Here is a 72,089-nt window from a genome sequence, read left to right on the forward strand (position 1 = left end):
CTCCTATTTAGAGGCCTATAAATTCTTTGAAAAGAATTCGCAATCTATTAAAGGTTGTTCGTCGATTATGATTTCCGAATATAAGTTATATTCATTCCAACTATTCAAATTCAAAGAACAGAATAAAAATATGATTAATACTATTTTTAAACAAATATGACATATATATATATGCCAAAGAATAAATTGCATATGAAACTGAAAATAAATGATTCATAAAGGAAGGAAATATTTTCCGAGAATTTTCATTATTTACTTAATGCAAATTCTATTTCTAATTATCATTGATGTAAAGTGTGGCAATTTATGCTTGTACATCTCTTTTCATTCTCATATACTCGCTTTTAATCTAATAGGCCTAATTATTTGGTCACTTTGTTTTATGAAGATAGATAAGCATCGAATTTATAGAAAGGGAATTATTATACAAGTTAATTCAACAAAGTTACCTTACATGCAACCTAACTGTTTGGCGTAAATATTCATAACGTTTTAACATCATGATGAGCTATACCAACTTACTTTACTCATATGATTATACATGTCATCATACCATATAATAACTTATGCCAATCTAAACAAAATCATATTTCTTACAAGATATTCTACTAATGTAACTTCTTAATCTTTACATTTAGCTAATGGTATTATGGGATGTAATCAATGGCCCATTTTTATGCCTTACTCCCTGTTTTGACAATTCACATATATCTATACCAATGAGATTTTGGAATGACTAACATTATTACAAAAAACTTTATATGAATTTCAAAATAAGATAATTTAACTCATAGCTATCAAATTGAATTCACTACTAGTTAACTAACATAAAAATGAAATTAAAACTGATGAACTTGGACAATTGGAAAATAGCATTTCAATTCTAGCTTCATTGATGAGTCATGTTGAATCTCTTTCCAACATAGAATTTAAGAAGATATGTACCTGGAAATGGAGGTAGAAGAAGTAAGTTTCAGCAGTTGCAGCAGTAACAAAATCAGTAGAATATACCGATAACACAGCAAATCTGAACAAGAATAGGATTCGAAGAGCCCAGATGCACAGTAAAAGTACTTTTAAGAAACTTCAGATTTTTAACTGAAGAATGAGATCGAACAAATCCGGACAGATTCAATACCAAGAGTAATATTTCTGATTTTTGATGTTTAGAACAAAGCAGACTGAAAACTTTCAATTTCAAGAACACAGAATCAGCTTCAATACTAATTTCCAATGTAGAATTCTGTTTTAGTGTCTCTGTTTTCCTTTCTTTCTATCTTCCTTTTTAAATTTATGTTTTTGCTTGATTTTCCTCTTTCAATCTCCTAAAATCTGCCTTAAACTCTATCTCTCAAACTCTCTTCTTCTGAAAACTGCCCCTTATTCTCTGAAAAACTACCCTTTTTTTTCTCTTAAAACTCTCTTTTTTTTCTCTCCAAACTCTCTTTTTAAAGTCTCCCTTTTAAGCTGTCCAGCTCCTGTATTTATACAGGGCTGGTTGCACCTTTGTCATGGTGGCTGGACCTTTTATCCCTTTAAAAATTAGAAAGTTTCCATTAAAAACTACTTTTTAATACTTTATGTGATCCTAACATGATTTTCAGCAGCCCCATTATCCCTTGTTCCCCCTTTATTACTTAAATATAGCCATTAACACTCCATTATCAGCCCACTATTATATCATATTACTCTTACTGTTTTATCTGTTTCATTCCCAGAAATGTCCCTAAAATCCTACTGTAATTACTGTCCAAGTTATCTGAATTAAACTTGTTTAGCAGCTAACAACCAATTCCTAAATCAAATAACATTCTGTCCTTTCATTGTTAGTTAATTGACCCAATAAACTCAATGTCTAATAACTAATGGACAAGCTAGATTCAGATTGAGCAGCTGAACTTGCATACAAACACATTAACACTATGCAGAGCTTAACAGAACCAAAAAATTGAATTGAAATTCAGATCAACATAAATGCAGGGGCATTGTCAGTATACTGACAATGCCCTGAAACTTACTGGTTCAGAAATCAACATATGCACAACATTCATTTTGACAGACTCATTGAAATGTAAACAAGGGTGATTTAACTGACGAGTATTAATTTAAACTGATTATCTACAACAATTGTCCATAATTGGTCTAAAACAATAAAAGCAGACTGTTTTTATTAGCATTATCATAAGTGAGAATTCATAATATAACTAATCGACGAACTTAATCGAGTCGATTACTTACATTATGAACAATCACAACCAATTGAAACAGTTTCATATTTGACCATATATACGGGCATGAGACAAAGATGACAGAATTAATCAAATAAAATCATGAAAAATTAACAAGCTATTAAGACAGACAACAATACACGTAGAATACACAAAGAAATAGAAAATACCTCTGAATCTTCAATCAGACTCGAACTCAACTCGGCTTTCGGATTTTTTGTTTGAAATCAAACAGACCTTAGTCGAAGTATTTTCCACTGAAAATACTTCGACTAAGGTCGATTAAACCTCAATCCTTTAATCAATTTGGACAAAAATCTAGAAGTTTGGTATTTCTAGGTTTCCTGAAGGTTCGATTTGGGATCTAATCATTTATGGTTAGATTCGAGGGAAACCAAGTACGACACAAGGGTGAGGGTAGCCTAGGGGTCATTTGGTGTCAGTTTAAAACAAATCTGAGCTTGTTCTTGTTTGGTCCGAATCTTCAAAAGAAGATTCGAGAAGCTCGGAACTGATTCGAGCCAAACAAACAACAGATCCATACTCAGGATGACTAGGGGAAGCTATGGTGTTAACTAGGTGCTGATTGGTTTAGATCAGGTTTTCAGGCCAACCTTCGATTTAAGATTCGAAGGGTTGGGGCCTGATTCGAAGGAAACTAAGGTCGGATTCGTGTAGGGGATGTTCAGGAGGTCCTAGGGTGTTAAGTTGGTGACCGGCGGCGTTGATGCCGCCGGGTTTCAGGCGGTGGAATCCTAGGGCGGCTAGGGTTAGGAGTGGGGGCTTGGGGGACGATGATAAACAGTGTAGGAGGGGGGGTGTTCAGTTAGGGGCCGGGGTAAGGCTTGGGATTTATATAGGGGTGGGGTGGATTGGTATCGTCCGTCCGATCAAGTAAGGTGGAGGGCCACGATTAATTCATTAAACCAAACGACATCGTTTGGTTTAACGTTGGGGTCGGACTGAGTCGGGTCAATGGGTCGGGTTATGGGTTGCGGGTAAGGGCAGAGGATCTTGACCGTTGGTTGGATTTAATCCAACGGCCCTTGATGAGAGGTGACCAAACGACGTCGTTTGGTCTTAGCTTGGGACTGGGTCAGACTTGGGCTGTTTTGGATTGGGCTGTGGGGGGGGAATTAATGTTTTGGGCCTGGATTTTAATCCAGGTTCGATTTTGTACAACTTGTATTTTTTTTATTTTCTAATTTCATTATTAATTAACAAAATCTTAATTAATTATAAAAACAAAATTACCCTTACAAAGATATTAATTACCTTTTTAACAACTATTAACACATAGACAACATTAATCACACAGTGGAACATTAAAAATAGAACAAATGCATATTTTTGTGATTTTATTTAAATTAACTTAATTAAATGCATACTTAAATCCTAGATATACATGAAACATGTATTTTTATTTTTATTTTGTTTAATTATAACAAAGCAAACATTTTACGGACAAAACACAAATAATTAATAAACGCAACACAAATTCTGAAATTGCACACTAAAAGAAATTAGTTTTACTTTTTGATTTATTTGGGAGTAGTTTTCGTGAGGCAAAAATCACGTGCTCACAGTAGAAGTGCTAGATGCATTAAAAGTAGGAGTACCAGACGCACAAGAGTTACCTAAGTCTGCTACTAACCGGCAAATATTTAACAAGACATTTCCGGTATATGTTTCCCCTTGCATGTCCCTAGTAACATGTTTATTCATTGCTATAAGGGGTAATGGTAGATGGACAAAGATATTAAGGTTGGCATGTTTCATCCCCTCCTTTGCTAATAAGTGCAGTTACTAAATTTTGCTCCCGAAAATAGTGCTTAACCCTCCTCATACCCAGTTGATGCAGCAGGGACCTGCATTCAATGATTAAGTTAGTAAACTTATTTTGTTTGTCATTGATCAATTTGATTACCTCTGTTGCATCCATCTCCACTTTTAAAGGATATAATCTTTGTGATACAACCAGTTTGAGTCCATGCAGGGTAGCCAATATTTCAACTTCTGTATGATTTGTTATTAGGATACTAGAGTAATACCCCACCACCCAGTGATCCTTATGATTTTGAATTACACCTCCTAGACCCCCTAGCCTAGGATTACCCTTAGCATCTCCATCTGTATTGAGTTTATATGAATGTAAAGGAGGTAGGTTCCAATTAAGCTTCAAAGTTATATTAGGGCCTGTGTAATACTCGTTTTGAGTTAGAAGTTTGTATGCCACAATTCTTCTTCTAACAATGCTCCACGAGATTGTATTGTTATAGTTATTATGGTGGTTTTATTGCGATTTAACCATACGTGCCAAAGGCTGAATGGAAAAATATCTTTCATTCATAAAGGGAATCTTCAGAGGTATAACGATACTTCCTCAAATAGTCTAGCCAGTGGTTATCATTCTGGCTTATGATAAGTGTACCAAATTTGGGAGACCTGCACTATTCCAATATAGTCTAGCATGAACACATTCAAAGAAGATATGCATTAAGGTTTCATCCTTACCTTTACAGGTAGGACAATGTTAGTCTATGTTTATGCCCATTTTATAAAGATGAGCCCTGGTAGGAATTTATTGTAATAGCATAACCAAAAGAAGTTGTTAATTTTCCTCGGGATATTAAATTTCCAAATCCAAGAGAAGTTCCTACCACTACATTGTTGGGAGAGATAAGCTTGTAGCTGATTTCATGCTAAAGAGGCCAGAATTTATGTGAGACCAGATGGGGAAGTCCTCACACGGTTCCTTAGGAATATAGCTACTCTTGATAATATTAGTGATGTTCTTAGGAAGGTCAAATGATATAGGGTTTAGATTCAACTTACCGTCATATATTATTGAACTAACTCTCATGGTTAACTCATCATCCCTAAGAGGTTCATGTACTGCATAACTTAAAGGCCTATTTAATGCGATCCAAGTGGAAGTCCACATAGTAATATTCTTTCCATTGCCAATTGTCCATCCGACCCTTCATTGCAAAAATACCACCCTTTAAGAATATTATTCCAAATTCTAGTTTTGGGATTTAATCGATAAGTGAGGGATCTATTTCTATGGGTATTTATACAGTGCATGTGTATGAGGACTTGAGCCCACAGATTGAAAGGGTTTGTCAAGAGTCTCCAGCCTAAGCCTATTAACCAAGCATTATTTTTTAAATCGGCCTTGATCAAACCAAGTCCTCCTTGTTCCTTTGGGGTAGTCACTATGTCACACCTAAATCATGTGAACCTTAGTTTTCTTATCATTAGCACCCTAAAGAATGTCATGTTGTTTTTTGTCAATAGAGTTGGTGATCTTTTGAGGGAGTTTTATGTATTGCATCACATGATTTGGGATGATATTAAGAGTGCTTCTACCTGTAATATTTAAAAAATTTATTTTCCAACCTGCAAGTTTAGACTTCATATTATCCCGCAAAAATTAAAAATCAGAATTTTTTTGCCCTTTTATGAAAAAACCAAGACACTTTCCAAAAGTCGTACCTTCCTTAATATTAAGAATATTAAAAATGTCGTGCTTGAGGTTTGTGGTACTGTTTTAAGAAAAAATAATATTAGATTTAGCATAATTAATATTTTCCCTAGAAAAGCTACAAAAGGCACGCATTATCTTCTTAACTCGAATTACTAGTCTTTGTGGAAGCTTGAGCCATGAAAGTGAGATCATCAGCATAAAAAATATGTGATAAACGAGGTCCTGCTCTACATATTTTAATGGGGATCCAGTGCTTTGTTTCAACTTCTTTTGTTATACCTCTTGAGAGTAGTTCAAGGCAAAAGATGAATATGTAGGATGGTAGAGGATCTCCTTGGCGAATACCTCTAGAAGGTTGAAAATAATATGTTCTTGTCCCATTGACAAAAATAGAGATACTAATGGTAGTGATGCAATATATAATTGGATTTGTGATACTGTTCAGGAAGTTAAAGAATATAAGGGTAGTGTGGACAAAGGACCATCCAAGTCTATCAAAAGCCTTTTCTAAAATAATTTTGATAAGCATATTGGTTTTTTTCCTTTCATTTTGTTGAATGAAGAGATGATTTCTGGATAATTATAGCATTATCTAAAGCTCTTATATTTTTAAGAAAGCTCGATTGGAAGGGGCCTATAATTTTATGCAAAAAAGGTTTAACACGATTAGCAATAATCTTTGCGATTACTTTATAAATAGTGTTACACAGGCCTATATGTCAAAAAATTTCAGATTGTTTGCATTATCAATTTTAGGGATTAGGCAAACATAGGTATTATTTAGAGCAGGAGGTATTGCTTGATTGTGGAAGACCTCATAGCATAAGTTAGTAACTGACTCTCCTACGATATCCCAGTATCTTTGATAGAAGAATGAATGAAGGTCATCCGGTCCTAGGGAATTGAAAGGTTTAAAAGAGCGAAAAGCATTTATGATTTCTTGGTTAGAAAGGTTTCTACCTATATGAGAACTATCTTCAGTTGAGAGGATATTTGTGAGTATTCATAGGAGCATTTGGGGTCTCTGGGGAAAATTTGTGATCCATAAGGTAGAGATAATTGAAGAAGTTGTAAGTGTGCTGAATGATTTACTTAGGCTCATAAATCCAATTTTCTTGATGGTCCTTAAAAGATACTATTCTATTTCACCTACGCCTATTCAAAGCCAAAATTTAAAAAAATTTAGCATTTACGTCCCCATAATTTAGCTAATTTATGCGGGGCTTCAATTTCCAGAAATCTTCATCCTTTAAAATATCATTATAATATCTCACTGGGGAGGTCTCCAATTTCTTAAGAAAGTCACTAGTGGCATATCTCGAAGAATTTTGTATTCCCTGTAAGCGCACCAAAATTGATTTCTTTATTCTAAATATGTTACCAAATTTATTGGTGTTCCACCAAGTTACATTATGCTCAAAAGTTTTTGTGGCATGCATAAGGTCCTAGGTATTCTACCAACTATTACTAATAATGTTCCTAAGGTCGGGACTAGAACACCAAATAGTTTCAAACCTAAAAGATTTTTTTTACCAATATTGGAAGGTTTTATTAATTGAAGTAGTAAAGGGTTGTGATGTTCTAAACGTCAATACCACACAAGAGGGGGGTGATTTGTGTGGTACCCAATTTTTCGATCTAGAAGAACCTGGTTTTCTAGGTGTTCTAACTGCTACTGTTGCGGAATTAAAAGTACAGAAAATAAAGAACACGGAGATTTTTTACGTGAAAAACACCTGGCTCAAAAGATGAAAAAACCACAATTCCCAAACATCCACTAAAATTACTGAGCCAAAACAGCATTTACAAAACTCTTTGTAAACTTAAGGATTAACTCTAATCCCTGTGTAGCACACAACCTCAACTGTTGCGACATTTTCAAGTTAGCCTATAACTTGAACACTCAAAGTACCTATTACAAATGCTTCTATGAAAGCTGAAAAGGTACAACTTTAACCACCTACTACAATTGAACTAGAATAAGAATAAATATAACGGAACTGGTTCTTCTATCTCGTTCAAGTAGCTTCAGGTTTGCATACTTGAATTACACACGAACTGCTTGCAAAGAGTGTTGCTATTTTGCTCCCTATTCACGTTTAACTTCTGCGTATGTGCAACACCTGTAAAAGAGAACAATCACTATTATTTAATGAGTTAGTAGTCAGAGTTTGATTAAGACTCAATTGGTTATCTTCCATCGAAGTTGAGTCCTTGTTCAATACAAACTCCAACCCTATCATTTATCTGGATTGTGTCCTCTTCCCATAAGGAGACTTTCTCTCCTCATCCAATATGCAACCTTTTCGATCAGTTGAGGAGATATTGTTGCTTGATTACTGAGACTTATCTCCTTCACGTGTATCTCACATGTCTAGGTTGATAAATACTATGCCTCACATGATGAACCTGGTCCATGACTGAGTTCATTTGTAATTTTTCAAAACTTCACCTGAACTTGGGCCAACAAATTCCCCCTTTTTGATGATGACAAACTCTGTGCTTTTCTTAATCAAAGAACCTGTAGGAACTCAGCTTGACCATCAACACATTAACTTAGAATTTTAACTTACCATCAAGGACTAGATTTAATTAGGTTATAAATATCACATTATTCAGAATAAAGAGTAAAGCAAAATATCTCTTCCCCCTTTTGGCATCACCGAAAAGTTGCATGCATTGTGAATCCCAGATTTTAGTAATTACTCATGGCCACTTGGGCAACTGCAAGTGAAAACATGGATGAAATCATCAATAATCAACAAACATATTCAAACTATTAAGAGCAAAATCTTCATAGAATAAGAGAAATAACAGATGTCATTGATAAGATATGTTTCCACCAACAAACCACAAAAAGAAAGAAAAACTTCCAAACCATGAGCAAAAAAAACGAAAAAGTCCCTAATCTGGGTCACTAGGGGTACTAGTTTTGTTCATAAGACAACAACTGGACATCCTAAGACTTGGAGGAACTAGAGGGATGGGTTTGGAGAAGGTTGAGCATATTCTGAAGCATCCCATCACTCTTCTCCTTTACTTTTTCTAGCTCAGTTCTAAGGCCATCTCTTTCAGTTTTCAGTTCAGCTACACGAGCCTGGAGCCGAGCAATTTTAGCATCCTTAGATCCATACTCTTGAACCAAAGCCCTAACCTTGTTGTTCATAGATGTCTTCAGGGTTGAACCAGGTTCAATTGGGGTGGCATTGTTTGGATAGTCATAAGCCAGAAGAGTCTTGACGCCAAAGTGTTCCTTGTTTGATGCCATCTCCCATTTCTTCAAAGGCACATTCAGCCTATCCAGAATAGTAGTCAATATAAACCCATATGGAGTAGTATGAGCCTTGGAGCCATTTATGACCCTATCCAGTAATTTGACAATAAAGGCAGGCCAATTGATTTGCATTCCTCTCACAAGGCACTCCATAAGAACCAGGTCCATGTAATTGGCAGTGTGCCTCCTCTCTTGTCTGGACAGCAGGCACTTGTTAACAAATTCAAACAAGACCTTGTGCTCAGGCCTCATTTTACTTTTCTGCACAAACCTGGCTTCAGGCACATCTTCAGTAGTTGCGGCATCACAAAAATTCCTAGTGATTTGAAGAGCAGTAGGGAGAGAATCTAGACATGGACACCTTTGCCTTATATAATCATCATACCCCTAACTAGATATGTCTAGAATCTTACCCAATTTGAGTGCATCAAACTGCACCCTTACTCCTTTTATTGTACTGGTGACTACCCCATTCTTCACTGTGGCATTGGCCATAAACTCAATCAATTCTTTCCTAGCCAGCTTCCCATCCATTTCAAGGACCATGTCCTTCTAACCTTGTGCAGCTAGGGCATCCACCAGTCTTCTCATTCCTGGCTCATCCAGGTCTCTCAATAGTCTTCCTTTCAAAAAAAATTCTTCTGCTAAAGATAGCAAACCTATCTTGTTCGTTTTCAGATTCCTCTTCTTTTTCTTCCTTAGTAATTTTTACGTGCTTACCTTTCACTGCAGATTTGGTTCTTTTGGCTAAAGAGGGTTCATCAGATACAGGTTCAGAGGAAGACTTCTTGGAAGAAGCCTTGGCCCTTTTTGGTTTGGGTGTAGGAACCTCCACAGTTGTTCCCCTTTCTTGATGGACCAGTTCCATCTCCTCTTCTTCTTCTTCTGCAACCTCAGAACTCTCCACAGCCTTTGCTTTTCCCTTATCCTTCTTTTCTTCTTGCTTTCTTACAGAGCTTTCTATAACTCAGCTTCACTTTGTCTGACCCTGCTTCTAGTGGCTCTTCCCTTAGGTACTGAAGGTACAGTAGGTTTTGGGGATGACATTTTGCTTTTCTTTGTTGGCTTGGAAGCAGTTGGAGCCTTTTGTGTGGAAGCTTTACGCTTCTTTGGATCATAACTGGCCCCAACCCTCTTCAGAAGATCAGCCAGTGTTTCCTCAACAGATGAACCAGGTTCATCTTGTTGCTTGCTTAGATGCACAAACCCTTCAGCCGCCTCCCTAGAACCACTTCCCCCTGACTTGTTGCCACCTTCTTCAATACCTCCAAAGATAGCCAGAACTTTTTATTTCCCATTTACCCTCTCATCACCACTTGCTCCCTCTCTCTCTTTTTCTTTCTTTTTAACTCTACTTCTACTAGATTCAGCCCCCTTTACATCTTTGACAGGACCAACCAAGACAAACCTATTTTTTACATTTTCAACCACAGTAGAGAGTACCCCACAAGAACTTACCTCACCAGGGGTTTCTTGAATTTTGGCAGTGTTAGAAGACCTATGTTCTTCTCCTTCGCTGGTAGAAATAAAAGCTTCAAACTCAGAGCTTGAGTCAGATTCTTGAGTAGGACTTTCCTTCCTCTGGCTAGCCTTAAATTTCTCATTTAGAACTTTTTTTAGAGCTCTAGAAGCTACAGTTTTTCTGGCCAACATTTTCTGCCTACGAAACCTAGGTTTGGGGTTTCACTAGGGGGTGTAGATGAGGATGTATTCAAAGGGGATACTGGTGGGAGAGTGCCAGGATTATCTTGGGGGTTAGTCATGGTGGATTATTTCTTAAGAATAATTTGGGAATTTTGGAGAGAAGAAGGGCGATCAGAACTTGAGAAGAGTTTTGACGGTTATGGACTAATGAAGAAGAGGCGTGGTGTGTATTTAAAGATGATTAGACTTAAATGCAGTAACGACAACGTTTTCAGAAGTCAATTAGAAGTCTAATCAAGATGTAATTCCGGTCTCTTAGTGATTATTAGGCATCACTAGATTTTAGGCAAAAATCCCGGTTTTTAGAGTTCTAGGGGAACGAAACTGGTTCAATGCTCAACGGATAGAATTTTTGGGAATTTGATGAGTGTAGGATTTTTTCTCATGATTGGAAAAATAATCTTTCTAATTGTGCAGAGTATAGAAAATATACCTGAGCTTTTTATATGAACACATACTAATGAACCAGGTTCTTTATATAGAACTCTCTTGAACATGCCTCAAATGCCAAAATAGAAGAAACTTTGTAAGAGATCAGTGAGTCATACACATGTCACAGGAGTATACTAATTAAAGTATGAAACTGAGTAAGAATTGATCTAGATATTTACACAAAGTTAGAACTCCTAACCAAAAAAATATTTTTTTTTCATTGTGCATTCGAAATTGGACTTATTAGGTGATCTTAATGGACCTATTAGGTGATCTTAATCATCCCTAACTCCAACATGTTCCTCTCAAAGTATTCTCTACTTAGTGCTTTATTGAAGATGTCAGCTATTTGTTTATAAGTAGCACAGAATTCTATTGAAATCAATCATTTCTCATAGTTATCTCTTAAGAAGTGGTGTCTAACATCTATGTGTTTAGTCCTCTTATGATGAACAGGGTTCTTTGTCATACTTATAGCACTAGTGTTATCACAGAATATTGGAATACATCCCACTTCAATTCCAAAATCTACCAGTTGTTGTTAGATCCATAGAAATTGAGCACAACAGGAAGCAACAACAACATACTCAGCTTCAGCAGTAGATAGGGCCACAGAATTTTGCTTTTTGGTAGCCCATGACACAAGACATGAACCAAGGAAATGTGCCATACCTGAGGTGTTTTTCCTGTCCACCAAGAAACCTGCATAATCAGTGTCAGCATATCCAACTAGATCAAAATTACTACCTTTAGGATACCAGAGACACAGATCAGTGGTGCCTTTCAGATATCTCAGTATCCTCTTTACCACAGTCAAGTGGGACTCTTTTGGATTTGCCTGAAAACGAGCACAAAGTCCTACACTGAAAACGATGTCAGGTCTACTTGTAGTAAGATACAAGAGTGAACCAATCATACCCCTATACAACTTTTGATCGACTGATGAACTAGGTTCATCAATATCTAATTTGGTGGTAGTTGCAATGGGTGTGTTTATTTCTTTAGATTCCTCTATTTTAAACTTTTTGATTAGCTCTTTTGTATACTTCTGCTGATGGATCATGGTTCCATTTGGACTTTGTTTGATTTGCAAGCCTAAAAAGAAGTTAAGCTCACCCATTATGCTCATTTCAAACTCACTGCCCATTAGTTTTGCAAAGTCCTTAATCAGCCTATCAGTGGTAGCCCCAAATATGATGTCATCCACATATATTTGCACAACAAGGAGATCTTTACCTTTTTCCCTTAAAAATAAGGTACTGTCAATTTTACCTCTTTTGTAACCATGCTCCAGTAGGAATTTGGATAGACGTTCATACCAAGCTCTTGGGGCCTGCTTGAGCCCATAGAGAGCCTTGTCTAACTTGTACACATGCTCAGGACATTCCTTGCTCTCAAACCCTGGAGGTTGTTTCACAAACACTTCTTCCTTTAGGTAGCCATTCAGGAAGACACTTTTGACATCCATCTGATGAAGAGCGAATTCCATGTGTGCTGCAAAGGCTATGAGGAGTCTGATTGCCTCTAGTCTTGCAACTGGAGCAAATGTCTCATCATAGTCTATGCCCTTCTCTTGGCTGTATCCTTGTACCACCAGTCTTGCTTTGTTTCTTATAACTGTTCCATCTTCATCAAGTTTGTTTCTGAAGACCCATTTTGTACCAATGATTGATTTGTCCTTGGGTCTCAGAACTATATGCCAAACTTCACTTCTTTCAAATTGGTTTAGTTCATCTTGCATTGCATTCACCCAATCTGCATCCTACAAAGCCTCAACAATATTTTTTAGGTTCAATAAGAGATAGGAAAGCATCAAAAGCACACAGATTCTTTAGCTGTGATCTAGTTTTGACTCCAAATGTTGGATCAGTAATAATGTTCTCAATGGAATGAGAACTTTGATACTTGTGAGGTTTCACAACCAATTGGTTTCTGCTAGATATCTCTCCCATGTTCTGTTGCTGAGGAATAGGTTCATGAACAAGTTCCTCTAGGGGGTTTGATTCAATTTCTCCTTGATTAGTTCCCCCTGTCAGGTTGCCCTGATATGAAGGACCTATTCCATCACCTGTTCCTTCTTTTGATGCCACTTTGACTTGTGCTGGGGATTCAGTCAATTCCTTTACCAATCATATGGCTTCATCTTCATGTTCCTATCTCTCAGAAAGAATGTTAGTTTCATCAAATACTACATGTACACTTTCTTCTACACACAGAGTTCTTTTATTAAACACTTTATATGCTTTGCTATGTGAAGAATATCTCAAGAATACTCCCTCATCACTTCTGGGATTAAACTTACCTAGGGAGTCTTTTCCATTATTGTGCGCATAACACTTGCAACCAAATGCCCTAAGATGGGATATGTTTGGTTTTCTCCATTTAAGTAACTCATAGGGAGTTTTCTCTACCAGAGGTCTGGTCATGCATCTATTGATTATGTAACATGCAGTGTTTACGGCCTCTGACCAGAAGCTGTGGGGCAATTTACTAGAAAGCAGCACGGTTCTAGCCATGTCCTCCAGAGTTCTATTCTTCCTTTCAACTACTCCATTTTGTTGAGGGGTCCTAGGGGCAGAGAAATTATGATCTATATCATTTTCATCACAGAATTCAGTAAACTTGGAATTTTCAAATTCAGTTTCATGATCAGACCTAATGGATGCAAGTTGATTTCCTAATTGTTTCTGAGTTTTTCTAACAAATGCAATAAACATATCGAATGCTTCATCTTTGGAGGTTAGAAATAGAACCCAGGTAGATCTAGAATAATTATCGACAAGCACCATTACATATTTCTTTCCACCTCTGCTCTTGGTTCTTATTGGACCACATAGATCCATATGGACCAGTTCCAACGACTTGGTTGTACTTACCATTTTCTTGCTTTTGAAGGATATCTTACCTGCTTCCCCCTTGCACATGCCTCACAAACTTTGTCTTCCTTAAACTTGATATTAGGTAACCCTATCACCAAGTCTTTAGAGACTAATTAGTTTAGCTGATTTAGACTTGCATGATCAAGTGTATTGTGCCACATGAGGGGATCATTAACCAACACACTTAAGCAAGTGAGTTCATTTTCTGAGAGAGTAGACAAATCTACAATGTAAATATTGTTAACTCTTTTTCCCTGCAAAACAATCTTGTCAGTGGTAAGGTTAATCACAAAGGATTTGGTAGAGGTAAAAGCTACAAGATTACCTCTGTCACACAATTATGACACACTTATTAGGCTATATTTCAAGCCATCTATCAGGTAGACATTCTCTTGGAATGAGAATCTGTTTTGCCTACCTTTCCAATCCCAATGATCTCACTTTTCTTTTCATTACCAAAGGAGACATTACCTCATCTTAAGTCCTCAAGTGAAAGGAACTGGTCCTTGTTCCCAGTCATATATCTTGAGCAGCCATTATCCATATACCATATTTGGCTCCTCCCTTTCACTTGGACCTCTTGTTCATCATCTAATTCTCCGATGGCCATCAGTGCTTGCTCTTCTTCAGCCTCATCTTCCGAATCTTCATCTGAAGTTTCTCCCCAAGCAGCAACCATAGCCTTGGTTGAACCTTTGTTCCTTTTTGGTTGAACCTGTTCCTTCTTCCTGTTCCTTCGTTCAGCCCTTTCTTTCTTCCACTCAATTTCCCATTGAGGGCAGTTCTTGATCATGTGATCAGTCTTACCACACTTGTAGCAACCCTGATTGGTCTGTTTCTGAGGAGCTCTTGACTTGTTAAAGGTTGTACCTCTTGAAGAACCTTTTCCTCTCATCAGGTACTTTTTGAATTCTCTAGTGATCATAGCCATCTCATCATCTTCCAGATCTAAACCTTCAGCAATTCTAAGAGCTAAGCTTCTCTCCTTCTTGGGTGTATCCATCTTTATGATTTGTCTTCTCAGTTCATAAGCAGTAAGATTTCCAATAAGTTCATCCAGTCTAAGAGTAGCAATATTCTTGGATTCCTGAATGGCCGTGATTTTACTTTCCCATGAGACTGGCAGAACCCTTGTCAGGATTTTCTCAACTTTATCTTCTTCAAGAATAATCCTTCCAAGGGACTTAAGTTCATTTGTCAGTGTAGTGAACCTAGTATACATCTCTTGGATAGTTTCTCCCTCCTTTTTAGTAAAATTCTCATATTGAGAATACAACAGTATTCCTCTGGATCTTTTCACTTGAGGTGTTCCTTCATGAGCCACTTGCAAAGTGTCCCATATCTTCTTGGCAGTAGTACAGCTTTGGGTCCTACTGTACTCATCCCACCTAGTCCACACACAAGTCATTTCTTGGCATTAGCATTTTTCTCCCACTTTCTTAGGTCTTCAGCAGTGCAGTCAGCCCTTGTCTTTGGCACAACCACTCCTTCCTCATTTTTCATTGTAGTTGCTAAAGGACCATCAGTGACTATGTCCCAGAGTTCATAATCTTCTCCTATGATGTGATCATTTATCCTGTTCTTCCACCAAAAGTAGTATTGTCCATTGAACAGTGGAGGCCTGGCAGTGGATTGCCCTTCCCAATTCCCAGGTGGTACACTCATGTTGATCTTTTCCTAAGGTGTTAGCCTCTTCAAGGATAACCTGCTCTAATACCAATTGATGTTCTAAACGTCAATACCACACAAGAGGGGGGTGATTTGTGTGGTACCCAATATTTCAATCTAGAAGAACCTGGTTCTTCTAGGTGTTCTAACTGTTACTGTTGAGGAATTAAAAGTACAGAAAATAAAGAACACAGAGATTTTTTACGTGGAAAACACCTGACTCAAAAGGTGAAAAAACCACGACCTACTACTCAGTAGAATTTTCCCAAATATCCACTAAAATCACTGAACCCAAATAGCATTTACAAAACTCTTTGTAAACCTAAGGATTAACTCTAATCCCTGTGTAGCACACAACCTCAACTGTTGCGACACCTTCAAGTTAGCCTATAACTTGAACACTCAAAGTACCTATTACAAATGCTTCTATGAAAGCGGAAAAGGTACAACATTAACCACCTACTACAATTGAACTAGAATAAGAATAAACACAACGGAACTGGTTCTTCTATCTCGTTCAAGTAGCTTCAGATTTGCACACTTGAATTACACACGAACTGCTTGCAAAGAGCGTTGCTATTTTGCTCCCTATTCACGTTTAACTTCTGCGTATGTGCACACCTGTGAAAGAGAACAATCACTGTTATTTAATGAGTTAGTAATCAGAGTTTGATTGAGACTCAATTGATGATCTTCCATCGAAGTTGAGTCCTTGTTCAATACAAACTCCAACCCTATCATTTATCCGGATTGTGTGATTGTGTCCTCTTCCCATAAGGAGACTTTCTCTCCTCATCCAATATGCAACCTTTTCGATCAGTTCAGGAGATATTGCTGCTTGATTACTGAGACTTATCTCCTTCACGTGTATCTCACATGTCTAGGTTGATAAATACTATGCCTCACATGATGAACCTGGTCCATGACTGAGTTCATTTGTCATTCTTCAAAACTTCACCTGAACTTGGGCCAACAAATTCCCCCTTTTTGATGATGACAAACTCTGTGCTTTTACTAACCAAATAAAGATATTCAATTATTATTATGAAGGATTCTATCTAGTCATTCTAGAATGAATAAAGGGTTTCTCTTTCTATGATTTGACCAAGTGTATTTTGGTCCTTAAATCCTAAATTCATCATATTACAATAGTTAATGCAATTCCAGAAATGGTTTGCACGAGCATTGTTAATGGAATTTCCAAACCATTTATCATTTGCACTTAGATCTTCATTGAAATTCCCTCCTATAAGCCAGGGATTCTTATAAATATCATACATTGAGTTCAGTTTATCCGACAAGACAAGTGTATTTTGAAAACTATTACTAGCATAGATAACCGAAAATAACAAGGGCTTGGGATATTGTTGTACCTTAATCATAGCGTGAACTTCCTGACTAGTAGTATTTACTTCATCAAGAGTCATTATGTTGTTCTGCCACATGACCACTGTGCCTCCTAACCTACCATTTCCTGGCATCTCTATCATGTTTGTAAAATTGAAGTGATCCCTTAACTGATCATGGTCAGCCTGCTTAGTCTCAAGGAGAACTACGACGGCTGGCTTATGGCAATCAAGAAGAGCTCTAAAGTTTCTCCTAAAGTCATCATTATTAACGCCCCTACAATTCCAAATAATAAAATTAAGGGACTTAGTATCTTGAAACTCCAAAACTACAAGTACAGAGGAAAAATTAATTCCTCACAGAATCAAAGAAGGAAAGTCTGCTGTAGCTATCAGTCAAGGAAAATTTCAAAATATTAATTATGGTTTAGTAGCTAATACGGATACCCCTCAATAGAATATTGCCATGTCAAATAAAAATCATTTGGTTAATCCATCGATAATTCCAAAGAGCCAAGGAAACCTTGGCATGACACATAGCACACACGTGTCCATGCCTTTCAATATTAAGGAATGATCATTTGACACATTAGACTATACCGCAAATCCTAAAATAACCATGGTTAACCATAAAAAACTAGGGGCAACACCACTTCTTTCCCAACCTCCTCCTAAAACTAGTCCAGACAAGAGTGATGGTAAACAAATATTAACCCCCTTAAAAGAAGATAGCTATAACACACTAAGCCATAATAATGGAATGCCAATAGATACCGAATCCACTGCATTGACATTACAGTCTTCTTCCAATTTTAATATTAACCTTTCAAGTTCTTAAAATACTAAGATTCCCACTATTCTCTGCTTAGAGAAGGCTCATCCTTCAACAAATACAAATCCAGATTCCAAGATTCTAAACTTTCCCTCAATCACATCCTCCTCGAACAATAAATCTACTAGTCCACCAAATACTGCTCATATTCTCAATACCACCAATCTCAGTCGACCACCCTCACCAAGAAATAATATTGATCATTCACAACTCCTCATACTTAGTCCAAATGATGGGCGAGGGGATGAAGATGACTATGGACAACTACGTTAATCATCTAAAGTTGTCCAATAGTATCAACCTTTTAGCTCCTCCACCTTCTCCACAGATGAACTGGGTGAATGCCGCAATGGCTGTTCACTAAGTAAATCCACTACAACCAATAGCAACAACCATACCACTATACCATAACCCAAACCATGAGAACCAAATATGGAAGGAAGGGAAGAAGTGGCAAAACTGGTAAGAAAAACATAAACCTATCGCACACCCTTTTCAAGCCTAGAAAACATAACCATGATTCTCTTTAAGGAGAGGCAAGAGAAAAGATATCTGCTTGTTTTCTCCCTCTACTATCGAAATGTACCATAGACATAAGGTCTCCAATAAATAAAAACACCGAAAAATATGCAAAATCCTTTTCTATTCACATGAAACTAAACTCAAATTCGATTCCCACGTATCTTGCCTACCAGATTGTTGTCACGTAATAGAATTTGAAGCACTACAAATGTGATGACTCTTATTTATAGTCTTACCCTTTGTTTCTGTGTTTGAGACATTAAATAGCTCCTCCGTGTCCTCTTTTGGAAAGTTTTTATGAGAAAATTGATAAAAAAATATGAAATCGTACCTTAAAACTCATTTGAGTTGACTACAATCAATGTAAGCGGACCCAAATCAGTATTTAATAGTCTTAGTGGGTCTGTATCTTGATTTGGGATTTGGACGTATGTCCGGAATTAAATTCGGAAGTCCCTAGCTTGATTTAACATGATTTGTTGAAAACTAGCAACTTAAAGGTTTAAAACAAATTTTTAAGTTTGACCGTAGTTTGACTTTATTTCTATCGGGTTCGGATTTTGATTTTGAAACTTGGTACAGGTTCATTTTAGTATTTATGACTTATCTGCAAAATTTGGTACAAAACAGAATTGATTTGATGTGATTCGCGCGTCTGGTTAAAAAGTTAGAAGTTCTTAAGTTTCTTTGAAAATTTCATTTATTTTGGTGTTTGATTCATAGTTCTAGGCGTTATTTTGGTTTTTTTATCATGCGAGTGAGTTCGTATAATATTTTGGACTTGTGTGCATGTTTGGTTTGGAGCCCCGAGAGCTCCGGTGAGTTTTCCACGCGTTTCAAAGAGTTCAGGAGAGATCAGATTTTTGCTGTGCTCAGGTCTCGCATTTGTGAGACATTGGTCGCATTTGCAAGCTTCATGCTCGCATTTGCAAAGAGAACAGTGGCCTGAAGAGTTTGCATTTGCGTTGGTGGCCTTGCTTGGGAGTTGGTCGCAATTGCGATCACTGGGTCGCTTTTGCGACATGTCCAAGTTCGCATTTGCGAATACTTCATCGCAAATGTGATGAAAGCAGAGATGGGAGTCCTTCAATATTGCAATGGTTTTATCGCATTTGCAGGGTCACAATTGCGAATCCCAAGTTCAATTGCGACATCTGCACCTGGATAAAAGAGGAGAAAAATGGAATTTAGCTCATTTCTTTCAAACTCTCAACCCTAAACACCCTAGAGCTGATTTTTTTAACATAATTTCTTCCTAAATTCATTGGTAAGCGACTTTAATCTACTTTCATTCAATTACCCATTACATTTCATAAGTTCTCAACATCAAATTCTCGGATTTTCATAGTAGAAGTTAGGAATTTGGGTAGATTAGGAATTTTTGTAAAATTTGGATTTAGATCTCAAATCGAGGTCGGACTTTGAATATAATTACATAATCGATCTCGAGGGTGAATAGGTAATTGGGTTTTCGTCCAAATCTTGGGTTTTGACCAAGCTGGCCCGGGGTTAACTTTTGAGTTTTTGGAAAAAGTGTAAAGATCTTAACTTATATATTGTAATTAATTTCCCTAGCATTATTTGACGTTATTGAGTCGATTTTGGTTAGATTCAATTGGTTTGGAGGCGGATTTTAGAGGAAAAGCCCTGGTTGAGCTTTGATTGCTTGCGGAGCGAGGTAAGTATTGGGTCTAACCTTGATTTGAGGAAATTAGGAACCCTTAATCTATGTGCTATATGAATTACATGTGTAACGGCGTATATGCGAGGTGACGAGTATATTTACGTCATCAAAATATCTGTTTCCATGTTTTCCCGCTTTTCATTAATTGTGATATCCCATGTCTTACATGTTATATGCTTTAATTGTTTCCTATGCCTTAATTTGCTACTTATTTCCCTCATATTAAAATATTCGTTTCTCCCATGCTCCCATGATTAATTGCTACTTGTTGTAATTGTCCTATTTGTACACTTTAATTGTCATATATTTGACTGTCTTGTTGCTTTGTGTTAATTGTAGCACTCATTTATTTGTACGAGGTTCCATTATGAATTTGCTTTCATATTATGTGATCGTAGAGATTCTTGTGATTTAAGTTACTGAGCTTATTTTATTTATTATTTCTGTTTATGGATCGGGATTTCACGCCGCAACATGAGGAATAAGGGAGAATTGATATTAATATGGTAGGATCGGATTGCACACCGCAACATGTGGAATAAGGGAGGCTTGGTATGGTGAAATAAGGAATGATTATGATATTGACTCTGATTATATGGTGGGATCTGGTTGCGCGTCGCAACGTATTTTACTTGTTATTATTGATATTGATATGGTGAAATAAGGGAGGCTTGTGTTTGTAAGGTGGGATCGGGTTGCGCACCGCAACAAGTTGTGTGTTTTGTATCCCTTGTTCTATTGTGTTGGCTTCGGTGCTTTCATACGAAATTCTGAGGATTGGTGTTTCTTGTTTTTACTGATTTCGAGGATTGTGTATATTTTCATCAGTTAACTGCTTTACTTTTCCTGCATCTCTTTCCCGTTATTATTATACTGCGAATAGGTTATTGTAAGTGACCCCGCACCTTAGCGTTAGGCTCGACACTTACAGAGTACATCGATTGTACTCATACTACAGTCTACACTTCTTGTGCAAACTTTGGAGTCGGTCCCAACTGCGGCCAATAGATTGCTCGAATCGGATATTTGACGGAGATTTAAGGTACAATTGCTCGGCGTTCGCAGCCCTGAAGTCCCCTTCTACTTTTATCCTGCCGGTTCGTGACAACAAAACACATAAAGTTAGGGTTGTTCTTTCCTCTATACATACAAAGTACTATAAAGTACAACAACAACAACAATAACAACCACTACAAAAAAATTCTCAATTACCAACAAAAAAAATTGTTGGTAAACTGATCAAATTGGTTGGCAATTTGAGTTACTAACAGATTACCAACGGATATTGATCCGTTGCTAAAAGGCTCGATGGTAAATCTTACCAACCAGTTTGAATTTGTTGGTAAAATTACAAACTAAAAATCAGTTAGTAAACACCAAATAAATTTGTTGGTAATTTTTGAATCTTGAGTCCAAGATTTTTGTTGGTAACATTTACTAACCAAAATTCGGTTGGAAGTTCGTTAGTAACTTTACTAACAGATAGAAAATGAATTAGTAAATTGGTTTTTCATTATTTAAATTGTGTTTGTAAATGGTTGGTAAATATAGTAACAAGAAAAATTTCGTTTGTATTCCGTTAGCAACTATACTAATGGATACCAACTTGGTTGGTAAATCCGATAGTATATTTTTAAAAGTACATTGGCAATCGGTTGGTAATTTTATCTATGGAAAAGTTCTGTTTAAGAAATTGTTGGTAATTTACAAGTAAATTTCAAATTCGTTAGCAAATATGGTTATTTATTTTTAAAATTTACGTTAGTAATTCGTCATAAAATTTACTAACAAATTGTAAATGTGTTACCAACTATTACAAATATTAAACAAAACAAAAAACATACTAGAACTTTATAAATAATAATAATATCTATCATGAAGTTGAAAGCAGAATCCAAGACGTGTCTAACATAAAAGAAGCTAAAATAAATCTAAATCGTGTCATTTGACGACGAATCATGTCTACGAGAAGGCGGTGTAGGTAAGCCACCTATGAGGACCGACAGACGATTTTGGAGTAGTTGATCAACTTGATCACGCACCTTTTGTTGCATTTCGTGTCTCATTTCTTCACACAGTTCTTCTCGCATTTCTTCTCTCATTTCTTGTCTAATCTCTTCTCTCATCTCATGCTTCATCTTTTCCTTAATTTCTTGCAAACAATGTCTGACACATTCATTCACCCGAACATTAAAGTCTATATCTTGAAGTGGAGATATCGAACTGGAGGATGCACCAACATGCCCATATAAAGGAGCTTGAGAACCAAGACCATAAATGCGTGTCTTCTTAACACCGACTTCCTCCAAATAAATTTGTGAGTAATCAACTTCATGAGGCTCACTGGACCCATCTTCAGGCTGAGACGCAGACGCAATTTTAGACATTATGGCATCCTGAACAAAAAAAAATGATATAAACTCTATAATAATAACTTTTGAAAGAGAAAACATCAAGAACAGAGTCATAAAGGCAACAAAACTAAAAACTCAAATGTCAATAACAGCACCTTAAAGACAATTGTTTGATGTACACAATAATTTTTTCCTACAAATTGCATTACTTGTTCGTCATCAATTTGGTATACTTTCAGATAAAGAAGTAATAATTTTCAACAGTAACATGTTATACAGCTTATATGTGCAGATTTTTAAATCATCTAGGAGTTTCCTAGAGAAGGATGGCTAAAATTGAATACTGATGGTGCTACGAGAGGGAACCCAGGCAAGAGTTCAATTGGTTACTGTATACAAGATGCATTAGAGGATATTATTTATGTACATGGGCAGGAGATTCATGAAACTACAAACACAGAAGCATAGGCAGTAGTTATCCTTCATGCACTAAGGTATTGTAAAGCTTAGTTGCTATCTCCTATTTGGGTGCAAACAGATTCTATGCTATTGAAAAATGTCATTGAAGGAACGTGGAGTACTCCATGGGGAATTATAGAGCATGTGGAGGAAATAAGGAAGCTGTTATAGGAGTGTAACACTGTCATAACGCATATGTATCGCGAAGACAACAAACTGGCTGATTGTTGCGGAAGCCAAATGTATATAGTGTGAATAAGTCACAACTACTATACCAAAAATTATTACAACCACCAAATAATAAATAAATAAGAGAATAAAGCAACAATAAAGAGAACACCAGAATTTACGAGGTTCGGCTAATTTTTCCTACTCCTCGGACACAACCAATATTTTATTCCACTCCAAAAATACAAGTGAAATAATACTAAAGAGAGAAGATACAAATGCCTTAAACAGATGAGAAGGCAAATGAGAGGTGTGTTTAAATCCTAAACATTAAGTCTTCTTTTATAGGGGGAAAATCCCCCCAACTTTTGTTTTCCCACCGATGTGGGACAAACATTTTGTCAAATTCAACAAATCTCCACCTTGGCAAAATTCCACATCTTCAATTTTCTCTCAATAACAAATTTGGTTGTGTCTTCATCTTCAATCTTCAGTGTTCAACAATGTTGATCAAATCCAAACAATGTTGAAACTTGATCGCAGTCACCACCTTTGTCAGCATATCAGCAGGATTCTCCGTAGTATGAATTTTCTTCACTGTGACTCCACCTTCTTCTATGATTTCTCGTACAAAATGATACCAAACATCAATGTGCTTCGTCCTTGCATGATAAACTTGGTTCTTCGCTAATTGAATAGCACTTTGACTATCACAAAAAATTGTGATACCTTTTTGTTCAACACCAAGCTCCTTTAGCAATCCTTGAAGCCAAATTGCCTCTTTCACAGCCTCTGTAATAGCCATGTACTCTTCCTCTGTTGTAGACAAAGCAACTGTTGACTGCAAAGTAGACTTCCAACTAACTGGTGCCTTTGCAAAAGTAAACACATAACCAGTAGTTGATCTTCGTTTGTCCAGATCACCCGCAAAATCTGAGTCACAATATCCAACTACAGACTGATTGTCTTCCTGCTCAAAAACTAACCCGACATCTACAGTATTATGAATATACCGTAGAATCCACTTCACAGCTTGTCAATGCTCCTTCCCTGGATTGTGCATATATCTGCTAATAACTCCAACAACTTGTGAAATGTCAGGCCTTGTGCAAACCATTGCATACATCAAGCTACCAACAGCATTTGCGTATGGTACCTTTAACATATACTCTCGTTCAACTTCATCCATTGGCGACATAGTAGTACTTAGCTTAAAATGGGAAGCAAGTGGAGTACTAACTGGCTTAGTCTTGTCTTCTATGCCAAAACGTTGAAGTACCCTCTTCAAATATTCCTTTTGAGATAAACAGAGTTTCTTTGAACGTCTATCTCTAATTATCTCCATGCCAAGAATTTTCTTTGCCTCACCCAAATCCTTCATCTCGAACTCCTTCTTCAGTTGAATCTTCAACTTATCAATTTCTTCCAAATTCTTGGAAGCTATCAACATATCATCAACATATAGGAGAAGATATACAAAGGAACCATATTTAAGCTTGTGCAAATACACACAATGATCGTATTTGCTTCTCTTGTACCCTTGCCGCAACATAAACTCGTCAAATCGCTTGTACCATTGTCTAGAAGATTGTTTCAATCCGTACAACGATTTTTCAAGTTTGCACACCATATTTTCTTTTCCAGCAACTTTGAATCCTTCTGGCTGAGTCATGTAGATTTCCTCCTCCAAGTTTCCATGTAAAAACGCAGTTTTTACATCCATCTGAACTAGTTCCAAATCCAATTGTGCTACCAAAGCCAACATAATTCTAATGGAGGAATGTTTTACAACTGGAGAAAACACTTCATTGTAATCAATTCCCTCCTTTTGAGCATATCCTTTGGCCACCAATCTTGCTTTGTAGCGAACATCTACTTGGTTAGGAAATCCTTCGTTCTTTGCAAATACCCATTTGCACCCAATTGCTTTCTTTCCCTTCGGGAGATTGGCCAATCTCCATGTATGATTCTGATGAAGGGACTGTATTTCATCATTCATGACAATCCTCCACTTATCTTCTTCTGAACTTTGGGCAACGTCTTTATAAGTAGTAGGAACATCATCAGCTACAATTGAGGTTGCACAAGCAATCGTCTCTATGAGACGAACAGGTTTCGTTATTGTTCTTTTTGTCCTGCTGGTTGCTATTGATTCAAGTTGTTGTTGAGGTTCCTGAGTTGGAATCTCCTCTACTGGCTCTCCTTCTAGAGGATAATCTTCGTTTGTTTCCTCCTCTGCTTCTTGTGTAGGAAAAATAAATTTTCCCTCAAACTCCACCTGCTTAGAAGCACCTTCATTTTGTTTGGTATCTTCTGTTACCTTATTTACCATAGCAGATTCATCAAAGGTAACATCCCTGCTGAATATTACTTTCTTTGTCATAGGACACCATAAGCGATATCCTTTGACTCCAGAAGTAATTCCCATAAAAATAGCCTTCTTTGCCCTTGGATCCAATTTTGACTCCGTCACATGATAATATGCAGTTGAGCCAAACACGTGCAAAGAGTTATAATCTATAGCAGGTTTTCCATACCATTTTTCAAATGGTGTCTTGCCATTAATAGCAGCAGATGGTAAGCGATTAATGAGGTGGCATGCATATGTAATTGCCTCAGCCCAAAATTCTTTGCCCAAGCCAGCATTGGACAACATACACCGTACCTTCTCCAGCAAGGTCCGGTTCATACGTTCTGCCACTCCATTTTGTTGTGGTGTATGTCTAACAGTGAAGTGTCGGATGATGCCATCATTTTCACATACCTTATTGAAATGATCATTTTTGTATTCACCTCCATTGTCTGTGCGAATACACTTGATCCTCCTGCCTGTCTGATTCTCCACCATCGTCTTCCATTTGAGAAAAATTCTCAACACTTCATCTTTGCTCTTCATTGTATACACCCATACTCTTCGGAAAAAATCATCAACAAAGGTTACAAAATAGTGCTTCCAACCCAATGAAGGTGTTTTGGAAGGACCCCAAACATCAGAGTGTACATAATCCAAAATGCCTTTAGTATTATGGATCGCTGTACCAAATTTAACCCTTGTCTGTTTCCCTTTGACACAATGCTCACAAAACTCCAAGTTGCAAGCCTTTACTCCTTTTAACAATCCTTGATCTGATAGAGTTTTCAAGGATTTTCCTCCAGCATGTCCCAAGCGCATGTGCCATAGCTTGGTTGCTTCTGCCTCTTTGTCGTCACTGGATGTCACTGTCGCTGTCCCAATAACTGTACTGCCACGATAGCGGTACATATTATTATTCTTCCGATTAGCCTTCATTACCACTAGTGCACCGGAGCATACTCTCATCACTCCATTTTCTGCAATGATTTTGAACCCTTTTGATTCTAGGGCTCCTACAGAGATGAGATTCTTCTTCAAATCCGGTACATATCGAACATCTGTTAATGTTCTGATCATTCCATCATGGTTCCTTAATCGTATTGAACCAATTCCATATGAGGTAAGAGGGCTGTTATCCGCTGTGTGGATGACTCCATATTCTCCTTCTTGAAATTCCACAAACCAGTCCCTGTTGGGACACATATGATGGCTACAAGCCGAGTCCATCAACCATATGTATGATGATGTTGATGACTCTGTTGTAACTAATGAGAAGTCTGAATCATCACAATCAGCTACATTTGAATCCATAATGGCCTTTCCATTATTATATTTGGCCTTATTCTTCAACTTCGGACAGTCTTTCTTCCAGTGCCCTTTTTCTCGACAAAAGGCACATTCATCTTTGCTGGGTCTGGATTTTTACTTGGATCTTCCCTTCTTTGTCCTCGTTTGATTTTGAGGACGACCCCTCACAAATAGTGCTTCTCCTTCTCCGCCCTTCTGTTTTTCTCGCTTTCTTTGTTCATAGTTGTACAAAGCCGAACAAACTTCTCTGAGAGAAACTTCGTCATTTCCATGGAGTAGAGTAGTTTCAAGGTGCTCGTACTCATCAGGAAGTGACGCCAACAACATCAAGGCCAAGTCACCATCATCATAAGTTGTATCCATATTTTGCAAATCTGTGACCAACTTATTGAAACTGGTGATATGTTCATTCATCGTGGTACCAGGAACATAGGTGAAGTGAAACAGTCTCTTCTTCATGTACAATTTATTTTGACTGTTTTTCTTCAAAAATTTATCCTCCAGTGCTTTCCATAATCTACTTGCAGAAGTTTCCTTTGTGTATGAATATTTCTGCTCTCTAGCAAGGTATGATCGAATGGTACCGCAAGCAACACGATTGATAATTCTCCAATCTTCTTCTCCAATAGCATCTGGTCTCTTTTCTTCAATAGCAAGATCTAGCCCTTGTTGAAAAAGGACATCTAGAACCTCGCCTTGCCACATCCCAAAATGTCCGGACCCGTCAAATATTTCTACCGCAAATTTCGCATTTGACACAATTCTTGTCATAAGCGAAGATGCCAATGATGACGTATTGTTGACACTTGATGTAGATTCTTCTTGTTTATTATCTCCCATCTTTGACACAAATATTATTTAATAGCTGACGACACAAATCAAGATTATTTCCTTTCTGGTGTGGAAGATCAGACTAAGCTGCAACCACAGAGCATACTAAGACAGAATCTTGACACAGTTACCAAGATAAATCTTTTCTGATGTGGAAGATCAGACTATGCTGCAACCACAGAGCATACTAAGACAGTACCTTGGCTCTGATACCAATTGTTGCGGAAGCCAAATGTATATAGTGTGAATAAGTCACAACTACTATACCAAAAATTATGACAACCACCAAATAATAAATAAATAAGACAATAAAGCAACAATAAAGAGAACACCAGAATTTACGAGGTTCGGTTAATTTTGCCTACTCCTCGGACACAACCAATATTTTATTCCACTCCAAAAATACAAGTGAAATAATACTAAAGAGAGAAGATACAAGTGCCTTAAACAGATGAGAAGGCAAACGAGAGGTGTGTTTAAATCCTAAACATTAAGCCTTCTTTTATAGGGGGAAAATCCCCCCAACTTTTGTTTTCCCACCGATGTGGGACAAACATTTTGTCAAATTCAACACTGATAACTTAGCTAATAATGCTCTTGATGTAGGTCCTATGGAGTGTGATTCTTTTGCACAACTGGACAATACAGGAAAAGGATTGTGAATAACGATAAACTTCAATGCTCATACTTAAGGATAAGAGTTGCAAGAGATTGAAAGGGGAGGAGAAGGTGAACACAATGGAGCGGGGAGATAACCATACATACCTGCCTTGTTCAAATCCTTAGGAAGGAGAACATGGTGGGTCTTGTTTATATTAACATTATGTTCTTTTTTGTAGGGAAAGATATTATATCCATGCCTTACCATTTGATACAATTTCATTGGGTAGTATTAGCACTTGATACTCACTCCCATGAACGAGTATTGGATAGTAGGCATAAGCATGGAACTATGAGTAAATAAAAAATACTTAGGGCTATTTGTGCCCTCAATCTCAGAGGGCATATGCTTAGAATACACAATCATGTCCAAGCCACTATGTTTCTGCCATTTTTCCATAAAGAAAATAGGGACTCACATTTACTGCATCTTAGAGGAAAGCCACTGCCCAGTTCTTTGGCCACGCTCCTGACTGACTTTAGAAGCTACATTTGGAGGGCTCTCAGAAGGGCATATGCACAATATTAGTCTTGCATGTTCTCGGTGAGCTCTGGAGCCTCCTGTATGGCGTGAGGGACCAGACCCTTCACCACCTTTTTCACTTAGTCAATTCCTTGAGCATTGCACAGACTTGACTTTAAAAGCCTCAGTCTCCCAGTGAGGCTTCCAGCTCTCCCAAATAGATTCTGGAATATGTTTGCGCTTCTTCTCACAAGCTCTTGCTTCAGATAATATACCCTTGTATCGTTCTGCACATTTGCTCATAGACTTATCCTTTATGAAACCTTCAATTGCAGTGTCCTATTGAAATCGTTTCTGTTTGAGAAGATCAAATGAAAAATAACACAAGATATTGATAACAACAACTTACCCAGTATAGTAGATCATCGGCTCAAGAAAGATAAAGGAAACTCCAAATATTATCGATCTTATTTGAAAAAAAAAAGAATAGCTTCAAATATCTAAAAGGAATGAGAAGGATCTTCTAGCCTAGTTAAAGAAAAAGAATTACTGATTTAGAAATCAAGTTAAAAACAAAGATCACCAACCAAATACTAAGAAAGAACTGTGATCCCTCAAGATAGCAAAAACCTTTGGGAGACATAATTATTATCAATATATGGAACCAAAAGTTTATGCTTATTTCATCTTTACTATTGTGGTCATTATAAATTTCCCCTAGTTCTTCTCGGACATTGGTGCCGCAAGACATAGCAGTCCTAGAATTGCTCTGTCAAGGTACTTGATAAATGACGATGCTTGGACCAGAACCTATACAATTCAACATATGTATATTCCGGAAGTTGAAGGAAATATGAGATCTTAAAATAATTCATGCAGTAGTTACTTCATGACATTTGTACATTTGGCAGCAAGGGAAACTAAGTAGTATAATATTAAGGTATTAAGTTTCCTATTTTTCATCCTTTTATCTTGTATTACTGATGTGTAGATATTTATAGCAGCATAAAAGCACTAAAACTAAGAAGTCTTGGACGTTATAAAAACTGTTATATATAAGGATTATGATTATTTTTCCCTAATTATACAACAAAAATAAAATATTGCAATGAGAGGAATTCAAGTATCGTGAAATTCTGATAAATGTATCACATATGTACTCAGCAGAAGGATATTCTGAAGAAAAAAGAACCAATATGACAAACTATAAGGACTTAATCATGATTACAAGGTTTCTCAAAGATGTAAGAGATGGATAACAGTCTACTTCCGATAGAATTAATAGCAGTAGATGAAATAATTAAGAGTTCATTCACGATATCATGATTTCTCCCACATTTTAGGTCGGATTACTGAAATTATCTGTCTAGAAACTAACAATGCAAAGAACTGCATTCTCCCTAGCCAACTAAAGCATACTTCTAATGCATTTATTTATTAGTTCATCATAATTATCTGATATCTCCTGTACATCTCAACATTAAAGACTACTAACTAGATTTTGTTTGGCTACCCACCCTAGTATTAATCAAATCAGAGATGTCAGAAGCCCCAAACCAGTGTTTTCTGGAATGCGCACAGAACAGATAAAACACAATATCGATACAATAGAAATTTAAAATGTATAAATTCCATTATTAAAATGATAATTAGTACTATAACTTTACCTTAAACTCTTCCCAATAGAAATCTTTTGTCTCTGGTGTAACAGACTTCCAATTATGTCCCTCATGATCCAGTTTCTCCTTCAAGATTTTTGTGACAGACCGAGCGATTTGATTGCTCGGGTCCAAACTTGAGTAAATAAGAAATGAATTATTTTATTACTCTATTTCATTTAAATATTTCATATTCTTTCAAGAAGCATTTGAGAAATAACGTGAATTACTTATGCGATGCTTAATAATGATCAAAAGGGACATTCTTCTGCCCATCTTCTTATGAACCAATTTATATTTTTTTGTGTGAAGTGTAAGTAATATCTTTATTTTATACAAGTACTGCAGTAAATGAGTTGTTACCTCCTAACTAGAGTTAATATGTAGGAATTAAGATTTTGGTATGCAACGAAGACCACATTAATGCTCTCATATTGGCAAATCATATACATTATTCCAAAACTTTTCCTAATAAGACCAAGTCTTACTTCATATAAAATGAAATAGAAAAGTTTTCATCAAATAGTAATAAAAATAAATTATATACTATGTTTCATTCATTCAGACTCTATAGTTGAAGAGATTGAAGCACTTTGACTCTATTCACTGTCATTTTCATCATATGGCGCTTCATCCTCATTATCCTCATCCTCATCTTCATCCGACCCAAATTCAACATGAAGTTCTACCTCATCATAAATCATTATCTTCGTCTCTTATGTTTATGAATTCACCATTTGGATCATTTAGGAGAACAGTTTCATTGTCAGGTACCACACCAAATGTTAAACCATCTTCTTCGGATTGGAATGGCTCAACACCATCTGTCGGAGTTGACTGTGAAGATGATGGAGGCATGTCCACAATACCCCATGCTTTTATTTTGCACACAGCCCACCAGTCACTCTTATCACGTCGTAAGCTAGGATAAGTTGTATAATACACTTGAGCCGTTTGCATTGCCAAAACAAATGGTTCATACTTCTTTAATTTCTTTTCATGGTTGATATCCACAAGTTTATATTGTGGGTGAATCTTCATTTTTTTTTCCTGCCTTTGGTGTGGGATCAAACCACTCGCACTTGAATAAAACAGTTCTCTTTATATACTCACTACCCTTGTACTCCAATTCAAGGATATCAGTTAGCACACCATAGTAGTCACTATCATCTGCACTATAACTAGTTCCTTTTATGCATGCACCGCTGTTATTAGATGCTCTAGAAGAACTGCGGCTTTTAGTGTGAAATTTAAAGCCGTTGACAATATAACCGGTCTATGGTTGCGTTGTTCGACACAGACCTTCTGCAAGGGCCTTGATGAACTGATTATCTATGTGGACTCGTGCCTTAAAAGAAAAATAATTAGAGTTTCTCATAAGTGAGGTAAGTATAAGTGGAAGGATATCGTATAAGTACTCACATATCTTTTAAACCATGATGCAAAATCTTCATCAAGTTTCCTATCCACTTCCTTCTCCGTAATTTGTGGGAAATTTTGACGAAGGGAGTCAATAAAAATCCTTTGAATCACATCTAAGAAAATTATATATTAAGTGTTTTGATGATTTTTCTAATCTATAAATGAAAACAAAAGCTTGAAGTCTTACTCAATATATGGGTGTACCTCTGGGCAATTTAATAAAACATAAATATGAGCTGCATCAAGTTCTTCTTCAGTCATATATCTTGGTTTTGCATCTCCCAAATGCCTTACCTGGATAGGTAAATATAGAAAGATTACCATCGTGTTCATCCTTTTCCCTTGTACCACCATCATCATTCCGTGGAACTTTCCTATGCCTTGTGTAAGCATGAGGTTCGAAGTAGTGTGAACAAAAAGATGAAGCTTCCTCAACTAAATACGCATTGCATATGAATCCTTCAACTTGTGCCTTATTTCGAACATTATTTTTCAATTTCCGAAGGTTTCTGGAAATAACATATAAGCTCAAATTGTGATTCATTCATGATGATGAAAATGAAGTGCTTGACTTAATATCAATGAAATTTTACCTCTCAAATGGGTACATCCATCGATATTGCACCGGACCTGCTATCCTTGCTTCGTAAGCAAGATGTACGGGGAGATGTTCCATTTAATCAAAGAAGCTGGAAGGGAATATACGCTCCAATTTATAAAGTATTTCAGGTATTTCTTGTTCAAGTCTGACCATATCCTCTTCCCAAATTGCTGTAGAAGTGAGATCCCTAAAGAAAAGGCTCATCTCAGCAAGTGGTTCCCAAACTTTTGGTGGTAATAGCTCACGAAACGCAATAGGGACCAATCTTTGCATTAATACATGACAATCGTGGCTTTTCATACCAAACAATTTATGTTTTTTCATGTCCACACTCCTTCCCATATTTGAGACATATCCATCTGAAAATTTCAAATTCTCCACCCATTCACACAACACTTTTTTTGACTTCTTGTCTAGTGTGTAACAAGCTTTCGGATATTCGTCACCAACAGCATGTAATTCAAGCCGTCGACAGAACTCTTTCAAGTCTTCTCTAGATTTGGGATTATCTTTTGTTTTACTATCTACATCTAGCACTGTGTTGAACACATTCTCGAAAAAGTTTTCTCGATGTTCATAACATCTAGATTGTGCCGAATGAGATTTGTACTCCAATACGGTAAATCCCAAAATATGCTTCTTTTCTTCCAACCAGAAAACTTGCTAATTTTGCCATTAACAATATCAGCCCCAAGCTCTGTTACCTTTTTTTAACCCCAATTCATTTATCTCCTTCAATATATCATCACCTGACTGTATCGGGGGAGGATGCGTTGTGACTACTTTATTCTTTCTAAATGAATTTCTATTAGTTATGTATGGATGATCCAGTGGAAGGAACATACGATGATTGTCAAACCAGGATTGTTTGCCACCTTTTGTCAAAGTAAAAGCATCTGTATTCTCCCTACAATATGGACATGCTAGCCTACCCGCAGTACCCCATCCAGACAACATCGAATATGCAGGAAAATCACTAATTGTCTACATCAAAACAGCTCGCATGTTAAAATTTTGCTTCTTAGAGATATCATATGTGTCCTCACCTATACTCCACAGATTTTTTAGTTCTGCAATCAAAGGTTGCAAGAAAACATCAAGTTTTTGCTTAGGGTTCTTCGGCCCATGAACTATAACTGACAAAAACAAATAGGACTCTTTCATACACATCCAAGGTGGCAAGTTGTATGGTGTCACAACTATTGGCCAAGATGAATATTGTTGACCTGCTTGTCCAAATGGTTGAAAACCATGTGTGCATAGCACCAATCTGACATTATGACTTTCAGCTTCAAAAGATGGATGCATCTTATCAAAGTGTTTCCATGCGGGTGCATCTGAACAATGACATATCACACCTTCCTCAACTTCATGCTCGGTATGCCATCGCATATGTGCATCAGTCATGTTGGAAGCATATACGCGTTGCAACCGTGGAGTGAGGGAAAAGTAGTACATCTGTTTGAATGGTACAAGATTTCTCTTTGAATTAGATATTTGCCTAGTAGGCTTGTACCTGGGATGACGACAAAACTTGTAATGACTAAGTTCACTGTCTTCTCCCCAATAAATCATACAGGCATTGATACAACTGTGAATTTTTTCTACTGGCATGTTCATTCCCTGCATTAACTTCTTAGCTTCATAGAAATTTTTTGGCATTAGTTTATCAGGAGGAATCATCTCATTCACATATTGACAAATGTCATCAGAACATCTATCAGATAGATGGTGTTCAAACTTGATATGCAATAAACGTGTAACAGCTGACAATTGAGAATGTGTTTCACAGCCAGGCCACACCTCTTGATTTGTAGAATCAATCATATCATAAAATTTCTGCGCATCAGGATTTGGTAATTCATCCATATCATTCGGATTGAATGAAGGGCCAGCGGCGTCAAGGACCATTCTATGGTATGAAGTAGGTGATCTAGGCTAATCAATTGCACCCACATTTACTGATGTAGTAATCATAGTCTGATCCCAATTTTGCATCTCTTCATGTTGAACTATATTTCTAGTAACCTTATTTTCTCCATGCAAGTACCATATATAATATCCAGGTACAAAGCCGTCGCACAATAAATGTTCGTGGACCGTAAGAACATCTTCAAAATTTCTATTCTGACACTTTTTTCGGTTACATGGGCACCTTAGTCTCTCACCATCCCTCCCTTCCCGATGATTCTTTACAAACTCAATAAATTGCTCAACACCAACGAATTCTGGATTACACAAACGTCTCGTTAACCTTTTGTACATCCACTCACGATTTGAAGTCATTTTTTCTGACAAACTTTCTTTCCCTATAATGTAAAAAGATTACAGTAGCATCTATTGATTTCTAAAAATCTTTAGATAGTAAAAAATGAATACTAATAATCAAATTAGGCCTCAAATCCCAATCATAATGAGCACAAGCTTTCAACATATCTACAATATACTGAAAAATTAGATTGATAAAAAATACTTACCACTTAGCCGAATGGATTGTGGAATTGAGAAGCATCCAAACAATAGCTTGTGAGAGACTGGTTTGAGATAATCTTTCAGTTGGGAAAAATAATGGAAAGGATTTAGCATATTGTGATCGTCGGCAGAAGAAGCTGAAAAGGCGCAGGAGTTCTGTGTAATTTAGGAGAGTGGGTAAAGTTTAGGCGGTATACAATGTAATTTAGGAGTGTGGGTGAAATGGTGTGGGCAAAAGGACTTCTTTACTTTTCTTCTTTTTATTATTTAACTAGACCTCATCCTGTTGTGCTTTGAGGTTATGAAAATGTTGCAATTAACTCAAGTAAGTATAACTAAAATATAGATACTACTTTTGACATATTATTTGTATTACAAAATTGCACACAACTTAATAAAGATAGACATTTAACTGCGTACGTCTTAATTATAAGAATTTTAGTATTATATATATATATTATTATAAAAGCATGAATACAATATCGGTTTACAAAAATAACCTTATAATATTAAATATAATAACTCATAATAAAAGGACATAACCGAAATTCTAGATATTAGCCTTATAATCCTATTAGTTGTAGGACATAATACTACATGTTAATATTTAGGACTTTAAAATTAACTAATTTTTGGTTATTAAATATTTCCTTATTGAACTAGGTAAGAATTCATAAATAAAAACATTAAATTTAACCCTGTATTGGAAGAACTTAAAGAGAGAATGGTCTAAATACGTATGGAAAGCTTTGAAAAAATTTGGATTTAAAAAAATCGAAAGATTATAAATTCAAGAGTCCACTTTGACTCAACGTTTTAAAATCTAATAATAGTATATATATTTTACCTTCTTTATTCATATTAGAAATTGAAGAAATGTTTTTTTTACTTTGAACAAAATACAGTTCCTTCATAAAAGTTGTAATTGCATTTTATGTCAATTTTAATTAAAATTAGTTTTAAGATTATTTTATTTTATTTGTTGTTTGATCTTCATGATTTTTTCTATCTTTAATTATTTAAATAGAATCAACATTTAACACTTACAAAAACATTTATTTACTCTTCGTATCATAAATCAAACACGTTGTTTAATATAAAATTTACGTGAATTTTCAACATTGAATAGTTATTGATGGGTACATACACAATGCACATACCGAGATTAATCTATCCTTACTTATTTTTATTTTCATGTATTTTGAAATATAGTAAGTAAATAAAACATTCTTAAAAATTACATCGTGACTCAAAGCTAATGTCATGTCCGAATTATAAGTAACATAATATGTCGGTTTACAAAAATAACCATATAATATTAAGTATAATAACTCATATTAAAAGGACATAACCGAAATTCTAGATATTAGCCTCATAATCCTATCAGTTTTAGGACATAATACTACACGTTAGGAATTCTATTAGTATAACTACTTCCGGGTTGTCTAGTTCATATAAAATTGAACAAGTAAATGTCTTTAGTCATGTAATCCTATTACTTATACTTCTTAAAAATTTTTATTAATTATTTAATTTGAAAACGTATTATAATGTCCTATTACTAATTTAACTTGAGAATGTACTCCAAATCCATTTAGAAAATAGAGAGCCTATATTATTATAAAATCATAAATACAATATTAATATACCAAAGTAGCCCTAAAATATTAAACGAAAGAACTAATAGAGAAAGGATATAACTGCAATAACTTATTTTTTTGGACTACAATACCTTCTACGCTAATTTTTAATATTTAAAATTAATAAATTTTGGTCTACTAAATACTTACTTAAAATATGTAAGAAGGTTTAATAAAATTAATTTCATAAGAATCCTTCGTATTGGCAATACATTATCACTCAATAATGTCCAATACCAAAAAATATAACATTAATATTAAATGGATCGCATAAAGAGTCGAAATTGAGGGGCAAAAAATACTCCCACGGTAATATACTTTAATATTATATTTGAACTATTTTCCGACTCAAATAATATATTTTTTTATCATTTTTTGTGTAATATTAAAATATACCTAATTATTAAACAATAACTAAGAAAATATTTAAGAATATAAATGTGTGAGAAAGAAAAAAAATCATTGGTAGGAGTCAATACCACTAATGATTCTACAGATATAACAATCTAAAAGTGAAATATCATATCAATATTTTAATCTTTGAAAATAAAATTTATGATGGATAAAATTATAATTAATATTAAATATTCAAAACAAGAGATGAACTAATATTAAGATTTGATCAGCATAGAATAAATTATTTTTTATATTAAAACCAAATAATTAAATCTTTTAACTTTATTTAGCAAGAGAATCCAATTCAATTATTTTTTAAATTCATCATATGAGTAAAATTCTTATTCAAGTTGAAAAGAATCTTAGGGTACATAAATTTATTCCATAAAAAGAGCGTTAGAACACAAAGTAAAAATGTTAGTACATTATTAAGAATCAAAATGATATACAAGTGTCTGAAGAAGCACAATCAAAGCTAAATCCTAAAACGAACAAGCTTTCAAGACTATATTATAAAGAGTTGACTTTGCTATAACGGGACTATTCTTTGTAGATACCTCCGGCGGAATCGAAATAATATTTCTATATCATGCATTACTTGCAAATATCATATCAAGAGGCATGAAGCTATTAGCAAAAATAGCACGTGGTGTGCCACCAACTATTTTATTGTGAGACCACCCACTTTAGATTTGATATACCTCTTCAAACAACTTAAATAACCATCACAAATATATCAAAGCAGAGCAATGATGCTAAATTTATAAGGAAAACAAAATTGATAATATGGGATGAAACACTTATGGCTAAGTGTCAAACAATCGAAATAAATGCCCAGAGTTCTAGAAATATATTAGATATTAATGAACCATTTGATCATCATTTAGATGATTATTGTATTATTATACATAAAATTTCTCTAATTAAATAAATTTTACTGTTCCTTCATATAAATAAATATTTAAATTATCATGTGTCATTATTAACGTGCAACGCACGTTGATAGATATGTATGTATGTATGTATGTATATATATATATATATATATATATATATATATATATATATATATATATATATATATATCTTCTTTTCTTTGTCTCTTTGGAAACTTTCCAATTTATATCGCGTTCTCCATTTTTCTTTTTGAGTATTTTCGTAATTTCATTTTTGATTCTTAAGCTATGTAAATACTAACTAATCACATGACTTATACATGTATCGTTGGTTATTAAATTATCATACAAAATAATAAATTTTAATTGCACCAAACTATTTGTATAAAATAATAAAATTATAATTGCACTCATGTTTGAATTACAAAATATAAACTAAGTCCAAAAATAGTTTAGGTAGCTAATTATTTAATGTTCGAATATGCAATGAAATTTGTATACGGTCGAAATCAGGTATGCCCGATTTCTTAGGCTCGATGGATCACCTTAAGTCCAAATTCTGGACGGATCGAGTTCAAGCTCGATGAACTAGGCTCCAGCTCGATGACAGAGTACAAGGCTCGAAGAATTAAGTGTTCGAGGAACGTCGGGGCTCGACTATGACTAGACCTCGAGGTAATGTTGTTATGGATTTATAACAAAATGAGCAAGATTCATGCCACGTCCCCAAAATCATGGCGTAAATTCCGGAATAGATTTGTACGAATCCGTACTAGGCGGTTAGACAATTGTCCCAATAAGATTCTTTACTGTAAATGAAAATGTACCTTATTTAGGGTTCCCTTATTATATAAAGGGGACCCCAATCATTTATAAAGTGGATCTAATCATTAGCAAGAATATACTCTCTTACTTTTCTCGTTTAATGTTCATCAGAATTGTCTTTTAGCTTTATTATTCTTATTTTATTGTCCTTAATCCATCTCGAGGTCACTGAGCTCGAGGTCGATACTGCCTAGTAACACTGGTTTGATTCACTCATTTCTTTCATTTGTACTTTATACTTCTTGATTATTAATTAGTATTGAACTAAATCACATATCTTTACAACCACAAATCAAATTTAATTGTTACTCGTATTTTCGAGGTAAACAGTTTGGCGCCCACCGTGGGGTTAAAGATAATAGTGATTATTTCATTAATGATTCTTATAACACAGTATATTTTTACACTTTTTCTTGTCAAAATATTTTTGATTCTCAGGATTAAACATGTCAAACTCGTAAAACGCACATGTTCATGACAACGAAGGTCTTGGATTTTATGGGAAAAACAACAATATTGGGGTCGGTGTACCACCGATAAACCCTAGAGAAGTGCCAAATGTGGAACCAGTTGATATTAGTTCGCACATTGCTTTAAATGCAGATTTAGGCGCAGATCCCGGAGGAAGTGTACGCGGGGAAGCCCGATCTGAGGGCCAAGGAGCACAAGGTATAGGAGATGGGGGAGTCAGCCTCCAAGTGGTATTCGATATGCTGCAAGCTCAACAGATTACCATCGCTCAACTTCAGAGTCAGAATAAAACTCTGAGTATAGCGGAACCGGAAAGCACTCGATGTGCTGAACCGGCGCCAGAAAGGTCAAACGAAAATGGCTCGGGGACTGCCCCCATCATCATGGGGATACTCGAAGAGCTCACCAAGAGGATCGTGAGTCCAGGGAAAAGAAGATTGAGGACAATAACAAAAGGTGGAGACTTATAACTCCCGTGTTGATCAAATATCGGGGGCACCCCTGGCCTTGAAAGGTTTAGATGCCAAAAAGTTCATACAGAAACCATTCGCTCAAAGAGCGTCTCTGATACCCATTCCTAAAAAGTTTTGCATGCCCGATATACCCAAATATAACGGGACAACCGACCATAATGAACATATTACCTTATGTACTTGCGGGATTAAAGGAAACGACCTGAATGATGATGAGATCGAGTCAGTATTGTTTAAATAATTTGGAGAAACTTTGTCGAAAGGAGCCATAATTTGGTACCATAACTTGCCCCCGAACTTAGTACTAGTTCATTGAATATATGAGATAATATCTAATGGGTAGGGCATTGAACTTATTATTTTTAGAATAGTAAAATAATGTATAAAAAAGAAAAATGGAGATAGAGTAACACTAAGTATACTTTGAATTAACTTAAAAAATAAAGCAAAAATAATACTCGAAAATATTATTGATAATTTCAAATAATAAATATATTCGGAGCAATCGAATAAAAGTCTAAAAGAGATAAATTTTTTGGTACATACATTGAGATAAAATGATATTTAATTTATGATTTTGTTAAAATATATGATTTGAAGTACTCGAACAATTCAGATCGATCACACTTTCATATAATTAATATTCTTTAATAATGTACGAGCATCACGGCTACTAATACTACTATACTAGTGAAAGTTGCCCAAGTGTCTGTTAGTGGGAAGTCTATAACCAAATATTTGGATATTTATATCTGAAAAATATAATTATGTATGTGAATTTTTATTAAAGAATGGAGTGTTACTCTAGTTCATGATGATTCTTATTCGTGCACAAACAATATTAGAGTGTGACTCATGATATATATTGATATATTTACTATAAATGCTAGATCCGTCAGAAAATACCAATTGATTTTGTATGTATCGTTAAATTTATCAGTCATTTCAACGGTAGTTGGTAATTTACCAACTATTTCATCTCTATATTGATAAATTTTCCAACTATTTCAATAGCAGTTGGTAATTGCCAACGAAACTAGCTTCCATTGGTGGTAATTACTAACAAATTTCACATCATAATAAGTAATATTAACAATTAAGTTTAATCTGTTAATAAATTACAAACCAAAATCTTGATCTATTAGTAAAGATTTCCAACCGATTTAGTATCAGTTGGCAAGTTTACTAACAGATACCATTCGGTTGGTAATTTACTAACGCATTTTAAATTGGTTGGTAAATTAGCAACAAAATTCTTTTGTTGGTAAATAGTTGGTTGATAATTTGTTACTAATCTGTTAATAAACTATACTTCATTTTTTCCACCATATTTAACAACGGATATGTACTCCGTTGGTAATATTACCTACGAAAAATGTTTGTTGGTAATATTTGAGTTGGTAATCCGTTAGTAAGCAGTTGCTAGATTAGCCGCCTATTTTTCCCGCCATATTTACCAACTAAATTATTTAGTTAGTAAAATTTTGGTTGGCAATTCGTTAGGAATCCGTTACTAAATTTTGAAAAGTAAATTAGTTACCATTTTGTTAGTAATCTGTTGCTAATACACTAACAACTTCGGGTCGTTGGTAAAGTCCGTTGCAATTGAGGTTTTTTTTTTTTGTAGTGAACGGCCCAGTATAATCTCACAAGTGGGGTCTGGAGAGGGTAATATGTACGCAAACCTTACCCTTACCCCGAGGGGCAGAGAGACTGTTTCCAGGAAACCCCCGACTCAAGAAAACAACGAGAGACGATATATTAGTACTATCAATAGACTCACAATAAAATAACATAACATAACATAAAATATCATAAAATAACAAAATAACAGCAATATAAGAAATATAGGAAATACGAAAAAGATGGAAGGTATAATAATATCCAGCAGATAAAGACCTGCATCAGTAGCTGACCAGCAACATCCTAAGACTAACTACTAACTGGCTAGTCTCACTCTAGTGCGCTGTAGAAATATTCATAACTTCCCCCTAACCTACAACCTTAATGTTCGACCTCCACAATTCCCTGTCAAGGGTCATGTCCTCAGTAATCCTAAGTCGAGCCATGTCCTGCCTGATCACCTCTCTCCAATACTTCTTAGATCTCCCTCTACCTCTCCTTGTGTCCACCACAACCAGTCGCTCACACCTCCTCACCGGTGTACTATAAAGTAGAGTTGTATAATTATTAGTAGTATGTAGTATGTAGTATGCAATGATTAATATCTTGTGTGCGTCTCGGGCGCACATTAGATATACAGATTGGAGGAGTGTAACTTTTTATACACTGAATGTATAATCTTTTCACTAAATTAGATTATCTTCAAATAATTAATCATTACCTTTAATACGAGAAATTAATAAATCAAGACATAGAAGGAATTCCCTTTTAAGTAAAGTACAACCTCAAACGGTTTAAGGAAAAATTTAGTTGAGAAATTAATTGAGTTAAAAATGTAACAATTATTGAAATTTGAAGTATTGAACATATAAAAAAAATAAGGCGAGGTATTGTAAACACTATGGTGTCACGACCCAATTCCCGAACCTGGTCGTGATGGCGCCTCTCATGAAGACAAGGCCAACCATTCAACCCAATTCATCCTTTTAAGACAATTAATTAACACAATTATAGTATAAACATGGTTTAATAATATCCAATAGCGGAAAGTATAGATAAAATACGGAAATCCAACCCAACTCAGCCCTGACCGGGGTGTCACAAGTCATGAGCTACTACAGAGTTTACTAAAATTCTACAAAGTATGGAATTAGGAACAAAGTTTGAAGATATCATAAATATGTGACGACCCGAAGGGTCATCACCGTAGTTCTTCCTTGTTCCGCTCTTTCGAGGCCTTGAAAACCTCGCTTTTAGTTGCCTCGATTGGCGTGCGCAGTTCGGGCGTGTAGCCGGAAAGTTTTTATGTTAGAATATGTGAATTATGTGAAACATTTGATGAATTTTGGTATTAATATGCATAATGTTGACTTCGGTCAACATTTTGGGTAAACGGACCCGGACCTGTGATTCGACGGTCCCTAAGGGTCCGTAGAAAAATATGGGACTTGGGCGTGTGCCCGGAATCAAATTCTGAGGTCCCAAGCCCGAGAAATGAATTTTTGAAAGAAATTATTTTTCTGAAATTTGATATGAAAATTTGAAATGAAAAAGGGGTTAGAAAATATAGGTATCGAGCTCGTATTTTGGTTCCGACGCCCGGTACAAGTCTTAAATATGTGTTAAGCACTATTTGTAAAGTTTGGCTAAAAACGGACGTCATATGATGTGTTTCGGACTAAAAATGGAGAATTTGAGTTATGAAAGTTGAAGAAAGAAAATCATGTGTTTGAGGCTTGATCTTATGTATATGATGTTATTTTGGCGATTTGATCGCACGAGTAAGTCTGTAAGATGTTTTTAAGGTTGTGTGCACGTTTGGTTTGGAACCCCGAGGGCTCGGGTGAGTTTTGAATGGGGCCCGGGAGGTCTTGGACTTAAGAAAATGCAGGTTCAGGTGTTGCAGACACCAGCGCGGCCGCGGTCATTTCCGCTCGGTCCGCGCTGGAACCGCGCGGCCGCGATGCCTTTCTGTGCGGTCCGCGTGGCTGAGTCTGAGGGCTAGGGTTTCAGGTCAACCAGCGCGACCGCGCACCAAAACAGTGCGGTCCGCGCTGGAAGGGTTCAGAGAAGCCCCAATTTTTCTCCCACTCGGCGCGGCCGCAACACATTTTTGTGCGGTCCGCGCCAGGTCCTCAGAAAGGTATACAAGTTCGGAAAATCTCAGTCATTTTTCACTTTTCAAAAACCCAAAACCTAAGAGGCGATTTTTCAAACAACCTTTTTTCTCCAAAACGATTGGTAAGTGATTTCTAACTTAATTTCTTTATTCCTTAACATCTTTTAACATAATTTCAACTTCAAATCAAAGATTTTCATGGGGAAAATTGGGTGTTTTGGGTAGAACCTAGGTTTTCTACAAATTGAGAAGTTGGACCTCAATTTGGGGTCCGATTTAAAAACAAATCATATATTGGGATTCATGGGGGAATGGGTAACCGGGTTTTAGTCCGAACCTCGAGTTTCGACCACGTGGGTCCGGGGGTATTTTTGTCCTTTTTGGGAAAAACCTTGAAAAGAATCTATTTTCATGCATTGGGGATGATTCATTTAGTAATTATTAATGTGATTAAGTAACTTATGACTAGATTCGAGCGGATTGGTGGTGGAATCAAGAGGTAAAGCTATACTAGAAGCGTGAGTTGAGTTTGGAGCATTCGAGGTAAGTGTTTGTTCTAACTTTGGCTTGAGGGAATAGGATTAGGATGATATTTGCTACTTGCTAATGTGGAGTACGGTGTATAGGCATGGTGACGGTTATCTATGCACCGGAGTCTAGCATGACCGTGAGTGTTGATTGCTTTTAATTCAAAAAATGTGACACAAGCTCCTTGTTTATTTGATAAGTTTCATATAATGTGAACGGTTGAGGAAGAATGATTTAAAATGAGAATGTGTTGTGAATACTCCCTTGCCGGGATGTGTAGACTGATCCTGCCAGGCGAAAAGTGGTGAAGTCGACCCCATTGGTCTCTACAATGCCCATAGTCCGTAGAACCTCATGACATCTGAATATGAAATCCTGAGCATCCTCTGAAGGAGTGCCACTATATGTAGTTGTGAAGAGCTTGGTGAAACAATCAAGCCTCCACAAAGCATCCGCGGACATAGCCGCACCATCACTGGACTGAGCTGCAATACCTGGCTGGGCTGCCACAGCTGGCTGAACTACCACAGCTGGCTGAACTGCTGGAACCTGAGCCTGAGGAGCTACCGATTCTAGAGTACGAGTATCGGGATTCTGAACTCCTCCCCCAGCCTGAGATGTGGCTGGAGCTACGGGAAGCAGACCCGCCCTAGAAATGCCCTCCATAAAGCCTATCAGTCGGACCAAAGCATCCTGAAGCGCTGGAGTGGCTATGAAACCCTCAGGGACCTGAGCTGGGCCCACCAGAGCTGCTGGAGCTGGAACCCCTTCGTCGTAGTCAACATGAGGCTCCACCTCTGGGACTGCCGTTCGGGGCTGAGCTCTGCCCCGGCCTCGGCCTCTGGCACGGCCTCGCCCTCTGCCCCGAATAGGAGCTGCTGCTGGGGGCTCGGGCTGCTGCGCGGTAAAAGAGGAAGCATGTGTCCTCTCTATCTGCGAAAGAACAGAGTGGAAAGAGAATCAATACTTGAGAAACAGAATCGCACGACAAGAATGAACAAGGTGAAGTTTTCCTAACTCGGTAGCCTCTGCGGGATAAATACAGACGTCTCCGTACCGATCCCTCAGACTCTACTGAGCTTGTCCGTGAGTTGTGAGACCTAAGTAACCTAGCGCTCTGATACCAACTTGTCATGACCCGGATTTTCCACCATCGGGTGTCTTGATGGCGCCTACTATCGGAGATAGGCAAGCCAAATATTTAAAACACCTTTCCTGCTCTCTTTCAAACAATATAATAAACGAGACAAAATCTAAGCGGAAGACTTTAAATCTAAAGCAACTGAAAACCAAAAGTGCGGAAGTTTGAACCAAAATGCTACCCAAAGTCTGGTGTCACTAGCTCACGGACTACTACAGAATACTACAATCAATGTCTGAAGGGAAAATACATCATGTTTATCTTATACAAGATAAACAAACAAAAAACATGGAAAGGGACTTCGGCTTGCGAACGCCAGCTAGGCTACCTCGAGAGTCCCTGGACTGAAGATAGCTCCCAGAAGTCCTACTGCTGCGGTCCGTAAGCTGCTCCTTGATCTGTGCACAAAAATGCACAGAGTGTAGCATCAGCACAACCGACCCCATGTGCTGGTAAGTGCCTGGCCTAATCATATATAAGTGGACGGCGTGCCACACGATCCCATAATATCATATATAAGTGGACGGCGTGCCACACGATCCCATAATATCATATATAAGTGGACGGCGTGCCACACGATCCCATAATATCATATATAAGTGGACGGCGTGCCACACGATCCCATAATATCATATATAAGTGGACGGCGTGCCACACGATCCCATAATATCATATATAAGTGGACGGCGTGCCACACGATCCCATAATATCATATATAAGTGGACGGCGTGCCACACGATCCCATAATATCATATATAAGTGGACGGCGTGCCACACGATCCCATAATATCATATATAAGTGGACGGCGTGCCACACGATCCCATAATATCATATATAAGTGGACGGCGTGCCACACGATCCCATAATATCATATATAAGTGGACGGCGTGCCACACGATCCCATAATATCATATATAAGTGGACGGCGTGCCACACGATCCCATAATATCATATATAAGTGGACGGCGTGCCACACGATCCCATAATATCATATATAAGTGGACGGCGTGCCACACGATCCCATAATATCATATAAAAGTGGACGGCGTAACACACGATCCCATAATATAGTTCATAATATCTGACTTCATATAGTAGACCCCTTCAGGGGAGAATAACAACTCAATACCTTTAACCCGGCAAGGGGTACAACTAACAGCCTAAAATGTCCCGACAAGGGAGAATATATATAGCGTGATTCTTGACGTGAGCAGGTGCTGGCGCCTCCGTGCTTGGTCCGGCTGTTTAGGATTAGTTTTCCATGGACGCATTAACTGCGCCCGTCGGTCAGTCTTCCAAAGCCTAGATTACCGTGTCGTCATTCCCTATAAATGGGGGTGCCCTGGCTTTGCTTTTCCTATCCCAGTGCCTTCGTTGGCTATTGTAATTATATGTAATTACCACTCGAGGGATGTCTATATGCAATTTTTTATGAATAAGAATATACTTTGCTGACTTCTGCTTTACTTACTTTACTTTGTTTCTGTATGCTCTCATGCCCTTTGAAGCTCTTTGAATGCCTTCTTTTACTCGTTGACTGCTGATATCTAACTTGCGCGCCAGCTTACACTCTGATCTTCGTCTAATTGACATGGCTCTCCTTCGAACCCGTCATCATGCTTCGGACCAAACTTGGATTGATCTAATAGGTTCGGGCGTCGAATTCCGAGGCTTTCGAGAATGTTAACCTGGATGAAGGTCATCTTTGGGTACCCGAGGGTCCCTATTGATCTTGATGTAGATAACCCTTTTAGAATGTATAGGACTGACTTATGCTGAGGAGTTTACTTATATTTGGGTGCTTCCTCGGTCCTTTGTGGAGCTTTCACGATCGAAGCTTCCTGTGTTTATTCCTCTTTTCAGAAAGAGGGGATCACGAGACCAGGTGCTTGCCTTGCGTTAAGTGTCGGCGTTTAAAGCTTATCGAGGTCCGACTTCTTTGGGTCGGGGGTTCTTGATGTAGAGTGTTGCCTCGAGCTTGGAGATAATATGAATGGCCCCTCGAGTCTTGACTCCTCGTTGAAGGGTGCTTTCTGGATCGGGTACCGATCCGTCGATCTATGTCGAGGCTGTTGGCTTCGCGGGGCTTGCCTCGGGGAGGCGAATCGTCGCTGCTTCTCGCATATATGTGGGGCGGCTTCAGCTCCTTCGCAAGACTTCACTATTTTAAGATAGCTGCCTTTCTGCTTTGGTACGGGGTATTTCGTCTCTTTATGCGCAAAACGTGTTGGTGTGTGCCCTTGCCTTGACCTGTTAGTTTCACCATAGTCATGGCTACCACTTCAGGGCCGATCCGGTAGGGGATGGGGGGCACTGCTCCTGATGCTTGGGAACCGAGGGATTTTGCTCTGGAGACGGTGTCCTTGATAAGAGAGGAACACCTAAAGATGGTGAAGAGGTACTGCGGGTGGAGCGAGGGGATAACATTGCAGGTGTTTTCCCTAGATGAGGGCATCGCGGACTCCACTCGTGGATTTTTGAGTGTATACCTATACCCTTTCGCATTTGGCCCCCCTGATAGGGTTGTGCTTGATTTTTGCTCAAAGTATCGGGTTACCCTGGCACAGATTCATCTATCATTTTGGTGAACGGCGTTGATAATGAGATTCATTGCGGAGAAAGTCGGGCTTGAATTCACGCTTGACCATCTTATCAGGCTATATCGGCCCTTTCATCATCGAGGCCTGCTAACTCTGATGTGTCGTTCGTCTACGCCCTTTGTTGTTGATGACGAGGAAAGCAGCGATCGAGAGTGGGCCAGTTGGTTTATCTGGTTCCGGACGACCGATATTATCCCTGTGGAGTTTTTGACATTTTTCCAAGGGTGGAATCATGCACGTGAGTGAGGCGTTTGGCGCTTTTTCAGATTCCGCATATAGCGAAAACCAGCTTAGTAATAATGTTGTCTCCCTTGCTACAGCAACTTCGTGGATGCCAAGTGAAGTCCATGATCTACCCGGCTGGGTCCAGAGGCTGGTGACCCATTCGTCCTGCGGCGATCATAGGCGGCGAGTTGTGTTTCGTACCATATGGGGGTGCAATACCAAGGTATGTGTGTATGCCGCCTTTATCTTGCCTTTGTATACTCGAGGTAATACTTTCTCCCTTCATTTGCACTGGATTCGCCGTTTGCAGATATTAGGTAGTTCCTTAGGATGAGGCAATGTTTTTTTTGAAGAGGGGAAGGAATCATTGGCCTCCGGGCCGAGGGACGATGGCAAGAAGAAGGATCGCTAACAGTGGCGCGACAAAGCCTTTAGCGGTGCTTGTCTGGATCACACTTATGAGGAAGGGGCGTCACCCGAGTCTGCTACTCCCGGAGTGCTTGACTCTCGGCCGGAAGTTCTTTGAGCGAACATGTTGTGCTCGAGATAGATTCTTCTAGGGCCGTGGGGGCAGGATCAACAAGAGTGTGTTCTGACTTCGAGGAAGTCCGCCGGCTTCACTTTATGGTGAGTTTATGCACAGTTTCCCAGTATCTCGTGTCCTCCTGCCTCTATTGAATCTTTCTTGTGTAGGCTTGTGATAGGCTTAGGTCTGAGCTACTCCATCAAGGGGCCAAGCTCCAGAAAATTTTGGATGAGGGCGAATCCCTTAGGCTCCTTAGCAAGGAGAAGGAAGTTGAGCTGCAGCATTGGCGATATGAGGCGTATCAGAGATCGAACTATGAGAGCTGTTTGATGGAGCAGGTAACTTCCTATAGTACGTGCTTCGCTCCTTTCTAACCTCAAGGGGCTTCGTTCTCTTGGAGGAGTTGGCTCGAGCAAGGGCGGACGAGCGTGATGCTCGGTCACTTCTTGTTGATGCTACGGAGGGCGAATTTGACAAGTTGTAGCCCTTTAGCGCATAGTGTAGATTTTGTCGTTTTGTTGCTTTGTTTCCGATATATGTAGGGCATGCTTGTAGGAGGAGAATGCGCTTTTTCACGCATGTAATATATAAGAAGAAACTTGAAGCTTTGTATCTCCTGTACCTTTTTTCTGTCATTGCTTTCGATCAGGCAGACTGGTTTTGGTGTTTGGCAAGATACTTGTAGGTCCGGAACTGATCGGACAGATCCGAGGGCTCTTAAGCATGATTGTTGACATGAGCAGGTGCTGGGGCCTCCGTGCTTGGTCCGGCTGTTTAGGATTAGTTTTCGAGTCGGACTTCGACTCAATCTTTCTTGTCCTTAAATTTTTTGTTCCCTTGCGGGCAAGTAGTAGTCGTTTCTATCTCTTGCCCTTTGGCATTTGCCATTCCAACTGTTTTGGGTCCACTCTCCGAGTCGCATTGTGACTTGAGGTTCAATTGACCCTCAAGGTCTTTCCTACCTGCATGGGCGGATGATGATGATGCACCTTTGTGCTCTGGGTCGATGTGACCATACAGACGCGTGGCCGGGAGGTTTACTCGGCCGACGACTGTGGTCTTATACCATGCCCTTGGGCATATTGTAGCTTTCAGGTCTAGTCTCCGAGCCGCATTGCGATTCGAGCTGTAATCGACCCTTAAATTTCCTTGATTTCCTGGCCGGCGATAGTGGCACTTATGCCGTGCCCTTAGGTATATTGCAATTTCCAAGCCTAGTTTCCTAGTCGCGTTGTGATTCGAGCTGTAAACGACCCTTAAATTTCCTTGATTTCCTGGCCGGCGATAGTGGCACTTATGCCGTGACCTTAGGCATATTGCAATTTCCGGGTCCAGTATCCGAGTCGCATTGCGATTAGAGCTGTAATCAACCCTTAAATTCCCTTGAGTTTTTGGCTGACGACAATGGCACTTGTGTCGTTTGGTCATTGAGACCTTTTAGTATGTGTCCCGGAGGCTTGCATAGTTAACTATTTTGGATCCAGTCTCCGAATCGGGTTACGATTTGAGCCAATTTAATCCTCAAGTTATCAAGATTTTTAGCTGGCGATAATGGCTCTTACGTTGTTTGGTCATAAAGACCTTTCAATATGAGGCCCGTAGGCTTGCTTAGCTGGCGACAATGGCTCTTACATTATTTTTTTCCCATGGGATTTTTTGTAGGCTTTGTTTCCACTTGTTAAGGTCTTTTAGAGTATTTTTGTTTTCCTGACCCGTCATCGGTTCCAGAGGAACCTCGATTATAAGTCGTTGTCGGCAATGTTTCAAGCACCTCATAAGGTTCATAGCTCATAGGTCGAGTAGATCGATGCTCTTGCAATTTTGAGCCGACATAGTCGGAGCTAGGTTTTGCCAGTTAGAGGAAGCATGTTTTAACCGGTTCTTTCCGAAGTATATTCGGAGTAATGACTTGTGATTTTTTAGCGACAGTCAAGCGTCCCCGAGCTGCGCCATTTTGGCAGTATCAGCCGTTTTGACCATAGTTATATGTGTTTGGCCGTAGCCATTTTTGATCCCAAGTGAGAGCTTAGGCATCTATTTCGAGGGTATTCCCTTTAGGGATTCTTAAAAATGCGACGTGTAGCCTAAATTTCGGGATTTTCATGCCTGTTGAGGTCTTACAATTTGTCATGCCTATTGAGGTCTTACAGTTTGTCATGCCTGTTGAGGTCTTACAGTTTGTCATGCCTGTTGAGGTCTTACAGTTTGTCATGCCTATTGATGTCTTACAGTTTATTTGTCATGTAGAATAGATCGGGTAACGCCGAGGCCACCCGCTAGGGGTCTTACATTTTCGAGTTTTCCAGTCGTATGGCGATCAACGGCAGTCTCCGAGTCATCGAGTTTGTTTAAGCTTGAAGACCGTTTCTCGTGAGCTAGGAGTTACCTTCTAGGGGCTTGATGAGCCCGGAGTTGCCTTATAGGGGCTTGATGAGCCTGGAGTACCGACCCTGGGGTCGTGTGGGCGCTGAATTATTTAAGTCTCCGAGTATCGCAGGACATACTTGGCAGAGAGGCCTTCACCGTGAATATGCCGAAATAGCCTTTTTCGAAGTATGAAATGCCAAAAAGGTATTCTTTATTGCTTGGCATAAATATATGCTGCAAACACATGTTGTCCCGTTGTTGTGAGCTCGGCCCGCATGGGCGCTGCTCCTTCGATCATCTGATCCATTTACATATTTCTGTTTTGAAACATAGCCTGCCATTTATTGGCCTTTATGGGGGGACAGTGTCCCTAAAAGAAGGTCATCGCATGTCGTCTAACTGTAGAAGAAAGGACTGCGATCTCGTTGGATCCCTTTCTGGGGAGTACGCTGCTATGCTAATAATCTTGCTGGTGGGACCTCTTTTAGGTTAGAAGCCCACTCGGAGATCCAGGGCCTCTAGAGGATCTCCGAGTGGAGTTCAGAACTTCTGAATGCCTCGGCTGATTGCCTGCATATAGGTCAATAAAAGAAAAGAAACAACAAAGGAGCAGAGTAGTTCTTCCTTGTTGTGGGATGCGTAGGCGACGTTTTGAGGCATGAGCCCTGATACAACCTTCTACTATGTTCGACCAGGCTTGGCCGAAGATGTGGTTCTGCATACCCTTTGATCCCTTCGAGGGCGGAGGCATTGACGCCAACGATGGGTCATGTGGTGAGGGATTTCCTCTCGTCGCGTGTAGCTCCTTGTTGAATGCTTTAGCCTCACCTCTGTCGGGGCGTTTCATCCCTTTGGCAAAGTGGGGTCGAAGTCACCCCCAAGCGGTATGCCCGTTTTCATCTGAATAAAACGTTTATGTTTTGCGAGCTCGGCGTTCCAGCTCGAGTTCAGGCGTGCTGTATAGAGGGAGCGGCCATCTTGATCGTTGTGGCGATCGGCGTCTGGAATCCATCAAAGATTCGAGGTGTGGGAGTGATTTGGTTCGTTAGTCCGAACTGCCCTATTGGCTTTGGCCTAACATCGTCGGTATAATTGATCGGACCACCTTGGATGCAAGGGTGTCCTTCGAGTATACTCCCCAGACCAGTCTTTTCCTAGCAATAAGCACTTTCACTCTACACTTTATGGATCTTTGAAGGCTGTCGATGCCCTTTACCGTTGTGGCAATATGTCGTGGCTTGTCAGCTTCATTTTTCCCAATTTCCTTCCTCCCTTGGAGCTGGACTCGAGCCTGACCGCTCGATGATACTTGATTGCGATCTCTATCGAATAGTATGGTTGTCATTCTTTTGAGCTGGTGACCCCGTGCGCCCGTGGTTTTGCGCCGGGCCATGATGATAAAACGGAATGTAGTTGTTCGCCGGGTTGGTAGATCATGGGGGCGAATCTCTAACATTTGTCTCACCTTCGGAAAAACTCCTTGGCATCCCTTTCAATGCTATCCCAGTAGTATCCTACTCTAATTACCTTTCGAACTAGGGAGTCTGCCCCGGAGTGGTTTCCGTAGGTGCCCTCATGGATCTCTCGGAGCACATAATCCGTGTCGCCTGGTCCCAAGCATACTGCTATGGGGCCATCAAAAGTTCTCCTGTACAGGGCCCCATTTTCGTCGAGTGAGAACCGGACCACTTTGGTTCGCAAGGCCCTTGATTCTTTTGGATCGGCGGGCTGTTTCTCGTGCTTCAAATAAACGATGTATTTGTTTCTCCAATCCCATGTCAGGCTGGTGGAGTTAATTTCCGCGTGACCTTCCTCGACCACGGACTTGATTAATTGGACAACAGCTCCGGGGAGCAGGTCTTTCTCCTCAGCAGATGATCCTAGGTTCGTCAGGGCATCAGCCTCGCTGTTCTGCTCTCAGGGTATATGGACTAAGGTCCATTATTTGAAGTGGTGCAACGTTATTTGGATCTGATCCAGATACCTCTACATCCTGTCTTCCCGGCCTACGTATCTCCCATTGACTTGACTTACCACGAGGAGCGAATCGCATTTTGCCTCGATAACCTCGGCTCCCAAGCTCTTGCCCAACTCCAAACCTGCAATCATAGCCTCATACGGCTTCTTTGTTAGTTAGCTTTGTGATTTTTATGGACTTTCAGATTATGCCGCGGATGGGCGGCTTTAGGACTATACCGAGTCCGGATCCTCTGACGTTTGTGGCACCATCCGTGAATAGGGTCCATACCCTAGAGGACGTGCTTGATGTTAGGAAAAGTTCCTTCTCTACCTCGGGGATGAGGGATGGCAAAAAATCGGCCACTAAATCTGCCAGGATATGGGATTTAATGGCCGTTTGAGGTTCATACTCGATATCATACCCTCGGGTTTGTGCAGTACGCTCCGAAGAGGATAAGTCGATAGGACACAAATGCGGTGGCATTTAAAGTAAGGCTTCAGCTTCCGCGAGGCGCTTATTAGTGCGAGCGCCAATTTTTCTAGATGGGGGTACCGGGTTTTGGCGTCCCTCAAGGTTCGAGTTGTATAATACATAGGAAATTGCGTGCCTTGATCTTCTCAGACTAATACACTACCTACCGCTATTTCGGACACAACCAGGTACAGGTACAACGTTTCATCCTCCTTGGGTGTGTGCAGCAAAAGCGGGCTAGACAGGTACCGTTTCAGTTCTTCCAGGGCATGTTGGCATTCCGAAGTCCATTCGAAGTTGCTCTTTCTTTTGAGTAGGGCAAAGAAGTGGTGGCTCTTATATGACGATCTTCATATGAATCTTCCCAGGGCCGCAATTCGCCCGGTTAGCCGTTGGACAGTTTTCACGTTGTTCACCATTGTGATTTCTTCGATGGCCCTTATTTTGTCGGGGTTGATCTCGATTCCCCTGTTTGAGACCATAAAGCCCAGGAATTTGCCCGAGCCTACTCCGAAGGCACACTTTTTGGGATTAAGCTTCATGTTGTAGCTTCTGAGGATGTTGAAAGTTTCCTGCATATGGGTAAGATGGTCCTCTGCGTGCAGGGATTTAACTAGCATATCATCAATGTATACTTCCATCGATTTACATGTTTGATGCTCGAACCTTTTATTAACTAGGCGTTGGTATGTAGCTCCTGCATTTTTTAGCTCGAAGGGCATCACGTTATAGCAATATGTACCATATTTCATGGCATCGAGGAAGGTGAGGGTCTCGTGGCCGGCCGTGGCATCGATCAGACGATCAATATTAGGCAGTGGGAAGGAATCTTTGGGGCATGCCTTGTTTAAATCTTTACAATCTATGCACATCCTTAGTTTATTCCCCTTTTGGCACTACCACTACGTTAGCTAGCCATTCTGGATACTTTACCTACCATATGGATCCGATTTTAAGAGGTTTCGCCACCACTTCTATGATGAAGGCGTGTTTTACCTCGGACAGTGGTCTCATCTTCTACTTCACAGGTTTGAATTTGGGATCAACACAGAGCCGGTGAGAGGTTATTTCCGGTGGGATACCTGTCATATCAAGGTGGGACTAGGAAAAATAGTCGATATTGTTACTAAGAAATTGAATAAACCATGTCATGAGTTCAGGGGCCAGCTCCGTTCCCAGGTATACCTTGCGATCTGGGAGGTTCTCGATCAGAATGGTCTGCTCCAGCTCTTCGACTATTTACTTGGTCGCATCCGATTCTTTGGGGAAGACGAATGTTCGGGGGAGAAGAAATCTTCCTCGTCGTCTCCAAGAGTCTGCATGCTTCTCTCCTCGTTTGAGGCCGAGTGTATAGGGGTTGGTGTTTCATGGTGGACCGCAAATATTTCCCTTGCTGCCCGTTGTTCTCTATGTATCGTCGTGATGTCATCCCTTGTGGGGAACCTTATCACCTAGTGCAAGGTCGAGGGCAATGCCCTTATATTGTGTATCGAACGCCTGCCAAGCAAGGCGTTGTAACTCATGTCACCGTTGATGACCTGAAACTCGGTGTTCTGGGTCGTGCCGGATGTGTTGATCGGGAGGGTGATTTCTCCTTTCATTGCTTCTCCGATCATGTTGAAACCGTGGAGGATTCGAGGGATGGGAACAACTTTATCGAGCAACCCCAGCCATTCTACTACTTCTGACCTGATTATGTTGGTCGAACTACCTGGGTTCACAAGCACGCGCTTTATCCTTGTGTTTTTTAAGAGAAACGAGATCATCAGCGCATTGTTATGCGGTTCCTCCATGGCCTCGAGATCCTCTTTGCTGAATATGAGGGTTTCTTTGGATAAGTATTTTCGAGCCAGTCCCTCTTCTGTAGCAAATGTTTTTGTTCGTTTGGACTTGGGTCCTTGGAGATCATTAGTTCCTCTGATAATCATGTGGACACTATGCTTGGGACCCCTTCATTTCGCTCGGATTGAACCTGGGGGTGCACCGGACTCTAGGTTGGTCGTGTCCTCTTTTCCGTCGCTTTTGGGGTTTCGGCTTCTAATTTCACTAGCCGAGCTAGGCGTCTTGCCCTAAAAGTGAACATTCTAGGCAAGATGAAATGTGAAATATAACTCGCGTTTTTGCAGTGAAACCAGCAAGAAAATAATCACTATTATTTTTAGCCCCACGGTGGCGCCAAACTGTTTACCGTGAAAATGGAAACAATAATTAAATTTGTAAATGGGATTCTAAAAATACGTGATCTATTCTCAAGCTAGTTTTTAGAGCAGTTGATGCTAAGAATGCCAAGTATAATGATGAAAGGCGAGCTAAAACGAGGCAGTAATCAAACCGAAGGGGGGCCATTGCCCGGGTGCATAGATGGTCGATGGGACCTCGGGGCAGGCGTTAATATCGATCTTAAACTATCGGGGGAAGTCAGAAATGGGATAATAGGGAGAGATATGATCGATCAAGGCTCTATGTTACCAATATTGAGCAAAGTAGTGAAGAACAAATAATAGAATGATAAATGCTAAAGAGGCCTCGGGCCAGTGAGAGCGAACAACTTAGAAGAAGAAGAGAGATAGAAATTATTGCACTTGTGGAGAGAATGGATCAACATCAGGCCTTTTCAAGGTAGGGTGAGTCCCCTTTATATAGGAGGGGAGGCTCGGCTACAAGCAAGAGGAGATTAATTACAAAGTACGATGATGGGATGGCTTGACGTGATGCTTCAGCATAGGCTCCGGATAGGCTGGTCCTATCAGATGTAGCCATGTGCCTAGGGGGATTCCCCCTCTATCCTAAGTTCATTCATCATTTCCTTCGAGTCGGGCTTCGACGAGCCCCGAGACCAAGAACTCGGTCGTAGCCTCCCACCGTCGGGGTCCCGGGCCATGCTTCCAAAATGTCTTGATAGCAAGAAATCAAGTCTTCTGATTTCTCTGCGTACAGGGGCGACAACCATTCCATGCCCAAGATAATATCAAAATCTACCACGATGAGAAACAATAAATCGGCTATGGTTTCAAAACCACTAAGAGAAACCAAACACGACCGATAAATGCGGTCCACAACAAGAGAATCTCCCACAGGAGTAGAAACATAAATATGGGAACTCAAAGAATCCCAAGGTACACCCAAATGCGGGGAAAAATAAGAAGACACATAAGAGTAAGTGGAGCCTGGATCAAATAGAACCGATGCATCTCTATGACAAACTATTATAATACATGTGATGACAGAATCGGAGGCAACAGCCTCGGTACGGGCAGGAAGGGCATAGTATCGGTTCTGGCCTCCCCCTTTAGGGCGACCTCTACCTCCTTGACCTCCACCTCTTTTTGGCTGAGCTGGTGGGGTAACAACTGGAGCTGTAACCATAGCCTAAGAACTATGTGGGGCGCGCTATGGCTGAGAAGTCTGTGGAGGTGCACTCCTCCTAAGTCTAGGCAATCCCTCACCACATGGCGTGTGTCACCATACACAAAACAAGCTTTGGGAGGACGTGTCGGTTATGACTGGCTCAGGCTTGGTCTGCTAGACTGACCTCTAAAAGCACCCCCCGCAGGAGGCGTACTAGATATTGGAGGTGCATAATAAGGCTCCTAAGGCCTAGGAGGAGCTGGAATACCATGGCTGATGGAAGAGCTAAATGAACAGGGCAACTCATATAACCCCTACTATGACGACCTACAACTGGGGCACGGGCACCAGAATAATGTCCCAACTCTCGCGACCTCTTGGCCTCCCTCTCCTCTCTCTCCCTAGAATGCATACCCTAAATCCTCCTAGCAATGCTCACCACCTGCTGATAAGAAATATCCATCTCCAACTCACGAGTCATGCTAGACCTGATGTTGGGAATAAGACCCTCAATAAACCGGTGAACCCTCTTGCGAACAGTAGAAACCAAGGCTGGTGCATGTCTAGCCAAACTAGTGTAACAGACAGCATACTTTGAGACAGTCATAGCACCTTGGCACAAATGCTCAAGCTTTGCGCACCATTCGTCCCTAAGGCTCTGAGGAACATACTCTCTCAGGAACAGATCTTAAAACTGAGTCCAAGTCAACCAGGCATCCTCATTCGGACTGTCTAACTCATAGGTGTGCCACCAATCATAAGTGGCTCCTCAAAGTTGGAAAGTAGTGAAGGAAACCCCGCTCGACCCTGATATACCCATTATATGGAGAATGCGGTAACACTCAACTAGAAATCCCAGAGCATCATCCGATGCTAGACCACTAAATACAGGAGGCTTGTACTTCTTGAACCTCTCAAGCCTCAGTTGCTCGTCCTCAGAAATCGCTGCCCTGTCCTCGGGCTAATCTCGGACTATAGGCTATATAGGAATAATCTCAGTGATCTACTCAACATGCACTCACTGCTCAGGAGTTAGGGCGACGTGAGTCTGTGCTCCTTCCCCTGCCTGAGATGTAGCTGCAGCAAGGGGAAGCAACCCTACCTTAGCCAAAGTGGTGTACATGCTCATGAACTGTGCCAGAGTCTCCAGAAGTGCTAGAGTAGTAGTAGCAGTAGGCATATCAGGTGCATGGACTCCTACTGGAACTGCTGGTGGTACCTCGATGGCAGCTCGCGTAGGTGCTCTAGCTGCACCATGTGCTCGTCCTTGGTCTCTACACCAGCCCCGGCCTCTGAGGATTGCAGTAGGGGGCACGGGTGCCTGATCATCTCAGGTAGCGTATGTGCTCACCTTCTATGAGAGAATAGAAGACAGAAGTTTAGAATTGTGACATCAAATCTCGCACAACAAGGAAATCAAATGAAGTGGAATTTTTCTTATAGTTACATAGCCTCTCGCAAATAAGTATAGACGTCTCTGTACCGATCCACGAGATTATAATAAACCGGCTTGTGATTCATAAATCCTATGAACCTAGAGCTCTGATACTAACTTGTCACGACCCCGGTCCTCCCTCCATGAACCATCGTGACGGCACCTAGTCTCTATGACTAGGTAAACCTAAAACGTGGAAGATAAACCAATTTGCTAAAGAAAAAAATTTAAAACAAAAATAGAGTAATCAAACAATGCTTAAAAGTGTCGCTCAACATACATAATATTAACTCTCAAAAACTAATACACTTTCCCAAAACCAGAAACCCATGAATCAAAATCTACGAATATAATAAAAATGCTCTAACTCTGGAATGTCTACATCAATAGAAAAGATAGAAGGGCTATCACTACAAGATAGAATGGAAAGGGACTCCTCGATCTGCGGACGCGGTAGATATACCTCAAAATCTTTGGAGTAGTCGCCTCGCCTCAAGGGTGATAGGGCTGGGTCGAAGTACCTGGATCTGTACATGAAAAACATGCGCAGAAAGGGCATGAGTACACCACAGTGGTACTTAGTAAGTGCCAAGTCTAACCTCAGTCAGGTACTGACGAAGAAGGTCAGGGCCCTACTGAGATAAAATAAAAGTATAAGGTATGACAGAATAAGATAAGAAGTATAGTTGAAAGCTAACAATAAGAATTTAATATAGGAAAATAAGGAACTCAATAATTGAAACAGAGGCAAAAACAATCACAAGGATACACCATTCTTCATAAGGATAATAACCGGGGATCTCTCAGTATCTCGAGGATCTCTTCGTACCATTAATATATACCAGGGATCTCTTGGTATCCCGAGGATCTATCGGTATCCTCAATATATGATAGGGATATCTTGGTATCCCGAGGATCTCTCGGTATCCTTAATATGTGCTAGGGATCTCTTAGTATCCCGAGGATCTCTCGGTATCCCGAGGATCTCTTGGTATCCCAAGGATATCTTGGCATCCTCAATATACGTGCTAGGGATCTCTTGGTATCCTCAATTAGACGGGGCCATGGGGGCCTCAGGTGGGTTCTAGGTGGTTAACGGATCGAATTTGGATTTAGAGAAAGAGTTGAAGAAGTCGTGCATCTGGTGTAACCGCACCTGCGTGAAGAGGGCCAAAGGTGCGACCCTGCAGGTGCAGGCAATGACTCGCAAAAGTGGAAGGGGCCAGTTGCTGAGAACTGCAGAAGCGCAAAGGGCCGCAGGTGCGGAAGAAGAAGCTGCAAAAGTGGAAGCACGGATGCAGCCAAGTAGTCTGCAGGAGTGGAAAGTCCTTGGGCAGTGAGGTTTTCTTTTCAATGGGACTTGGACCCTTTTTCTCCCATTTTCGTTTGGTTTGGGCGATTTTGGAGAGCTTTAAGGGGAGATTTTCATCAAGCAACTCAAGGTAAGTGATCCCCATTTATTATAAGTTAAATACATGGTTTGTATATGGATTTAAACATGGAAATCAGTAGAAATTGTGCTTTTTTGATAGAAAACCTAGAATTTGGTATTTTGGATTTTGACCACGAATTTGGGCATGGAATTGAGAATAAATTATATATTTAAGTTCGTGAGGTTATGGGTAAAGTTTATCTTTGAAAATTTTTGGAATCCTGGCACGTGGGCCTGGGGGTGATTTTTATCAACTTTTCGAGCGGAGTTGGGAATTTGTTTAAATCGAATTTTTGTGAGTATTAGAGTATATTTTTATGGGTTAGCACATTTATTGACTAGTTTTGGAGTATTGGGAATCGATTTGAATTGTTGGAAAGGCTTGGGAGCCGACCGTGGAACTTCAGAGCGTGGTAAGTCTCCTTTCTAACCTTGTAAGAGGAAATTAATCTCATAGGTGAAATAAATTGATACATGCTTCTATTTGTGGGGGCTACATATGCACGAGGTGACGAGAGTCCGTACATAGCTATTAATTATGCCTATGTTCGTGTAGTTCTAGGTTCACACCATGATTTGCTGATACCATTATTTGATCTTGTTATTTACGTGCCTTGAAAGGAATTTAGATCGAGAATGCTTAATAAATGCCTTGAAAAGATTTGAAACTAAGGATTTCGGGACTTGAAAATTTTCACTTGGATTTCATATGTTGAAAAGAATTAAAGAATATTATAATAATAATTATTTGAGAAATTATATGTGTAACTGCATCGCAATTATGTTATGCGAGCGGGGTAAATTTCCACTACTCTTATGGGATCAGGTTGTTCCCCTTGGCGAGATTATGTATTTCATTCTTATGGGATCAGATTGTTCGCCTCTGCAGAATCTATGTACCATACTTTTGAGCATGTGATTTTTGCCATACATGAAATACTCCTATAAAATCCCAAGAAAATAGATTTTCTTTTAATTATTTGCCATTTTAGGAATTTTTGTAGAATTTTCTTAATTATTTGTATTTTTCTGTGCATGTTTAATTTATATTTGTGACGACCCGGCCAGTCGTCTCATGAGTTACCGCTCCATTTCCCCCATTTTAGCTTCTTTACGCTTCGTTATCCGTGTTTTATGTGATCGAGTTGATTAGTTCGAGTTCGGAAAGGATTTGGTAAGAAATGAGACACTTAGTCTCTTCTAAGAAGGCTTAAGTTGGAAAAGTCAACCGGGTATTGACTTATCTGTTAGAAGGCTTGGAAGTGAGTTCCGATGGTTCGGTTAGCTTCAGGAGGTGATTTATGACCTAGGAGCGCGATCGGAATGGGTTTTGGAGTTGTAGAGAAGATTTAGGCTTGAATTGGCGAAATTGATATTTCGGCAAATTTCGGTTGATAGGCGAGATTTTGATATAGGGGTCGGAATAGAATTTTGAGAGTTGCAGTAGCTTCATTGTGTCATTTGGGATGTGTGTGCAAAATTTCAGGCCATTCAGACGAGATTTGATAGACCTTTTGATCGAAAGCATAATTTAAGAGTTCTTAGGCTTGACTCCTATGTTAAATTGGTGATTTGATGTTGTTGTGAGCGTTCTGAAGTTTTGAGCAAGTTTGAACAATGTCATGGGATGTGTTGGTGCAATTGGTTTGAAGTTCTAGGAGTTCCGGGATGTTTTAGTGCAAAAAATCATAGCAGTAGCAGGTCTACAGGGGTTGCAGGCCCCGGAACTCACTCACGCGGTCCGTGCAAAAATAAGTGCGCTCGCGTTGAGTGCTGTGTGAACCGCACAAAAGCGGGTGCGGCCGCGGTAGGCATCGCGCAGACCGCACAAAAGCGGGTGCGGCCGCGATAGGCATCCCACAAACCGCACAAAAGCTGGCGCGGCCGCGTTAGGCGTCGCGCGGACCGCACAAAAATGGGCGCGGCCGCGGTAGCTGAAACCTGAGTGGTACCTATAAATACGAGGTCTTGGTTTTTATTTAATATTTTAACCTAGAGAGCTCGGATTTTGGCGATTTTTCGAAGGTTTTTCAAGAAATTCATCGGGGTAAGTGATTTTAATTCAGATTTGGCTAGAATACAGGAATCTATCACTGAATTCATCATTTAATTCGTGATTTGAGATGGAATTTGGGAAGAAAATTGTGAAACGTTTCAAAAAAAATGTAAAATGATGATTTGAAGGACCAAATGGTATTGGAATTGGATAATTTTGGTATGGTTAGACTCGTGAGGTTATGAAGATTCTGAAAATGTAAATTTTACCTGATTTTGAGACGTGGGCCCGGGGCTCGGGTTTTGCTAATTTCGAGATTTTTGATATTTTCGAATGTTTTCGCTTGGGCTTTGTTCCCTTAGCATATTGTGACGTATTCGTTCTGATTTTGGATAGATTCGACGCGCGTGGAGGACAATTCGAGGGGCAAAGGCGTCGCAAGCTAGAGAATTAGCCAGTTCGAGGTGAGTAATGGTTGTAAATGATGTCCTTATGGTTTGAAACCCCGGATTGCACAACGTAGTGCTATATTGAGGCAAGATACGCGCTGGATGATAAGCGTGTGGTCTTTCACTACTGGGGATTGTGACTTGGTCCATCCCGATTGATGATTTTACCGAATATTTAACTGAAATTCATTTGTTATCATCATGATTTGGGTTGATTGCCATATTTGGGCTTCGTGCTAACTAATTGAACACTTCGGGGATTTTTATCACTGTTTTCCTCACTGCTTTACTTATTATTTGAACTCAGTCCTATTGATATCTACTGTTTTACAAACTTAGCCACTTTTACTCAGATTTGAAACTTAAATGATATTTCTACATCATGTTTTGGGCTGAGAACTACTGTTTTACTAATGCCCAAGGGGCTTGTGATGATTTTGGACTGAGTGAGGCCGAGGGCCATATGTAAGGATATGCTGAGTGATATGAGGCCAAGGGCCTAAGATACTTTATATGCCATGAGGTGGCTTGAGTGATGTGAGGCTGAGTGCCGAGTGATGATGCCACGAGGTGGCTTGATATAGCGCTTGGGTCGTAAGGGGCCCCTCCGGAGTCTGCACACCCACAGTGAGAGTGGGTACCCATTGTTCTAGGTGATTGATGCTATGCCCGAGGGGCTGATATGAGTGATTGTGAGGTAGCTCGAGGGGCTGATACTATTCCGAGAGTGAGCCCGAGGGGCTGAGACTGTACTGAGAGTGAGCCCGAGGGGCTGATACTATGTTGAGAGATTGATACTGTGCCCGAGGGGCGGATTTCTACTTGTTATTTACCTGTGAAATTACCTGGTTTACTTGTTTTAAAAGGGAATATCATTTGATTCTTCATTGATTTACTGCTTTAAGTGATTTTTCTGCTTAATATGGAATTCCTTTGTGTCTTTACGTGTTTTCATACTTTCAGCTATTATTTATAATTGTTACTCACTGAGTCGGAGTACTCACATTACTCCCTACACCATGTGTGCAGATTCAGGCATCGCAGAGTCCGTTCCTGAGTGCTGATTTCTCCCTGTCCAGGCAGTGATTTGGAGACTACGAGGTAGCTGTTGGCGTTCGCAGCCCCGTGCCTCCCTTATCCTATCATTTCCATGTTTTTTTTCTGAACTATGGTATCGGATTTTGTGTTCAGTAGACTTATATCCGGACTTCTTAGTTGCTCATGACTTGTGACACCCCAGTTTGAGCTGTGTCTGGATGGTTCTTGCTGTTGTTAACGTTAAAATTCCGCAATTTATGAGTGTTATATTATATGTTATTACTGTTTATGATGATTAATTGTTTAAAAAAGGTGTTCCGTTTTGGTCTGGCTGGCCTGGTCTTCACGAGAGGCGCCATCACGATCGGGTTCGGGGATTGAGTCGTGACAAGTTGGTATCAGAGCCTAGGTTACATAGGTCTCACGAGCCTAGGTTACAAAAAATATCATGAATTGCATTTAGTATTTGTTTTTACATTTTTAGAATTAATTAGTAATTATTTGTTTTATAAAAAATTTGAAAATTTTAAAAATATCTCATTTTTACATTTTTGTCTTTTAATTTTTAGTTTATTGATTTTTCTCTTTTAATTTAAAATTAAGTGATGTTTATAATTTTTATAATTAGTTAATTAGTTTAATTTAACATTTTAGGTAGTTTAGGATTTTTAATTTCAGGATTTTCAATTGAAAAAAGAAGAGAATAGATGAAAAGAAAAAAGGGAATAAAAGAGGAAAAGGTTTTTAATTTGAATTTGGGCCATTTTAATGCCCAAAACCCGTCCAAAACTCCCCTTTCCCCAGCCAAAAAGAACCGCACCAAACCCGCCTATTTTGACTCGCCCGTCTCCCTCCAAATATAAGCTTCCTTATACCATTTCCCTAATCCAAATCCTAGACCCAAATAACACGTAAACAGCGCACACCCGTTACTGTTCATCGTCTCCCTCACTGAGCCCAACCTTAGCTCACGTGAAACTCAGGCGAGTTCACTCAAATGGGTCCCCTCCTTTCCACGTCACTTTATTCCAATAGTTTTCTGTCAGATAAGAAAGAATATTCTCTCCAAAATTGCATGATTTCTATATGATGGAACGATTTGCTGGATGAATGGGAGCCGTGGATGGATGTAAATCGATCCATGCTTTCCATTTGTCCCAAAAATCGTTCAAAAACGTGAGGATTTTCGAATATTTGGGAAGAAGCTTCATAAAATTTAGTAGTAAAATTTCTAGGGTTTTGAAGTTTTTCTTTTCTGAGGCCTTTTCTTTTCTTATTCGACATTTTTTCAAAAACGAAAAAAATATATATAAAGTATGGTATGAGTTTGATTGTCGATTCAAGTTTCACTTTCATTTCAAAAGAATTCAAAAATTGCAAATCTCCGCATTTTCTCTTCGATCTCTCTTCTTCAAGTATGGTTTTGGATTGAAGTTTAAGTTGGGGTTTTGTCGCTGGGATTTGGAGCTTTGGCACTGTGGTTTTTCTGTCTGATTTTTGGTTGCAATTTGGATTTGGTTGGCTGATCTGTTGAGCTATTGGTACTCTTCTGAATTTCTTCTCCTATTCCAGAGTTTCCTTTGATATTTTCAGTTGTTTTTCTAATAGGTATGTGCATCTTCTTTGTTTCTTTACATCGGATCATAAAATGAAAAATTGCTTTCGGTAGTTTATGTCCAGTTTTGAAAGACCAGTTGGCTCAATCGTTGATGCTAGCTTTGAATCCTTCTCATTGTTTGACTTTGGTTTCAGTAGCATAAGTCAAATATATTTGAGCATGATGTTGTTGTATGTAAAGATTAAAATATTAAGTTGTTTAAAAGTGCTCATTGATTCGTGCATTACTTTTTGTAGACTTTTCTCGATTAGACTAAAGATTCATGCTTAAAACGACACTGAGATACAACAGAATATATGTTTGTATGTGTGTGTTTATTGATGAGCATTGGTTTTAAGTTGGTTAATCACTTCTTATCTTTTCCTTTTAGTTCCCTTATCAGTTACCTCTCCCATTAGAACCCCTTCATATATATAATCGTCAAAAGCTCTCGTGTAATAGTTCTGTTACATCTCTTTATTTCTGTCGCAGCTCATAATGTAGTTTCAATTTGGTCTTATATGATTAGACTTTGTTTATGGAAGTTCCTTTCCTTATGTGTTTACTAGTAAAGTTAGAGTTTTGATTGTACAATTGTCTATTACACCCGTAAAGGGGACTTTTCTCTTCCTTATTATTCATTGCCCAAATTCTTCCTGTGTCATAAACGGGATCTGGAATAGTGAGAGGAGTGGGAGTTCTTAGGCTGGAGGTGATACATGGGGGAGGGGGGGGGAGTAGTTATGGAACAATACACATCTTTGCCCAAAAGCCATTTCCTCTAGATATCATTCTATGAGAAGATATATATGCGTATGAGAAAAGCCAGCTGCTTATTTGCTTACTCTGTGATTATTTGGGGGAAAAATGCAAAGATTTTTACATAGAGAGCTAAGGTTTTATCTGTAGTGTCTCGTGAAATTTCTGTGCAACTGATCGAGATTCATGTCTATTTCTTGTATGATGTGTGTGTGCGAGTACTGTTTATGTGTATTTCTGATGTTGATTCATTCACTATCAGTCAGGTAAAATTGAAAGACTAATGTTTAATCCTTAATTAGAAGAATGAATGTGTGCAGGCCAGTCGCATATGTTTGTAAAGAGTGATTTCTTGTATTTACTATTTTTGTTACTATGTGTATATGTTTGCCAGCATGTCAGAGGTTCTAATGTAGTGAGGACGTTTGAATTTCCTCTTGCTTTGTCAATTATGCAGTAGCCAACTCATTATGCCTGTAGCAGGGAATCTCTTTTGGCCTGCGTTTGGGTTTAATTGCATAACTTGCACCTGGGCTCAATTCTAAGCCCAATGAGTAATGATGCCCATCTCTTTTTTTAAAAGAAGAGGAGAAGCGTGAAATAATACACCGGGCCTACCGTTGGCCCAGCTCCTGCCTCGATTAGCTTGGGCCTGTTGCATTGCTTTACACATTAATCAATGGCTTGAGTCCAAATTTGGATGTAAAAATACTTAGGTTCAATTAAGTGTAATCCTTTTAAAATAGTTGGAGGCGTGCCATCTTTCATTAAAAATTACCCATGGCCCTCTTATTAGTAATACAAACTTAGAAGTAATTAATTCTTTAAATACCTATAGTTTGCTTTATGCACGTAATTAAATTATTATAATTACGGGTATGTTTCCCATGACGTGGTGGCAATAACTAGTTTTAAATTAGACTAAAAATAAGAGTACCTTTAGATTGCCTTTAAAATATATACCACTTTTCTTAAAACAATTTGAGGTGTGCCATGCTTAAAACCCGTAATATGTGGCCCTCATAAATTTAATTCGAGAGTTTAATACTCTTAAAGTCGAGGTGTGCCATCCATTAAACTCTCCATGGCCCTCATAAATATTGTTATTAATTTGAACTTTCGTAGTTGCTTTAGGGGCCTTCTTTAAATAATTCTTCATAGTTATGGGTACGGTTCCCGTGACGTAGTTGTAATTTTTAATTACGAATTCCGGGTGTACATTTAATGTGACCAAAATTTCAATTTCTCAACAATGTTAAATAGAACTTGTCGCGAACCGCGGGTGCATTTCATGTAGCGTGGTTCAATGCGTGTTTTAAATAGTGTTGAATCTTCCTAAAAGTTGTTTTAAGTTAATTAAAAGTGGTTCTAAGCTAAAAATGCACAATAGGTTAAAACATGTAATAAATCGGATAATAGACCAATTTTAATAGTTTAAGCGACCGTGTCAGAACCACAGAACCTGGGAATGCCTAACACTTTCTCCCGGATTAACAAAATTCTTTACTAAGAATTTCTGGTTCGCAGGCTTTTAGAATAAAGTCAAAATTTTCTCGATTTGGGATTTTAAAATAAACCGGTGACCTGGGATACCAAACAAACTATTCCAAGTGGCGACTCTGAAATAAATAAAATAATCCCATTTCAAATAATGTCACTTAAATTGGAAAAACTCCCTTATATCCCCCTTTGAGTGGTAAAAAAAGGAGGTATGACAGCTCTGGCGACTCCGTTGGGGACAAAAACCCAGAACTTCTGGTTCAGGGTTCAAGAATTCGATCTTAGAATAGTTGTTATAGTTGGCTTTATTTATTATCTGATTTTATATGTTTGAGCCTAATATGCTAAATGCCGCTTTTTACCGTTTTTATATTGTTTGGACTGTATATAAAATTGTTACGAAACCCTCTTATCTCTGAGTCTTCTAAATTATCTGGGAAGTGTGCACTTCGTGTAACTTCTTTTTTGTTAGAGTCATATCCCAATTTTAGAACGAGGTTCAGATAAGTTGGAAAGCCGGTGAAGCTTTTGTATTCCTACTACGCTGCCCCCTTTGGCTCGAGCTGTCCGCTCGGGTAAGCCAGGCCTAGAACAATACACCCACGGTTTTAAAACTAGTATAACAAAGCCTCATGCCGGATCCCTAGTAGGAACGCTTGTTTGCATCACATGCATTTGACTTTGGGGACTCAACACAGGAGTTGGATCCGTCTAGGACAGGTGTACCCGAAATAAAAAGACCATCCTGATGCATTCTACTTGCTACTTGTGCATTTATTTGCTTCGAATTGCATGTTAACCGACTTATGATTAATGGAGAAAAGTTGGGAAAAATCAAGTTGAGGATTGAGAGAGATAATTTCCTGTCATTAAAAAACTGGTGTCCAAAAGTACTATCACACCTCCTTTTTACACAGCCGAAGGTAGTACAAAGGAAGTTTTTCCAATTAAAGTGATATTATTTGAACTGAGATTATTTATTTATCAGAGTTGTTACTTGGGATATTTTATTTGGTGTCCCAAGTCACCTGTTTATTTTAAAATCCCAAATCGAGGAAATTCAACTTTTATTTTTAAAGTCTACGAACCAGAAATTCTAGATAAAGAATTCTGTTAACCCGGGAGAAGGTGTAAGGCATTCCCGGGTTCCGTGATTCTAACACGGTCACTTAAACTATTAAAATTGGCATGTTATCTGATTTTAAATACATGTTTTAACCTATTATGAATTTTTTACCTTATATCCGCTTTTATTTAATTATTTTAACTGCTTTTAGGATTTATGAATTTATTTTTTGAACAAGTTACGATTGTCGTACACTGTTTGTTTTGAAACACACAGTAAACCACGCTACATGAAATTCACCCACAATTCGCGACATGTTTTATTATTAATGTTCAAAGTTGTTATGATCGGGTTACATGAAATGCACCCGCGAATTTGAAAATTAGGCATCACAACTACGTCACGGGAACCGTACCCGTAGCTATGATGATTTTATTATAAACACGCCTCAAGTAAACTACGATGTTCATGAATTATTCTACTAAACTACTTTGAAGTTATGCGTGAAAGGCCTATGATTGTGGAACACTTTTGAAAAAAAAAGAGTTTTTATGCTCATAGCCTTTTAACTTTTCGTTTCACGCATTCGAACCAACCCAATTCCTAAAGACATGAGAACGAATTAATCGCTAATGAGCTTCAACCTTTCTATCACTCCCTACAACCGAATTCAATCATTAGAATCACGTCCACCCAAATATATTTGAGATAAACAACCAAGCAACTAAGATAAGGATAATCCAAAGAAAAGTGATGTACGAGAGTTAAGAATACTAATAATATAGTACGAACTGAGGCAACAGGAAAGCTATTTAAATATTTTTAACTATCCATTTTTGTTTTTACCTCTCAATCTCAAATTCATTAACTTACTGCCATAAACTTATTTCACAAATCCTTCATTCGCTGCCAAATTTCATCAAAACATTTAACACTTTTTGTCAACTTTCAAACATTGAGAGATCTAAGCAGATCAATCCTAACCTCAAGCCAAGCTCACTTTAATCCAACATATGAGAACCTCTTCTATAATTATACATTCATGATCACAGTGTCAACAAATAAAAATATTATGTAACCCAAACCATAGATTCAACACAATTATGTCAAAGCACTCTAAATGACAAAACAAAATAAAAGAATGATCCTAACCAGTAATGCTCAGCATAGTCTTTTAAAGGCACTTATCATATTTTAGTCACATAAAATAGAAGTAAAAGGGAGGAAGAAAAGGATAGAAATGAACCTGGCAAGAACACAAATCTTTAATAATAGTGGGGAAACCGGCAAATACAACTTTTGATGGCAAACTCCAAATGAAGAAATTGCGACAGAAAACGAACAAAAATGCGAACTAGTAGCAAAATCTGGACAGTAGACTAGCAGATCCGAACAACGATCAGCAGCAATTTTTCAACCACAGCGATATAGAACCCAGAAAAATCGAAATACACACGACTGGTTCACACTTCGAATATAGAAGTATTTTGGAAATTGAGTACATTTTTCGTGTGTTTTTCTTTTGTTTTTTCAGATTTGAGAATTTGTGTGTATTATGAGTGAGTTGGGAATAATTGGAAGAGGGTCGTTCATCAGCTTTTCTAGAAAAAAGGATGAGAGAGCCAAGAATAAAAAGAAAAAGGAGAATTTGCGGTTTCTCTTTTCTTTCTCTTTTGGGTGTGTCCGCCTCTGTTTTTTGACGCCTAATGGAGCCCCGTTGATGATTTTTCTAAAAAGGGGGATCTTTTTTATGTTGATTAGGGATCTGATGAAGCTTTTCTCATTTTGGGGTTGAAGATAACAGGAAAATGCGCCATTTTTCTTTTGTGTGAAATTCAGGAGCTCAATTGCTAGGTCTAGGTTATGTAGGTTTTAATGAGAGGGAATCCGGGTCGGGTAAGCGGGTCAACCCAATTATTTGGGCTGATTTTGGCTTTGAAATGGCCCAATTTCAACAAGACAAATCCTTTTCCAATTCCTTCTTTTACTTTTCTAATTTTTTCCTTTTCTTTTAATTAAAATCATGCAAATTAAAAATCCTAAATTATCCAAAAGTGTGAAAGTAAACTAATTAGCTAATTATAAAAATTATAAACAAATACTTAATTCTAAAAAAAGAGAAAAATCAATAAGCTAAAAATTAAACGACAAAAAATGTAAAAATGATCTAATTTTTGTGATTTTCGAATTTCTATAAAATAAATAATTACTGGTTAATTATAAAAAATATAAAAATAAATCATAAATGTAATGCATGCTATTTTGGTATTTTTCATGATTTAAATAAAAATTAACCATGAACATAAATGCAAACAATTAATAAAAATCTACAAAAATTCCTAAAAATGGAAAATAATTAAGAAAAAAATCTATCTTCTTGGATTTTATAGGAGTATTTCATATAGGGCAGAAATCACATGCTCACAGCTGCCCCTCTTTGCTCGGAAACATGAAGGGTTTTCGGGCAAAGATAAAATGAGCAATTATGAGGGATTTTGTCCCGTTTGAAACTCCATGAGAAGCATTTTTTAAAAGAGCCTGACCGAACCCTGCTTCAAAGCTTGCCTACATATCCTTGGCTACAAAAGAATCAAGTCAGTGTAGTTCTAAAAATTTTGGTAGCTGGGACTACCGGGAAGCTATGATTTCACTGTTGTCGCTGCTGCTACTGCTTGCTGAACTCCTTATTACACCAAAATGAAAAATAAAAACTAACTAGCTAAGCCTATCAACTACGAGTTACAAGATTCTTATCTATAAATCTATTGAGGCTTGATCTTGAGTCTTGACTGGTTCTTGCTATAGACTCCGATCTGAATCTTGATGCTCGTCAGCTGTAACCACTAGTTCACTCTTCAGCTTTGGATCAAGGTTGGACATGCGAAGCTTGTGACTTCAATCATATCTTGAGCAGTCTGCATCCTTCTCCACTACAACACTTTGAGTTCATTTCTTTTTGTTCTTTTTCTTCTTTTTCTTTATTTTGCATTGAGACTCATTCTTTTGGTCATCTCGAACCCTATGCCTCGAGGTCAATCTTGCTCAGACACCAAAACAAACAAACGAACGAAATTTTTCTGCCCCAATTTTCACTAGGAACATTTTTGAGTTATTTGTAACTAAGATATAATTTTTTTTAAAGCGATAAAATAAGGATTGTGTATCTTTAGGAAGAATAGATTAGGGAATGGAGCCCTATATCTAAAACTCTCAACTAGGGATTGGATCCCTATGTTGGCAAAAGGCGATTAGGGGATGGAGGCCCTATGTCTTAACTCTCAACTAAGGATTGGAGCCCTATGTTGGCAAAAGGTGACTAGGGGATGGAGGCCCTATGTCTAAAATCTCAACTAGGGATTGGAGCCCTATGTTGGCAAAAGGCGACTAGGGAATAGAGGCCCTATGTCTAAAATCTCAATTAGGGATTGGAGCCCTATGTTGGCAAAAGGCGATTAGGGAATGGAGGCCCTATGTCTAAAAATCTCAACTAGGGATTGGAGCCCTATGTTGGCAAAAGGCGACTAGGGAATGGAGGCCCTATGTCTAAAAATCTCAACTTAGGGATTGGATCCCTAATGTTGGGAAGATTACTAGGTTATGCTGGAAAATGATCGGGTTATACCGGAAAGGTCCTCGGGTTATGCCGGGGAAGCTCATCGGGTTATGATAAAAAGGAAAAAGGTGCTGGGGTTATGCCAGGGAAGGTCATCGGGTTATGCCAAAAAAGAAAAAGGTCCTCGGGTTATGCCGGGGAGGTCCACGGGTTATGTCGTAAAAGTCATCGGGTTATGCGGGAAAAGAAAAATATCATCGGGTTATGCTGGGGAGGTCCACGGGTTATGCCGGAAAAGGAAAAAGGTCCTCGGGTTATCGGGTTATGCAAGGGAGATCCACAAGTTATGCCGAGAAAGTCATCGAGTTATGCCAAAAAAGAAAAAACGTCCTCGGGTTATGCCGGGAAAATTATCGGGTTATGCCGGAAAAGGTCCTCGGGTTATGCCGGCGAGGGTCCATGGGTTATGCCGAAAAAAGAATAAGGTCCTCGGGTTATGCCGGGGAGGTCCACGGGTTATGCCGAGAAAGTCATCAGGTTATGCTGAAAAAAGAAAAAGTTCCTCGGGTTATGCCGGGGAGGTCCACGGGTTATGCCGGGAAAGTCATCTGGTAATGCTGGAAAAAGGAAAAAAGGTCCTCAGGTTATGCCGGGGAAGTCCACGGGTTATGCCGGGAAAGTCATCGGGTTTTGCTGAAAAAGAAAAAGGTCCTCGGGTTATGTCGGGGATCAACTAGGGAGTAGAACCCTCTAATGGAAAAGACTACCAGGTTATGCTGCGAGTGACTAGGGAATGGGACTCTATGTTGGGAAAACACAACTAGAGATTGGGGACCCTAGGCTACC

At 38.7% G+C, this 72,089-nt stretch overlaps 1 protein-coding gene across 8 annotated transcripts; it reads right to left on the reverse strand.

The window, feature by feature from the left end:
- Positions 1 to 21,879: 21,879 nt before the first annotated feature.
- On the reverse strand, positions 21,880 to 35,030 carry LOC107827184 (uncharacterized). Of its 8 annotated transcripts, XR_012711657.1 has the most exons (5): positions 34,814 to 35,030; positions 32,329 to 34,645; positions 31,940 to 32,244; positions 31,736 to 31,848; positions 30,459 to 31,661 (listed from the first exon to the last, which is right to left on the reverse strand). XR_012711657.1 is itself a non-coding variant. In XM_016654277.2 (3 exons), exons 1-3 carry the CDS (start codon positions 34,846 to 34,848, stop codon positions 21,991 to 21,993), a joined length of 627 nt encoding a protein of 208 aa, XP_016509763.1. In that variant the 5' UTR covers positions 34,849 to 35,030; the 3' UTR covers positions 21,880 to 21,990. The 8 variants fall into 8 exon arrangements, 1 of the variants encoding a protein (XP_016509763.1); XR_012711659.1 differs by lacking the exons at positions 30,459 to 31,661; positions 31,736 to 31,848; positions 31,940 to 32,244; positions 32,329 to 34,645 and adding exons at positions 21,880 to 22,455; positions 28,612 to 28,942; positions 30,323 to 30,449; XR_012711658.1 differs by lacking the exons at positions 30,459 to 31,661; positions 31,736 to 31,848; positions 31,940 to 32,244; positions 32,329 to 34,645 and adding exons at positions 21,880 to 22,455; positions 28,612 to 28,994; positions 30,323 to 30,449.
- Positions 35,031 to 72,089: the final 37,059 nt, after the last annotated feature.

This window comes from Nicotiana tabacum, chromosome 7 (assembly GCF_000715075.1).
Source record: "Nicotiana tabacum cultivar K326 chromosome 7, ASM71507v2, whole genome shotgun sequence".
Classification (NCBI taxonomy): domain Eukaryota; kingdom Viridiplantae; phylum Streptophyta; class Magnoliopsida; order Solanales; family Solanaceae; genus Nicotiana; species Nicotiana tabacum.

Excerpts from the sequence above, each read along its gene's own strand:
- LOC107827184 (XM_016654277.2), bottom strand. The coding sequence starts at position 34,848 with ATGCTTCTCAATTCCACAATCCATTCGGCTAAGTG. Across the intron at positions 30,450-34,813 it reads ACAATCCATTCGGCTAAGTG|TTTGGACCCGAGCAATCAAA; the intron begins GTAAGTATTTTT and ends TATTTACTCAAG. Across the intron at positions 22,456-30,322 it reads TCTATTGGGAAGAGTTTAAG|GATGCCATAATGTCTAAAAT; the intron begins GTAAAGTTATAG and ends TTTTTTGTTCAG.